The sequence below is a fragment of the Pyrus communis genome, chromosome 1 (assembly GCF_041283825.1).
Source record: "Pyrus communis isolate YQ-2024b chromosome 1, ASM4128382v1, whole genome shotgun sequence".
Taxonomy (NCBI): Eukaryota; Viridiplantae; Streptophyta; class Magnoliopsida; order Rosales; family Rosaceae; genus Pyrus; species Pyrus communis.
Window position 1 is genome coordinate 13152684 of NC_142565.1, and position 70786 is coordinate 13223469.

Below are 70786 nucleotides of genomic sequence, written 5' to 3' on the forward strand. Positions count from 1 at the left end.
TTAAGACTACTCACCAAGAGATCAGTGACTTGAAGGCTCAGCTTGACACGATCCAGAGGGAATGCAGCATTGCAGAGAAAGTGATTAATGTCCAAGTGATGCTAGTGCAGGACCTCGAGCGTGCCATTTCAGAACTTCGCTCTGCCCATGATGCTAAGGACGTAAAGTTATTCACCATGCATAATGACGTGGTTCAACTCAAGAAGGCTGCTAGTAAACTTAAGTCCAAGGAAGTAAAGCTGTAATGAGCGATGTCTGCCAATGGGAACCTGAATAAGGAACTAGATGAGTTGTATAGTGCTCGTACTAACCTGTTTGAGGAGAATAAGCAACTGAAGAGTGAAAAGTCTAGTCTTGAGGTTGTTCTTGCCCAAGGTTAAGTTGACTTCTACAAGCTTGGCTATATAGATCATTTCCTTGGCATGCCGCCTGATTACACCTTTTCTAATAAGGATTTCGAGCTTTTTGCTATTTCTTCCGATGATTTGTTTAAGTTTTCCTTCGAGAGCGCCCATTAGTGGAGTAGTTGAAGATCAACCTGCCCAGATAAGTGCGGCCACATGTGATGCTGCCCAGGTAGGGATGGCTTGTGACAATGTTGCTCCTGATTGGGTAGCTGTAGATAAAGCGCGAAAGGTTGATGATGCTGGGAGTGATGCGGCTGTTGAAGATGTAGAAGCTTCTGAGGAGTAGTCTTTTCAAATAGACTTTAGTATTTACTTTCTTTTCCTTTTCTGCTTTGCCTTTTCCTTTCCTTGAACTGTGTTGGCCATCGTGCCAGTTTGCCAATTTGCTAGAAATTAATAAACTATTTTTCTTCGCTTTACTTCATGTCTCTTTGCCTTGCTTCAAGCTTTTGCCGTAGAATGAACAATTAAGCAGGCTATTTTGAATAAAGCAGTCAAGCCCATCTTTATTACTTTAGGCGCCAACTTCGGGTTGTCGGGTGTGAATTTTTGCTTGCTTGAGGCATCTTTTGAAACTTCTAACTTGCAAGGCCGAATGACCTTCGTAGTTGCATATTTCGTATCGATGGCCCATTAAATCTTTAATCACATGGTCGTTAGCAAAAGCATGCTACTTTTTAATAAGCAGATGGGCTTGCATGACCTATATGACTGTCGATCTAGGCTTAGGACTTCTGCTAAGTTGTTAACCAGAAAGTCAGTAACCAAGTGCCTTACTTACAAAAGCAAGCGAGTTTGTATGATTGCTCGATTGTTCACTTTGATCTTTTAGGGCGTTAAATTGATGAGCTTTATCTCGTGTTGCTACCTTTGACTATAGGTTGCTTAGCTGGTCGTCATTTCTCTAATCCTTTGAGCTGCGTGGCTTGCATCACAACATACTAAAAATTGCTGAGACACGAAATTCGCTACCCTTTCCCATCAAAAGCACGTGGTTATATGGAATTTCGTGGGTAGTGGTTTGAAAGAACGTTTTGCACTTTATGTAACCAATTGTCGTAGTCTATATAGCAAGTAGCACATCACTTTAGGAATCAATGTGAATCCAAGGGGTTGTTCTGCGCTAAGCAGTGCATATGTGAGCTAACCTGTTAACATTTCACAAGATTGTGCAATTGTATAAGTTTATGTGGCTAACTGCTCAAAGGGTGTACCATAGTAGTCTTCCAGAAATCGTAGGCTGCTCGTTAAATTGGCAACGACTTTAGGTTTCTAGGGATCTTCCAGAAATCGTATGATGCTCTTTAAATTGGCAACGACTTTAGGTTTTCAGGGATACATAGAAATCATTACTTGGTCACATACAAGATACTCAGCTACTTATGCTAGCTAGTCACATCAAGGATACTCAACCGCGTGGACCCCGTGCATGTAGCCGGAGCTAGAATTTCATACCTCGTAGATATCACTTATGTATTGCACCAGGGATGCTTAGCTACGAACGCTAGTTGGTCACATCGTGAATGCTAAAAAAGGATGTCCCTCTAACGGGTAGATGGAATACTATTTATAAACATGATCGCTAGTTGGTCACATACAGGATACTCAGCCGAGGGTTGCCAGTAGCCGATCACATCAAGGATGCTCAGCTGCAATCCACCTTCGTGGGTAGCCATCCAAAAGGTGAGCTGCGCAGAGTGTCTCCTCCATCTCTGAGGCCCGGGTCCCCACAGATTATGCCAAAGGCCTAAAATCCTTCAATCTAGCTAAGCCTTGAAAATACCCTTGTGGCTACTTTTGGGGATGATGATGTAGGCCATCGTACCCTAGTTACACTTGGGCAGCCTGACCTATCCACGTCTAGATATTTGGAGTGCACAATTTACCCTCTCCTAGGGGGAAGAACATGGTTGGTCCCCAATGGGGTGCAATTTATGTGATAGGTCCCTAATTGGACATGATCTTCAATGAGAATAGAACTAAGCAGTTGTTGCAGATACATAATTGAGCCAAATGATGAAAAACTTCAGAAATCTTCATTAAAAATGAGATGAAGGATATCAAACTTCACTAAAAGGTAGAAACCGCGTAACAATTGGATAGTCTTCGACTTGCAAGGTAGTGCTCGTCAAACTACTTGAGTCTTCGAGCTTTATTTCATCTGAGTAGTGCTCAGGGTGAAGTAGGAGGTCATGCATAGTACTTCCGCAGGTTGTAAGCATTCCACTGTTTGTCGATCGCTTTGCCGTTCCTAATGGTGAGGGTGTAGCTACCCTTGCCGCCTGCTCTACTAACTTTGTATGGACTTTCCCAAATAAGATTTATCTTTTTGGAGCCTTCTCTTCGAGTAATGATGAATGTTTTTCTTAGGACTAAATCTCCGGGTTGAAACTACCTGATCTTTGCCCTTTTGTTGTAGTTGGAAAGGAGTTGCTGCTGGTAGGCTGCAATGCAGGTGATAACCTTCTCACGTTCCTCCTTTGCCAGATCTAGATTTATGGCCATCTCACTCTGTTCTACTCTAAAGTTAACAGTATGGTGCTGATGTTCGGCACGATGACATTGGGAGGGATGATTACTTATGAACCAAATGCCAAGGAGAAATGAGTTTTATCAGTTGCTCGTCGTCTGGTTGTGTGATATGCTTATAAGACACCAAGAAGTTCGTCTGGCCACTTTCCATGCTTGTCTGTGAGAGATTTCTTGAGCCAGTCCAAGATTATCTTGTTAGATGCCTTCACCTGCCCGTTACCTTGCGGATATCTAGGTGTAAACATGTGCTACTTGATGCCTCATTTTTGGAAGAACTTGGCCAAGTCTTTGCCCTACGAATTACGGACTATTGTTGGTAACGATAGATTGTGGGATGCCAAATCGACAAATGATGTTCCTCTATATGAAGCGCTCTATGTCTAATTGAGTAGTGATGGTCATGGGCTCGACTTCTACCTAATTGGTGAAGTAGTTGATAGCCACGATCATCATACCCATGCCTCCAGTAACGGGCGGCATGGGCTTACCAAGTCGATTGCCCACTGCATGAATGGCCATAGACTTGTTTGCGGGTAGAGCTCGCTGGCAAGCAGTGCAGGTACAGGCTTGAAGCACTGGTAGCTGTCCCACTTTTAAACAAATTCATTAGCATATTGATGCATGATAGGCCAATAGTAGCTGGCGTTGAAGACCTTTTATGCTAAGGATCGACATCTTAAGTGGTTTTTACAAACTCTTTTGTGGATCGAGCTCAGAAATTTCAACTCATCGAGAGGCACTAGGCAGCGAAGATGTGGGCCTAAAAAAGATCTTCAAACGAGAATGCCATTCCACATGTAGTAGCATGTCGCCTTTATTTGGAACTTTTTAGCTTCCGATCTTTCTGCAGAGAATGTCCTATTGACTAGGTAGTCGATAATGGGGTCTTACCATCTTGGGGTTGCGTTGACTTATAACACCTCAGTTATCGATTTTTCCTCTATGCCCGACTTTCCCAAATAGTCAATTGGGATAAAGCGTCTGAATTGGTAATCCAAATCAGACCCTAAGGTGCAAATGCGTCTGTATGAACGTTGTCTGCTCGTGGCACCTGTGTAAAGGTGTAAGTCCGAACGCCTTAAGCTGCTTTTGTACCTTCTCGAGGTAAAGTACCATCCTTGGATCCTTTGCTACATACTCTTCGATAGTTTAGCTAATGATGAGTTAAGAATCAGAATAGATTGTGAGCTTCTTGACTGCCAGATCTTATGCCATTCGAAGGCCTGCCAATAAGGCCTTATACTATGTGGCCTGTCAAACTTGATCTCTCAGACTTCTCCTCATGAGATGCGGAATCATATTCTTTAGTACTCGATGGAGGTTGCGGCACCCAGTTTTACTAGCTAAGGTCCTCCTAAAATCCCGTTATAGGGAGACGGGTCGTTAACAATTGTGATCGTCTGCTTTAAGACTACTAGTGATGTTGTCACATCGAGTGTTATGTAGCCAATAACAGTTAAGGTGTATCTGTTGAATCCGGTGAGTACCTTTGCTCGGCGTATTATCATGTTTTCCAGACTTATCTTCTGAATGACGGATTAGCTGAAGTAGATTTATTGTGTTGCCGTTGTCTACCATCACTTTGTCCACTATCACGTGTGCCAATTGAACGGACACTACCAGAGCATCATTGTGTGGGAAGTCAACTCCCTCGGCATCCTGCTCAGTCAAACTAACGATGGGTCTAAGTTTGGCATCGACGGCTTGAACCTAGGAGATTGATATAGCCTACTGGACATTCCTCTTCTTGGTGTTGTGGCCCCCAAGTATTCAAACTCAACGAACATGTCGTTGATTATAATAGTCTTGGCAGACGGTTCTTTGTCTGCGTCTATTTCCTTCTAGATTGTGTAGTTGGCCTGTCCAAGTATCTATTGCATTTACCCTTCTTCACCAGCTTCTTTAGGTATTCTCTTTAAGTATAGAAGTTGTCAGTTGTGTGGCCAGGACCTAGGTAGAATGCACAGTATTTTGTGTGATCTAGCTTGGAGGTGTCTCATTTGAGTTGTCTTAGCAGCTTGAACCAAGGCTCACTCTTAAGGTCGCGGAGGATCTGGTTGATTGGGATCGAGAACTTGGTATAGTTCTTGGTAGCATGGCCTTCTTTTACCGGGGACCGGTCTCTGCGTTTGGCCTCTTGCCTGCTTCGATCGTTAAACTGCTTCTTGTCCACCTTATTCTGAGCTATCTCGAACTCCTTCTGAGGATGCTCAGGTGTCTTGTTCACTCGTCGGGCCTCATCCTAAAGCGCATGCTTCTCTGCTTGAGCAAACGAATCTACTAGAGTTAGGTATTCTTTCATGATCAATTCTCCAAATAGAAGATGATCTGCTGAAGTCACTTTTGGAAGGCTGTGCTGGCCATCGAGTCGTTGCAGCTGGCTATCTTTGCCTTCTCCACTTTGAACCTTTCCGGGTATGAAACCAATCCTACACCTTGTCTTGCAAAGTAGTGGCGCATATCTTGCATATTAAATCATCATTGGCTCTGTAGAGGATCATCATGTTGATGTAGTGCTTCAAGTGCCTTTCTAAGTCTTTGTCTCCCTTAAATAGGGTGAAATGTGGCGTATTGAACTTACACAAGGGCTCCGTCTGCTCGATCTCGTCCATGAAAGGTGATATTCTCATGTGTGCCACGTCCTTGCGAAGGGCATCATTTGTGGTCTCGATGCATTGGAATTCGTGCAATCGCTCAGTTATGAACCTCTCTACTTCTTCTTGAATTTGCCTCTGCAGGGGTAGCAGGGCTTTTGGCTGCCCCCGGTCATGACCTGCTGGTCTCGACTACTCTTCCATATGTTCGGCTCATCTATACTGTGGTTGCGGTGCATGTAGTACATTCCTGGCAAGGGAACAGATTAGTCATAGGTTGCCAGTTGAAGCCAAATTGAGTGACTACTCATCTCCGTCCGTCGTGCTGTCTACTTCGATGTGAGGTGGATGATGCTCCTTGCGAGCTTAGCTGGGAATGAACACTTCGCTTGGAAGATTGTCCATGTCGATTATCGAAGTGTGACCCCAATCGTGAATGTATGCTCATCCGGAGGCCTAACCTAGAATGCACGCTCATTCATGCGCTAAGACGAGAGTATACGCTATCTCAAGGGCCCAAGCGAAAGCATACATTGCCAAAACACTCGATTTGTGGTTGGAGAGAAACATCATCACATACCTTTATCCTACTTCGGGACACCTTGTCTGAGGCATGTTGCATCTCAATGCGCTATAGGAGCTGATTCACCAAGGTAGTCTACTGTGCAAGGGTGTTTGTCAACTCGGCGACCTGTCATGATAGGTGTTGTTCACCATTTGGAGTGGAAGAGCTGGGATGGTAGACACTTGAGTAGTGGAAGTGTAATGGACTCCAGGTGCAAAGCTTGAGCGAGGATGGGTCAGATCTGCAGTAAAATAGGGTGAAAATATCCTTGGTTCTACCGTTGGCCTCAAAATCTGGATATGGGTAGGTTAAATTGGTTTGGGACCATACTGAACCGTCTAGAGTGCGGCGGAAACAGGTTGGGCACATGGACGCTGGGCCGCCTCGGTTTGTTCTACTTGGCCTTAAGCTGGAGGCGCGTTGGGCTCATGTTAGGCTGAAACTTGAGTCGCGGTTAACGTAGCTTGGGCTTCCTCGATCTGGGCAGCTTGCGTCCAAGTGAATGTGGTAGACACCAAGGGTTGCTATGAGGGCGAGCAACTACCTGAGCCTGTGCCTGCTGGCTGCTTGTGCTATGGGCCTCCTGCACTAGGGTTTCCTCATGATGAGTGGAGGTTACCCTGTGGGCCATAGCAGTGACGGCTACCATTGTTGGCAGAGCCACAATACTTCGTTAAGGCAAATGAGCGGTCATTGCCATGGCAACCCTCGATAGGTGACGACGTAGAGCCATGTCACAATCTCCATCGGTGGTCCATGTCTTTCAACGTAGAGGGTCCCATGGGTTGTAGTTTCTAAATTTCCTGACATCGTATTTGTGGATCTACGAACGAAGAAAGTTGAAAGCAATAGTCTTTTTCAAGTCTTTGAATCAGAGCTCTCAATGAAAGCACCAATTTGTGGATGCAAATTTCTGCCTTCCTATGATTAATGAATATGCGCCTACAAAATAATGACACCTAAGATTAAGGCCAAAAGCCTCATGCACCCATGATGAATGGGAAATGGCTTTGTTGAAGAATCTCTGATGCCAAAGTTAGAATTCTAGAAAGAATGTGTTTAGAAGTTTGTGGGTAGCAAAAACCTCCAAAATTTTGGAGATAAATGGTGGATTTATGGGAGAGATGGAGGAGATGGGCCGGTCCTCTAAGGTTTAAGGGTGGTCGGCCCTAGGCTTGTGTTTAAGTGAGAATATTCCAAGATATTTGTGTAAATAAATATCTTAGAGTGATTTGGTAAATATCCTAAATAAATGGGATTATCATTACTTACTTGAAAGAAGCCTTCTTTGATTAGGAATGTATTTATGATAAGAATAAGGAATTATCTTATCATAAATACCTTTGACTTTTCCTATGCGCAAGTGTGCCTTGAACAGTTGTTGATCTCTACCTGCTTTACCTCAGCTGCGCATGGTGAATGAGACTGCTCTCTGCTTATTTAAGAGGGGCAGTCTTATCTTTCTTAGGGAATCATCCACGTGTCAACTCCATAATTTTTTGGATTATTTTTTGCTCCACACTCCTCGGTCCATAAATCCTCCATCGTTTGCTAAATGCTTGCTTTCGATTGAGAAGCCTCATATGGCCAATGTGTTTACTACCCACCTCGAGAGCGAGTCATCACTCACTCAAATAAAGGTGTGCAAAATTGCTCTGTTGTTGGTTTAGGTCTTCGTGCTACCTACTTCTACGGTTTTAATGGTGTTTTGTCTTCTTGCTTTGTTGGCATAAGAAGTTTTTCCTTGTTGGTCCTCGGGTGATGGATATGGTTATTGGGGTGGGTTGCTTATTTCTTTTGCTGAGTATTTTACAGGCAAAATTGTGTATTCTTTGTGCATCTTTGTTGTTGTGTAATTACGGATTAGATTTGTTCTTCAATTGGGACTTATTTGCATTTGTGGTTAATTTTTATGGCCTTTTTTTGTTAGTGCTGATCGCGTATCGGCTGATCCAAACAACGAATTGGTGAGGTACATAATGGTTCTGGCGATGACAACTCTTGTCAACTGACAGAGCCTAATTGGACCATCATGTGATTTGCTTGGGCTTCTTTGTCCACTTGGCCTACTAGCAGTTTTTATTTATTTATTTTTTTTAATTTTTAATTTATTTTAAGTTTATCCCATATAACTTTTTTTTTTTTTTATCAATGAAGATTATGTTTGACACAAAAGAAAAAAAAAAGTAAAGGTTCTTTTTGGACTATTGAAATCTTAATTTCCCTAATATTTCAAGTTTTTTAAGGTTGGTTCGTATTTCGAAATTGCATGCTTTTATATAGGTTTATTAATTTGCTGATTCAACTTAATTATGTGCCATTGATAGGTTTTGTTTGGGCTTTCTTTTTTACTTCCTTCGTTTTGTAATTTTTACAAGGATTTTACCTATGTAGATGTATCTAGTTACAAGTTATTATATGTGGATCGGTTGCGGGAAAGAGGTAACAAACGAGGTATTTTGTAGAGCTTGGTATTTTTTTTTTCTTTCGAACAAATGATAGATTATCTTAGATTAGTCATCAAAGAGGTTTAAACCCACGTCGTTATGCAATGGCTTAACACATTTTCATCACTGTGGTAAAGGACCACTTGTATTTTGTAAAGCTTGGTTTGCTAGCTTGACATGGTGAAAAATGTGGATCAGTTGCCACAGGAACAAAGAAAAGAATGGAACGTTATGTTTTCAATTAAGTATTTGACACTTCTTGTTAGTTATCAATGAATAAATTGATGTTAATTTAAATCGTGTTCGTTTTGAGTTTGGATATAATTATAGGTAGGTTATGTGAAATGAGCAAGGACATGATTCGGGAATAGAGGCATTTAGTAATCAAATTGAATTTGATTCTAATTTGTGTGAATTAGTAAACAATTTATATGATTCAATACTATTAGTACTCAGATTTTTAAAAATTTTAGTACACAATTTCAGCTGAAGTCTTACTCTAATTCCATTTCATTTCAACTCTTCCTCAATTCAATTCATTCTCAATTCCTGTCATTTGGATTACAAATTAGTATAAAGTAATTTTTTTAAATGTTGTTGGGGGTTTGTCTTTTTGTAGTTAGCTTCTGTACGATTTTTATTACTAAAGAATTGTATTCTTTTTAACAAATGAAACAATAATCGAAGTTCCAATCATTTTTCCTTCTTCTCCCTTTAATTTCTTAACATATCAAAGCATGGTTTTCAATACGTATAGAACTACAGACTTTGGTTTTCTGGAGAATACTCTCTTTTTAAAATAAAAGAAAATTAATGATCTCATGCTATAATGGGTTTCATGTTGTAAAAATAGTGTAAATGCCCGCTCTGAAAATTGTGTGAATTGAGACATGATGACTTTGGACATCGGATCATGGATTGGTAGGTATTGGTCGAGAGAGGGTTCTCGCCAGATTCTCTTTGTAAGGATTTCGGGAATCCTCAATTCACATCAGGTTGTAAATTTTTTTATTTAAAATTGAATATAAATAGTACCTGACGAAAATTGACCGCACAATGTACAATGAACGAATGTGATTGGAAGATCTCCGTGATCCTCACAAAGTGTGTGTGTGTGTGTGTATATATATATATATGTTTAGGCTAAATCACTCATGGGCAACCAAAACTACTTGATTTCCAATATTTCTGCCACTAAAAAGTCCCACAAGAGCTGCAGGAGCACTCTCAAGGCCTTCAGCTATGTCTTCCACATACACTATTTTCCCTTCTCTGATGTAGGGGATCACCATGTCCAGAAACTTGGGGTAGAGGTGGAAATAATCAAACACAACGAAGCCTTCGATGCGAATCCGATTGTAGATGATAGAGACGAGGTTGCTAAAGTCTTGCGGCTGTTTGAGATTGTAATATGAGATCAATCCACATACCGCAATTCGGCCATGACGTCTCATGTTAAGGAGCACAGCATCCAGCATTTTTCCTCCAACGTTCTCATAGTAAATGTCAATGCCTTCAGGGAAGTACCTTTTCAAAGCTGCCTCCAGGTCAGGCTCTTCCTTATAATTGAAAGCCTCATCAAATCCAAGCTTGTTCTTTAGTAGATCGACCTACAGCCATGAACGCAAATTGTGGACTTTATGATACACACACACACACACACACACACACACACACACAAATACAGTTATTGCTTATAACATGTCCGTTTTTTTTTTCCTTAAGGAATGGACTCGTTGAGAAAACCTTATTTCTTTCCAATTTTCTTCAGCCTTAGAGTGTATAATCACCTTTCAAAGTGTAGAACTTAAACTTTACGGGTTCTAATCTCGAGTTAGTTGATGGCTTCGATTATGCGTTTTAAGTAGTATCAAAGTTCAATAAACTTTATCATAAAGTGAGATTTTCTCAAAAGGTCCGTCCTTTATAAAAGAACGAACGTGCTACAAAAAGAATCTCTATTGCTTTAACTTGTTTTTGATACAGTAATATTTGACACTAAGTGGAAGGAGGATATGTACTTTATGGAGAGGGATTGGCAAGGCCACACAATGGCCCAACCGCTTACTAGATATCAAACTCAACACAAATATTATACATCCGCGCCATCCATTTAAATCGAACATGAGACCTCTCACTTACAAATGAAGATGAATGCTACTAGACAGTAACACTAGTTGGTTTAGTCGCTTGAACTTTGTTTGCTGAAACTTGCACTTAATGAGGGTTCTCCTTAATCATTAATTTTATCCCAAAATGACTATAAAGCTAATAACTCACCTTCTCTTTACTTCCAACACTTCCAACAACATAGCATCCCATCAGCTTTGCAAACTGCCCAACAAGCTGACCAACTGCACCAGCTGCGGCAGAAATGAAGACATAATCTCCCTTCTTCGGCGAACAGATTTCATGAAAACCGACGAAGGCAGTTATACCCGGCATACCTAAATGATTCAAAGAAATAAAAGATTAATATAGTGATTATACAGAGTATGAACATATATAACTCATAGTTTTGATGAAGAACTAACGCATACCAAGAAGTCCAGTATAGTAGGAAAGGGGAACATCAGTGTAGTGGATTTTAAAGAGCTGTTCTGGTTCTGTGATGATGCTGTACTCTTCCCATCCTGTTGTCCCCCAAACCAAGTCACCTTCCTTGAACTCCGGGTGCCCCGACTCCAAAATTTTAGCCACTCCAAACCCATTTAATGGCTGAAGAAATGCATCAACGAGTATTTATTTTCATATTTTTCATTTAGTGAATTCAGTTCTAACATGCTTAAGCCAGATGATTGAATCTCAACCCTCTAAAATGAGAAAGCATAGTGATTTCATACTCCGTCTTCTCCTTCCCCTATACTATTCTTTGATTTATACAATCCAAAAAAAGAGAGATGAGTGTATAGGAGATAAGGGAGAGTGAGAAAATAATTATCTGATAAAAAATACTTGGGTATGGTCATTCATGCTACGTCAGTCATCTGCCCATGAAAGGCAAGGGCGATTCCCTGCATTCAAGCCCTACAAAGGCCTATTTTGGTGCCCCTGAATGCAGGGGATCCCCTTATGCATGTCTTAGGCAGGACGTGGAACGTGGAACGGGTGGTTCTTGATCACCACTGCCTTGGAGTCCTACAATCTATAAATCACAAAAATACATAACCAAAACAGAACATTGATAATCATGGAACCAAACAGAAAATCAAGAAAGCCAAAGAGATTGCTCACAGAGCCAGGAGTGATTGAAGTGAAGACACTATTAGGAGGTTGAGTTCTATTCATACGAAGCCTCAAATAAGGGTCGCACGACAAGTAAAGGTTCTTGACCACCACTGCCTTGGAGTCCTGTGGAACCTTGAGCTTCAAGGTACTAACTGTCACGTGCATGTCGGACTCTTCGGCTTTTTCAGAGACATAGTTCTTCAGTATCACCTGCTTGTTCCTCACTTCCTCTGCGCCACTCGTCATTGCCATTGCCATTGCCGTTGCTCAACCAAAACCAAACTCTATATCTTTTCAGGTCCTCTGTTTCTTTGAAAAATATGTAGCATTTAATTTACGGGGTAATGCTACAGTGTCCAAAATTTTAAACCAAATTATATGATTGTTGATGATTGGATTAATATGTTGATTAAAGTGCTCATTTTTTTATTGGTAACATGTCATTTGGTTTACTTAGCATTATCTTTAATTTACGTATCAAAGTTTGCTTGATTTTGTTTGTCAACGAGTTTGAGGTGTTGTATGGTGGCACGTGTATGGTTGGATATATCTCCTTCCATTCCATTTCTGCTCAAGAAAGCTACGGTTATGTCATTATCTTAAGGAATCATAGATGGAACTAATACTATAGCTGTCAAGAAAAGTCCATGCTCCTAATCTTTAAGAGCATTCCACCACACGAATACACTGACGTTGCCACATGGGGTCCCTTGTCATTCAAGCAACATAACCAACATAAAGTTGTTCGCGAGACCAACTTACATGACATAAGTACACCGCCACTATAGTGTTTGGTGTCAATCATACAATGCCACGTGGAAATATACTTGCATGTAGCGTTGCCCACATGACACGAAACATCACGGTAACGATGTTGGTTAATACAAGATGCCACAGTTACTGTATAATCGTTCCATGGAAGTCTTTCTCGTCATTCATTCTCCGAAAAATCATCAACAAACTCCTTTTATGTCAATATAGTGAATGAATGTTAAACATTGTGCATATACTAGTTGAGTATTTGTAGGAGTTTCGTCATCTGGGAAAAACAGTAACATTCACAATTTCACACAGAAACATAGCTGCCTGTGTTTGATGTGTAAAGGATACTCTGTCCAGCAACAGCATGGGATTTCTAATCGCCAAAGCGTCGTCCATGAACCTTTACTAGGACATAAATTCTAGCTCATTCAACTGGGAAAAAATTAGTCGTTTTACGCCACAAAGACGACACTTCATTTTACGTCACTCCATATACCCTGAAAATAAATCAATCAAAAGGAGGAAGGCAACCGTTGATTTCGGCAACCCAAAAAGAAAATGTAGAGAACTGAACAAGATTACAAGGCAGAAGTAATGTGCTGCTGCGTACAAAAGCTGAATTAAGGAAGAAATTATATCATAAATATCAATACTGGTGTTTTTCTATTAGACAAGCTAGGAAACTATTGAATTGCATCTCAGACAACTTAATTACATCACAGTCGCCCGCTTGTTTCACCGAGTTAAGGCGAAAACTCTACATATTGATTTAAAAGGGTAACTATAAATAAGCAAACTTTTTTATAGAGAGGCCTAATCTGTTCCCAATAAAAATTTGTTGGAAAATAATTCGATAGAGAGGCCTAATCTGGAAACGGCGGAAGCAGCACTACAACTCTCACCTTGAAAGTTCTACAGATGAATTTTCGAATGGTTTTCAGCACTCTGGAGATGAATTTTGTTGCTCAATTGATCAGGTTACTGTTTAACTCTAGAATTTACTAACCACGAAGATCTTCGTGGAAAATTAACACTATTTACACATTTTCCCAGCATAAATGGTAACAGAGACATGCAAACAATTATCGCATCTGCATTACCTTATAGATGAAAAAAGCAACTTGCAAGCATTTACTATAGTAAATTTATGCTTCAACAGGGTCTTTCGCTCCCACAGTTCTGTTCTCTTCAAGTGGTTTTCTGACTGTCTCAACCGTGGAGACTTCTTCCTTACCATCTTCGTCAGAACTACCCTTGTTGCTAACGAAGATCCCTAAAAAAAGTAGTACAAGCTTATTAACCTGATGCCGCTCAAAAAAATTCACTCCTTTTAAATACCAGTTGAACAAATTATTATAACTAATTGTCCTTGACAAACCTATGAACCATATTCCAGACGCAAGAAACAGAACAGATGTCACAGCAAGAGTTGTTATCCTCCAATTTTTAACATGGTCCTACATATGAAAAGAACAAAACCCAAAACAGGAAAAACGAACACGGTGAGGATGCTAAACCGACAAGACAACCCTTCTATGAAAATTCACTCCAAACTGAACACTGGAATCAACTTCTTTCCCTTGCTGTCAGTATACCGCCTAGGAGCTGCTTCTCCAAATACCAACAGTAATAGAGTGACACAATTATATCATCTAAACATCAGCAGTAATCTCCACTTCTCAAACAAATTATATAGAAACAAACTTTGAAGGCGCACCTGGAGTATTCCAGCAAGAGGTGAGGAAGGAACATCACCAAAGATGTGGATTGAAACAGTTGAGACAGCCATAGCCAATGGCCTAAGACTTGGTGTCACGCACCGCAGAGACACATAATTAACTGGAGCCTGCCAAGGAAAAGTGATTAACAGGGCAAACGTTATATAAAACTGGAATAGTAGGTTATATTTATTATATATCAGTGAGCAGTCATTATCATATTATATGCTTCAGACCAACCACATATGTGTGGGTTTTCATCCCTACTGGTGGTGCTTATGTGCATAATCAAACATTGAGTTATGGCGTTAAAAGTTTAGTAGACAAGATCATACTCATCATATACTAATCCACTCATTATTATAAGCAGACTATTACAAATTCAAGTTTAGCGTGCACAGTATGCATTGAAACCACCAAAGTTCAACCCAAATCGGAGAATGTTAAGATTACCTGGGTTGCAAACACAAGGAGCTCCCCCAATGCGAAGAGAACTACAAAACCATACAAGTTCCTTACACAGAAGGCACTGAAGCAAAATATTGCGCCTAGAAATGTTGCAACAGAGAGAAGCTGTGAAAGAAGCAAAGGGTTTCAACAGCACATTCTAATAAAACATGTTAAAGAAGACCGTATTGTAAACGCTGGACACAGGCAGAACTCACCTTAAAAGCGTTATAAATTGTGGCAGTCACTGCATCAAGGATGAGCCCTCCAGCTAACGTCCCCAAAATTCCACAAACAATTGTAATACCTCCGAACCACATATCTGGCTTATTCTGTCCAAAGTTCCAATGAGCGAGAATACTGTCAGAATTGTTAGAATATTATTTCCTTTATGCTAGACTGCCGTTATTAATATAGTCTATTATATTCTGATAATGCATTTATAAGGTAAAAGAGCTGATCCCATAAGTAATATCACTGGGAGATCATCGATATACCAACGCTTTTGATAGTTAAGGTCAAAATTCAGTTTCCTTTTAGCAAAGAAAGCAGGATTACATGACAAAAAAAAAAAAAAAAAAAAAAAAGAGCAAAGGGCTATACCATATGATAAATGTCATAACCAGCCTTTGGTCCCCAGTACGAGTAGGCTCCAATGACAAAGTTATATGACACATAACCTGCCAGTCAATTAAATTGTGAGGAAAAAAATATAAAAAGTTTGTAAATAATAAATAGTAACCTTTGGTAGCACTCTATCAGTACTTTCTTCAGTTAAATTAGTGTAAGATTGCAAACATTACCACATTTTTTTTACCCAATACAGGTATACACACGTGTAAAAACATGATCAAGATCTATAAGATTAAGTACAATTGAAATTATATCTTACTATATTAGGATAAAATTTTAGAAGAACAAGTAGAGGATGAGGGAGTACCTAAGACATTAGCAACATAAACTTTATCGAGCAAAAGCGCTTTCATATCTCTTGAGAATCTTGAGAGTTGGCTCAAAGACTTTGTAGCAGGGCTTGGCCTGAAATACACAAAAAGAAGAACAATCTAACAGATAAGAAATACCATTTTAGGATGTTGGATGTGTAATAATCCTGTCCTACCCTCTCGATTGATTCTATCACGCTGACATTAATAAACTTTTTTTTTTTGTCAGTTGATTAGGGGGCTAGCGGCCGAAAGATCCAACAGCAGATTAAGAAGCAAGGTCTAGCCACATGAGACACAAGTAAAAAGAGAACAATGTATTTATTTAAACATGTTACTAATGTGCCCATATCTGAAATGGAACTGGCATTTGAATTGCAGATGCATTGCAACGGTTTTTGTTATTTGAGCACCCTACCTGGTAATGCTCAGCAGGTTTTCCCAGTTGACAGAGAGCATGGGAACACTTCTGAAGTGGGCTAATAATTCTATTTTTCTCATAATTACAAAGGACAGTGAAGATAACCAAGTAATAGGGAAAAAGATGGATGCAATCGTTACTTACCAAGAAGCTTTTTCTGTGACATCTGAATCTGCAGTTAGAAGCTAATCAGAATAAACATACAAATTTGGATAACAAATAACTTCTTGAAATTTAAAAAAAAAATATATCAAGCATCGGAGAACTGCTTCCACACTACCATTCATAATCATTACGTTGACCATCTTAGATCCACCCAAAGTTCCTGTCCTTACAAATGCATTTAAGGAAAAGGTACAATGTAACTGATTATATCGATAAAAATGATTGAAGCTGAACAAGGTTTCTCACACATTAATACTTTTTAAGATTAACGAGGGATATCTTTTAGAAATTAAAGAATGGAAAGTTCAAATGCCCCATTGTTATCCTACACTGCTAGTAAATGACAACACAAACTGTTCTTGGGACCATTTTCGAACTAAAAAATACAGAGTAATATTTGTTTTTTGAAACATGAAATCGACTTTGCAAAACAACAATAGAACATGAAATACCTTCAATTAAAGGACTAGTTGTTTCAATAGGTTCCAAAGTTTTTCTTGTGTCAGCAGGAGCAAGACCTAAAGTTACCAGTTAAGTTACATTACAACAAATCCGATGGATCATACATAAAACATAAGCTTCTTTATCACAGACGATGCATCACAGAGTCACAAAAAGAACGAAACGATAAAATTCACCTTTCAACTCCAATGGTTTCACCACAAAAGCCAATACACAAAATGGAAGCATACTTAATGCCTCTCCCCAGAATGCATAACGCCAACTGAAACTGGATCCCACCTAAACATTGATCCAAAGCAGAATATCATTACGACAAGACATCTAACCCAGTGCAAAATCACCATGATATACAAGGATGCTACCAATAGAGAAATTTGATTTATTCAATCTAATGACCACAAATAAAGAGAGGTGTATGAAGGCTAAATTGCAGTTGAAATCAATTGCCCTTACTACAAAGAACTAAGAAGTTGAACAAGCCATTACCTTAGTACAAGGAAAGAAACGCTTAATTTTAAAACACTAGGATACATTCCAAATTCAGAAGTGAAGGGGAACCTTCAAGAGCAGAGAGTATTGCATGTTGTTTCTTGCAACCAACAATTTAAGTTATCAAACTTTTTGATTGGTTTTGTAGATTGGGAGGAAGAGAAAGTGAGGGAAAGGCCAGCAATTGCCTAGATACGTGAACCGCTATCTCTATAATTACAGACCCTAAAATATTGAACTGATTTTGTCAATGATGTCATGGATATCCAACAATATCATGCGAGGTGATTGGTACCATGAGTAGAAGCAGATAGATGAGCCTACCCACAGTAAACCAATTAACAAGCTCCGATAGACCCACCCCCACCCAAAAACAAAACGGAATTTTGAAAATTCAACCAGCAGCCTTTATATATGTACAAATATGAAGTTAGCTTGCAAAATTTAAAACTTACAAATCCGCCGTAAACATAGCCCACGGCAATTCCAGTTGGTATACACATGTAAAACATAGCAAGCCATGCTGTTTTCTGGGCCCACAATTGATAAATATTCAGCATAATTGTGAAAATAATCATCAAATATTGTCTACCTCTGAAACATATTTGATTGTAAAGAACAATAGGGAGGGATGAAGAGAAGGGAAAGAAAACAAACCTGAGTTGCAGGAGCATGGTCATCGATGAATGGTGCTGCAAGACTAATGAAAGATGCCTCACCAACTCCAACCAGCCTAGAATGGTAAACCTCAGTTATAAACTCACAATCTAACACAGGAAGGTGATGCTGATGCAAAGAACAAAGCCAAAGTTGTAAAATCGGAGAATAGTACAGCATTGTTGCACTCACATGCGACAAATTGCAATGGTCCAAAAGTTAATTGAACCACCACACCCGGCTGTGGCAAATGTCCAAATAGATAATCCAACTCCAATCAGCCTAAAAGGATTGTGACTGAAAAGACAACAATGCTTATGAACTTGAAACCGCATCGAGCTGAGGATATCTCCATTGAAGAGATGAAAAAGTTAGCAACTCATCTCATGCATACTGTAAGTACTCACCTTTTTGCCAACGATGCAAAGATGGGTGAGGCCACAAGAAGCCCAACCATAAATGCAGATGACAGAGAGCCGTCTTCAAAATTGCTCAATTTAAAATCTCCCCTGTAAGAAACATGCCACCGTAAACCAAATACAACCAACAGATCAAGGGAATCGTGAAAAATAGTGCAAATTATTCAAACAAGTGACCCTAATTAGATGCTTCACGGATTTTCAAAAACTTATCGGAAATGAATCTAGTTTCTTGATAAACAAATGGATAATAAATGCATATGCCACAACAGCCACTGGATTAGACAGCACAATGCCAGATTAATATTGGCCTCTAAGGCTCCGAAACTCTCATAAGAAACTTTAAAAATCTTACTGAATTCCGGTACCCGCGGTGCAAATGCCGCTAGGATCACAAATCCCAATGCTACCGTTGACACCATTGCTGGCTATTGCTCCTCGATCGACATAATTAATCAAGTTAATCACACAGAACATCACGAGCAACCTGTTTTACATACGAAATAAACAAAATATTTGATCACATTCCACGAGCAACCTCTTCCCTTCAAATGCAGCTTCAAAATTTGAAAATTTACTGGCTCAATTACATTTCCAGATAAGAAAAGTGCAGAAAACCCAAGAATTTTTAATTCAAGAGTAATTTAAAGGAAACTGAGTTGGGAATGTTTACCTTTTGGGGGTGAACCATGATGGATATCGAGGTGAGTCTGAGATGGGGCTCTCCGACATATCTGGGTTGGGAGGATCGGACGGCGGAGTAGGGGTTGGAGGAGGCGGTTGATGGTGCTGCTGCTCTTGTTGCTTCTCTCGTTGTTGTGATTCCGCCATAATAATGATGAGATCATGAGAGAGAGGAGAGGAGAGGAGAGGGAGGCGTGGAGAAAGAGAGCCTTGTTCCGCAAGCAACCTCCAAAGTTTACAGCACCCTCTGCCTCTGCCCCCTCTCTCTCCTCTCTCTCAGGACACATCTTTAACCATGTTTTGAAACTCATTTTTATCTATTTATAGAAAATAATAACAAAAATTTGTTTTAGTAGTATGGTCTACGGGTATTTCTGTTCGAATGGCGAAAGTTAGTAGATTAATAATTATACCATAAAATAATACTTAAGCAAACAAACCATCAATATATATCATAAGGCCATAGTTAAGAGTATTTTTATTTATGAGTCACACTGCCATGTTGGGTTAGTACTGATCCACCTATACAATATTTGGTGAGCAATAAGATTAATGTTTTGTGAACCTAAATTATAGAATTAGTGAATAGAAAAACGACTGCAAGTAGTGGATTGCTTTGGTAGTTAGAACTTTCCTCTTTGTTCCTCGTGTCTCGGGTTCAAACCTTCCCTCACCCCTCCAGTGTAGAGAAATGTTGGTAATTCTTTCCCCCATTTGACTTCTTGTTTATTTATCATTTTTCAATTGAGATTAGAATAATAATGTAGATGTCTGCGTGGCCACATTAGTTAGAGCGTACGTGCTCTCCTTAGAGTTCAAGTCCACCTCATGACAATTTAGATTGGTTTAAAACGGTCCGGTTACAATTTCGTACTATATAACATAGAACTTGTTTTAGAAATGCTTTTAAAACTACTAAAAGCGCTATCGGAAAAAAATGTTTTTGGGTTTCAAAAGCACTTGAAGTGCATTTAGGAGAAGCACCAGTTATGTGCTTGAAGTTTAAAAAGCACTTCCAAACACACCCACAACAGAAGAAGAAAGTAGGTTTTGCAGTAGACAATTACATCCACACTCACCCAAATTGCGTAAATCTGTTTCCACTAACTAATTAAACTGTAACAACTTGACACCATTTTACACACATTAAACAGATACAGAAACCCAACTTTCTTATTCACCCGCTCATAACTACTCGGTTTCGAAACTGTACATCTCTAGAACCCAGCTCTCGGCAACGGAAAACCTGCATGGAGGAATAATCAAGCTCTAACATACGCGTTTATGTACACGTTCACAAATTTTTCAAGGCTGTATACGCAGAAGTATGGATGTCGCAGCACTCAGCATCCCACGAGAAGTCCATTTCCATGGCATCCGTTATCTTTCTCTTCCACTTCGACGGGTTGTTTTTCTTCAAATAACAGCAAATTTCAACAACTTTAGCATCTTGATAATAATTGGGAGTTTAGAAGATAATCTGAAAGTTTAATGACCAGGTAAAGAATCGCATACAATTTCATCCAGGGCTTGGCTTAGAGTCATATTTCCAAACGTAGAGCTGATGAAACGTGAGAAATTAGTGGTCTCGTAGTTATGCTCGACAAAGTTCCTGTTCAAAGTTATAGCCAATGAGACATTTATAATTATACTTTCAAATGAAATAACAGCACAAGAAAATATAAACATCTGTACGTTTTCATTCCGAATAAGAAAACTTACCCAAACCCCTCGTCGTTGGAGTTTACTGTAATTGGAGCAGCTCCGTATTTTAAAGCTTTTAGCTACATACAATGAATAATTGGACATCAGACAAGGAAAATTATTTCCGTAAGTACATTTCTCCGGAAATTTTAAAAAGTATTAAAATCAAAACTAAAAGGAAACTAATACTAGGGAGACGGAAAGAGAGAACTAACTGGAACTTGAAGGTCCGGGTCATGAAAAGATTGGCATAAGATAATATCAGATCCCGCGAAAACCAAATGTGATAACGCTTCATCATTCCCGTCTATCAATTGTACATTTGCCTCCTGCAGCCAAAGGAGAACACAAAATATGTATAGGTGACGCGAAAGGCATGCAAAGATCAAAATAGAAAAGCAATATTCTAAAATGATTTGCCACAAATGTCATTAACACAATGAACAAGAGGCAACCTGTACCTTCAAGGGTTCATGCAATGATCCCAACTTGTTTACACTTGATATTTTGCCAATCCCCATGACGATGAACTGTAACAAGACACTTAACCATCACATCCATGAGAAACAATCTAGAAAAACAACTTAAATACCAGGTTCTTTAAGGAAAGTTTTCCGGAAGAAATGGCTAGTTATTTCTTCCCTTGCTACCAAGCACACTGACCATTTTTTTTTTTTTTAAATTACCCTTTGCACATCGTAAAGGCGTTCAGCAAGTCTCGGCCACTAAGCCATACATTTTTCTGATGAGAAAAGAAAAAGGGGAAGTAACTACCTGTACATCAATCCTGCTATTTTTCGAAAATATTTCCCTCAGCTTCTCCAGATCAACATCTGATACTTTAGAGAAGACGCATCCAACCTGATAAAATATTCGTAATTTGTTGCATTTCCAGTAAAAATCAGAAAACAAGTATAAATCCTTCCATAAAAAACATAGGTAAAAGAAACATAAAATGAAAAGAAAATTAAGTTATTCTGAAGACAAGGCTTCCCTGAGCAAGCAGTCCCATACCATAGATTAATTAGATTAATTTCTGAAAGACAATCAAGGCTTAACTCGTAATGTGGATTTTGTCAGATAAGTTAACACACATCTAACCAAAGAATGTTAATTTTGTCCGTGTTTTCAAATTTTCACCCACCTAACATGGTTACCTAAGAAATAACAGGTCGTATCACACCAAGTACAAGCTAATGAAAACTAGGTGTTCACAGCTCAGATAACCTCAGATGCATACGTACAAGAAAAGTAGAAGCATGCTCGGATAACCCAAGGTGCTGCTGCAATGCAGCTTTGCAGACTGTTTTCCCTTTCATATCCTTCGCATTATACTGTACAGGAAGAAAGTTGTCCGTGGACGGATCCCAGGTGGAGTTGTCAAATCCACAAGGGGCAATAATCACTTTGTTTCTGAAAGAAAATGGGAACACTAGGTGAATTTTCTTTCAGTGTAAGAAACCAAAAGAATCTGCATGAATGTTTGAGTGAGCTACTTACTTGTGAATGTTCAAGGTAGGATCCAACCCATGACTCAGACTCTGAATAACCCTGCCTTTTGAAAGTATGGATGACATAATGACAACTTTATTGGAGTAAACAACTCCACCCTGCAAATTTATAGAAAATAAAACTTCCAGGGGAATCCATGCCGAATATCAAAGGAAACTAGGGCTTCCAATAAAGAAGGGACTTTGAAGTATGGGAAATAATATTGAATAACAAATGAAATGAGCTGGAAACCAGGACACCATAGCAATGCTCTTTTTATGTGTTCTCCAAACTTATAAATGGAAGCTGAAATTTGAGGGAATACAATGAAAAAGCAAGCACAAAAGAACTAGAGCCTATGTATTGCAACCGTTATAAATAAATATACTTAATTACCTTGGCCTCCTTCACAATTGTATCAAAACCAAGCCAATTTCCGTTCAGTTGAAAGTTGAAATGATATATTGATTCTCATTTGAATATTTTAAATTTTATGTATCTACAATCTGAATTAAACAGTAAATCATTCATAAAGTCACCACGTCAAGGCTGGAATGCATTCTTATTTCACATCATACTCAGGAAAAACGGAAACAATACTCAAATCCTAACCCATGTTGTTACATTGTCAAAATTGGAAAAATTGCGGGAAGTTTCTCAGACATAAGATAAAATAGTGACTTTAACGTCAGAAGGCTAATACATGCAGTCATTGAAAAATATCTATCCAACTGTGTATATTATGCGGTAGTTACATGACATAAGATATATAAAGGACGGTGAATTCCTGTATTATCTTGCAAAAAATTATCAAGAGAAGAGAGACAGAATAGCTATGGAATATACCTTCAAGATATTAACAAGATGTGCCTTGTTATTATCTTGCAAACGATCAGGACGGTGAAGTCTAGCAGGATCGAGTCCGCATAACTCTAGTTTCTCTGGATGCTCAAGACACTAAAGTATCGAAACACAAAGCATTATAAATTGGATCCATGTGAGCGTGTAAAGTTAAAAAGAAAAATATACAGCTACTTGCCTGTGAGTTGAGGTCATGGCATGTCAAAAGAATTCTTGTACCTTCAAGTCCCTGTACAGATGTGGAAAAAAAATTATACGGTGGCACGAATTCCATGCCAAAAATAAATAAATGTTTTTCTCTAACCTGCAACCACAAGTTGGGAAGGGGCAAGAAAAATACAACAAGATACATTAGAAAAATTGACCCTCATGTGACGGAAAACTAAAGCAGCCTGTGACATCAGTACTGTGATGGACATTTAAGGTACTTAGATTGGCTTCCATGTTGACCACATAAAGTTTTCTGCCTTTCCACATCCTTTACAAATTTCCTTAAGCAAGGTGCAAGTTGTATAATGCAGGACAGACATGTTACCACATAAGCAAGCTGTTAGCATCATACCATCTTCCCCACTACATATTTTCCATAATTCACACTGAGACATTGCCCTCAAATTATATCCATAGGAAAAAGAGCTTCCTTATTCGGTCCTCATTAAGTAGCTAATTAAGTTATAACATCTCAACCAGGAATCAAATTTTAAGTATGTATGGCTAAGTACACGATGGGCTGCGCACACTTAGCTACTTATTAGATCACTCTGTACACATGCATTATAAATTTGTGTAAATATATATTAAATAAGTCTTCCAAGTTGCATTGCATTAAGTTTCATCAAATGAAATGAATTACTTGCAAATTTATTCTTTGAAAATGAATATTAAAAGAAAGGTTCATGCTTGGGAGCAAGGAGAAGGATGCGGTAGTACTTATTTAATGGTATTCAATATAGAGCAAAGAAAATACAGTTTTAAGCTGTACCTGTTTAACAGTAATATCCCAGAAAAGTGGCCCAATAATAGCAGTCTCCCAGTTGTGGATATGTATCACATCAGGACGCTTTCCAGATTTTACAATATAATCCAATGAAGCACGGGAGAAATAGGTAAACCTGAATGCATCAAATACATGAACCATCATAGAAGAAATTGTTCATGGCAGAGCTAGATACCATATTAGATATAATCTACTAAATATGGAGATACGGCACCACAAAAGTTAGGCCTTTTCATGTATAGAGAGAGCAAGATACCCATGAGTATCTGAATTCATGATGGTTTTAAAAGCCCAAAGTGCTCAATATAATTTTATTTCTATGAGAGCACACTAGTTCAAAGTAACCCACTTTCAGTTCATAATACTTTAAGAAAAGGCCAATCTTACCAATCTTACAATCTTATGAATATGAGTGAAAATTATACTGACCTTTCAAAGTCATCTGAATAGCCATATAGCCTCTCACGATTGAAAAAGGATGAGTAGTATACTGGTTGAATTAAAGTAACTCCAATGCCATAGACAATGCTGCATAACAAGTAGATAAAGCTAGATAAATACAGATTTTCAAACATAACACTATAACAACACAGATGCTTTTCTAATAAAAGAGCTAGTTGGAAGTTAGTTGGTACTTTGGATCTAGAACACAGATGCGCACACGCACGCATGCACCCAAACAGACAGACAGACAGACACATGTGAAGGACCTCACCACCACACAGTCCAAGTTGATCAACGTACTAATCGGGGTTTCTTAATTTTCCCCTTTTAGTCTTATGATCCTCAGCAAGAGAGGGCCCATTTAAAAAATAAAAAACATAGCCACGATAGGCTCGTGATCATAATACCATGGCCAGTTAATGGGCAATACCCATGAGCCTGGTCAAGTCTGACATCATATGTTACTGTTAGAACTCAAGTTGTCACCCAAACGGGGTTAGCCAAATGTTGTCAGCGGTGTACCTTGAACCCAGATATATTCAACTATTCCAAACTGAATTTTCTAAAGCAGACATAAATATAGTGTACAAAGAAACAACTCAAGCTTACCCGGTCCAGATTTTGTTCCCATGCAACTGACCATTGTAATACGAATAACATTCTGCCTCAATTTCTTTTAGGCCTTGAACTTTGTTTAAGTCCAAGCTTGAAAACCTAATCACAAGGTACAGTCATGAACAAAATCATTAATAATTGTCTAGTTTTCTAGCAAAATTTATTAAAAGGTTTATAGGAACTCGTGTACAAAATAAAGTCCAACCTTTTCATTGAATGCACTTTTTCTCTATAAACCATCATTTTAAGAAACCATTAGATCCTTCTTTCCCAAAATTATATCTTCGGAAACAACAATTTGAACAAAGAAAAAGAGAATATTCACATTTTCCATATTCTGCAATCCTACAGTCTTTCTATCTTCATGACCGCACATTCTAATGAAATAAGTGGCAAGTCTAGAGTACTTCAGATCCCATGAGAAAATAACAGACCTAAGTGAACATACATGGTGTAACTATCTCTTCCATCAGCATCACTACATCAGACTCGGTTTCCTCTATCTCCCTTGGCCATTAGGAATGCGGCAGGCAACTGAATTAAGCAAGAGCTACCTAGTAGATTTCTTGGACTACACGAGGATATGTCAAAAGCATACTACTGCCACAGGGTACCTACAACAGGTTTCACTAAACCAATATTATAGTCACAGTTTCATCTTTTCTTCTAGTTACCAACTTATGATCATCCACGAATACTCATAAGAGCAATTTTTGTCTTAAAGTTCTCTATCAAAGAAAACAATATTTAGGTCTTCCATAGTTAAGCACTCTGAGTAAAGAGAAACAAAAATTACAAAGGAGGTCCCATAATTACTTTGGAAGTATCACCTCCACCAAATTCCCCTTCCTTTGTAGTGCACAAGACAAGCCTGTCACATATGAAGCCAAGGATCGGAAAGAGACCAGGGGTGCCATTTCCGTGCATACATGGACAATGTGAAAGCCATTCCTGAAAGTTTCAAAATAAAACATAACATCACTTTTTGAAAGAGAAAGAAGCGACAAAAAGAATGAGAGTAAACTGCCAATCTCCCCCCTGAACTTTCACCAAACTTTTGATTTACCCCCTAAATTTTTAAATTGGAAAATCAAGGACTTAAACTAATTTTTTTGGCCGATTCCCCAAAACCACCCCCCCCCTGCCGTTAGTTTTCCATAGATTCCAGCCAAATAAATGTTAACTCTTATTGCGTGCACACCACATGACTTTCCCTTGAGAACAAAAACGTCACTTCGCTAGACCTTCAGATGCAAAAGCTATAGAATCACACAGATTTGCACAGGTCAACATTTCAGAAATCTAGGGTTTTCAATTATTTTAAAGAATGAAGCGACCTAACTACCTAATATGTTGTGCATATGTTTTCATTTAACAGAAATTTGGATGGAAAAATGAAAAACTAACAGCAGGGGGATATCGGCCAAAAAGTTTCAATCCTTAATTTTCCAATTAAAAAGTTTTGTTTTTTTTTTTTTTTTTTGGGGGGGGTGGGGGTGGTGGAGGGGAATTGAAAGATTGGCATATTGTCTTCCAAGTGTTCAAAATGTAAAACTTTGTTTGTCAAATATGCAAACCACTACCTTTTGATTCTCTTGGAGAAGTGACGGAGTTCAGCTAGAATCTCAGTGTCTCCTTTCTGCAGCGTGTCACTAAATACTTCAGGTAAGCTAAATTTGTTATCCATAACCAGCCTTCTCAAATCAGATGCCTCCACGGTGGTAACCATTCCATTGAGGACCATTGAATCTATCCGAAACAGTAGCTCCCAACAGCTTACCCTATCTGGTTTACAGTACATCAACAGAAAGACATTATTAAACTAACCCTCATGAACTCTAAATACTTCTTTCACTTTCGAAGAATATGATCACCGACCATTGTCCAAAACAAGTAAAACAACAAAGATTTCATCACATAATAGTACATAAGCCTAAATTACACCTTTAGTTCCATAGTTTAGGCTCAATTCCACTGTACTTTTTATAATTCCAATTTCAATAAGTTCATTTGTATAGATTAGTTCCCCAACATTTTCAACGTGCTCCAAATTTACATTTCTGTCACATTGTTTGACAAAAACTTTCAAATTATAACCAAAGCATGTTCATCATGACCCGACTTCAAATTGTTAAAAACACCACACCAAATTCTTAGAGTTCAGAATACAAGAAATATTAATACTTATCAGGGATGATTAAGGTACCTTGAGGTCTTGCAATGGCAGCCTGCTTTTCCAGCTCCAGTTGCTCAATCCTATCCACCAACAGCTCTTTCTCTCTGGTGATTTTGTTGAGTTCTTCTACCGCCTTAACTCGTTGCTGGTTTAACTGCAGAATATCTGAATTTTCATTCCAAATTGCAATGGAATTAAGACAAGTTAAAAATAAATAAACAGAAAGAAAAAAAAACACAAATAACATGAATTGCAATCGAGGAGTTTGGTTTTGGCTTACTCTTCTGAGCTTCTCTGAAGAGTTTCCAAATGTCTTCGGCCCGAGAGACGGACTCCGCATTTCCATCGCCCTTAAACCTGAAATCAATTGAGATTGGAGTGATTAGATCAAAGTAAAGCAGAAAATTGAGGTTTTAGAAAATAATGATAACAATTAAGTGATTGACTGACTTCATTTCTGAGGAGGAGGAGGAGGAGGAGGAGGACGCATTGACGGCGGAGCAGCAAACTAGTGGAGTTGGAGGTTTCTGATGCGGTGGTTGCCACTGCCACGGGCGGAGGATCGAGCTGCTCATCAGCGCCTTCATTTTTGCAACCAAACTGTGCGAGTAATGGAGGAGGAGACGATAAAAGTCGTGATTTTTCTTTTCTGTAATTTATTAATTTTGACTTAATTAGATTTGAAATCACAACAACTTTTATTAAAATATTACTTACCTGCATCCGCAACCCAACCGTCTAACTTTACTGAATTCGTTCTTTTTTGTTTTTTTTTTTTTTTGAAACCCAACAGCCGATTATATAGAAGCCTACAGGAGGCAAGCAGCAGAACAATACCAGGCAGTGATAATGGAGATACCACAAGACCCCCCCCCCCCCCACCAAGTAGAGGCGTCATCCCCATCACCACCATACCCAAATTAGTGAGGACACGGTAGCCCATCATTGTTCAATACAAAGACCAACGAAGATGGAGGCCTTTCGACCCAAACAACATCACACATCTCCGGAAAATCAACCGACGCTAACTCATGCGCCACACAATTAGCTAATCTAGGCACCCAAGACCAACGGCACTCAATAAAATCCCTCCCCAATTGCTTAACCCGAGCCAACATAGGGAAAGCCTCCCAACTACCCACAGACATCGAACTAGAAAGACATTTTATAGCTTCCAGGGAGTCAGATTCCAAGATGACATACCTTAATCCCAAAGCCGCACCTAACTGGCATCCATGCATCAACGCTGTGGCCTCCGCAGCAGCCGCCGAAAGAGCCCTGATAGCGTACCTCGCGGCTGCCACCATCCTTCTATCCTGTCCTCGCGCAATTACACCGGCAAAACCCAATTTTGAGGCCTTGGACCAGCTAGCATCCACATTAATCTTCACAAAAGGATCGACCGGAGCACACCACCGCACAACCTGATTTTCCTTCCTCCCGTCGCCCACCTTTCTATATCCCGCCGCAGCCCTTGCACCAAAGAAAGAGCTCACCGCCATAGTGATCGCAGCCAACACTTTTGGAGGACATAAGGGCACCCCCTTGAACACAAAATCACATCAGGCCTTCCAAATACACCAACACGTAACCACAATGTAAGATCTCCTCCATTTCGTATCGCCCGTGGTGCACATGTTCGGGGAGAAGACCGCCTGGATCCAGTCCACCCAATCCGGGAGAGAAAGCCGATCCACTTTGTAACCCAACGCCCCACCAAACCATATGGGTTCCACCCAAGAACAGGAGAGGAACATATGCTCCGTGGTCTCATCGTGGCAGCAACATATAAGACAAGTGGAGGTCTGAGAGGATCTCCTGCGGAAAAGAGCATCCCGAGTAGGAAGACAACCATGCACAGTAAGCCACAAAAAATGCCGCAGCTTGGGAGGAACCTCCAACTTCCAAATATCTTTCCATAAACTCCTGGGGACCCCTCGGATAGAAGGCCGACGAGTATCTCTCAACTCTAACGATCTATCTTGCAGCCATTTATATCCCGACTTGACCGAGTAACACCCGTTCTTATTAAACTCCCAGACAAGCCGGTCTTTACGACTTAAATCCCCCAGAGGCGTCTCCTCAATAGCCTGCATATCCTCCCCCGAAATGATAGGTTGCAAAAATCCAAGGTTCCACCTCCCCGACTCCGGGCAAATAAGATCTCGAACACGTAAGCCAGGAGTGACCGCAACCGGTCCAAACGGCACCGGATGTCCAAGGGGCAAGGAAGGAAGCCATATGTCCTGCCACACCCGAACCTCCTGACCCCCCATAATCTGCCAGTGAGAGCCCTCCCTGATCAAGTCCCTACCACACAGAAGGCTACTCCACGCCCAAGACGCCCGACCACCCTTCTTCGCGTCCCATATCGTACAATGGGGAAAATACCGAGCCTTGATAACCTGAGCCCAGAGCGATTCAGGTTCAGTGATTAATCTCCAGCATTGCTTAGCAAGCAAAGCATCATTAAACTCCTGAAAGTTTCTGAATCCTAAGCCTCCCAACTCTTTCGGAATACCCAAAACCTCCTTAGACACCCAATGAATCTTATGGGCTCCCTCCTTACTTCCCCACCAAAATCCAGCCACCAACGCATCCAACTCATTACAAACAACTTTGGGGAATTTGAAGATACTCATAGGGTACGCCGGAATAGCTTGGATTACAGCCTTGATTAAAACCTCTTTACCGGCCCGGGAAAGCGAACTTTGTTTCCACCCTTGTAGTTTTTCCATAATTCTTCCCTTCACATAAGCAAGACCACGTTGCTTCGATCGGCCCCAAATAGCAGGAACCCCCAAGTAGGTCCCTGGATTATTAACCACAGCCATGCCAAGAGATCCCCCCAACTGATCAGCGATCCCCTTAGGCACATTTACTCCAAACCCTAAACCCTAATATATGTATATTATTTCTTTTGATAACGGGTTAAATAGTTAGTTGTAGAGATTATTTTCTGTCGGATTGGATCGGCAACAAATATTTCAATACTAATTTAGAAAAGTTTTGAACTCAAATATTAGTTTTAATTTTGAGTTATCATAATTTTTCAGAAATTTCGAAACATAATTTAGATGTCCTACAGTTTGCAAGACTTTGACCAATTCATACATGATATGCAATTCATGCTCATGGTTCATCTCAAACCATCATGTGAAGACCACTTCATGCACCTAAACTCGAAATTAATTTTGATGGCTCGATAGTGGGTTCTAAAACTGCTGCTGGGTTCGTCATTAGAGATGCTAATGGTTCACCGTTGTGGTTGGCGCCTACAATCTAAGAGAAGTTGCAATTTTTGTTGCTGAAGTTCTTACTCTTCGTGATGCTTTGAGATTTTCAATAGTCAAAGGTTTTAAGAAGGTGTGTGTTGAAGGAGATTCCAAACTTATTATTGATGTCATTTTGAACAAGTGTAGTACACCTTCTGACAATCATTGACGACATTATATCTCTTGCCAGTTCTTTTTCTTTTATCTCTTGGTCACATGTATTTGTGAGGTGAATTTTCTTGCTGATATCATTACTAGTGTTGACCACTTGATACAGGATACTTATATTTGGGATAGTCGTTTCCCATTACTACTACAAATACATTTTTGCTTGATTGTACTGGGAGCAGTTCTATACTAGAGGTTTTTCTCTTTAATTAAATTTCTTTTTAATAAAAAAAATTTAATAAAAAGGACTTCAAAAATCATCAAATAATTTTATTTAATTAAAAAAAACATAAAATATAAACATGTGTCAACGCACATCCCCCCAACCCCACCCTCCTCCAATATAATTAAATAAGAAAAATACATGAAAATATTATATTATGTATGAATTAGCTAACTATAACGACCATTTTTGGATCTTTCACAAAGCAAGATAACACAAACACACGTCAGGTACTATAATCTTGTAAGGTGTATTTTGATGCATATAATAAATAATATATAAGAATGATATATGTATATTTCACTTGTACCTACTTAAGGCAAAAGAAATAATATACATATATACAAAGTGTAATACCGTTAAGTTTCATAAATAATGTAGTATCATTATGTTTTCTAAACAGTGTGGTAAGTTTCATAAACAATGTAGTAAGTTTTAAAAACAGTGTAATAAATTTCATAAACACTATAGTAAGTTTCATAAACAGTGCAATAAGTTTCATAAACAATGTAATAAGTTTCATAAACGGTGCAATACCGTTAAGTTTTATAAACAGTGTAATAAGTTTTATAAACAATATGTGTGAGGGCACGAGGGTCACGTGCGTCATTTTCTTTTTAATCTTTTTAATAAAAAAATTATGTCTTTTTTAATTAAAAGTTAAGTTCTTTTGTTATTTTTATTAAATTTAAGTCTTTTTCATTAAATAAGTTATAGCATGATTTTTTTTAATTAATAAACTTGACCCAAACCTTTTTCATGAAAATTTCTCAAAAAAAAAAAAAAAGCTTTAAAATTTTTCATGCAATCTTGCACTTGATGTACTCTTGAAATTTTTGTTTAAGAATGCAAGTGCTGCTGCAGGCAAAAACGTATTAATGAACTTGAATGCCTCCTGGAGGATGTAAATGGCGCAATGTGAACTGCAATGGGAAATTTACCCGACTTTCAGGATGACAGTTTTGCGGACAGGTTGAATGAAGAAGCATGCAACGGTGATAAGGTAGTCTTTATCCTTCTTTTCTCTTATCCTAAGGAATATCTTGATGCTGTTAGTACATTCAGTTCTGATATGTTTCTCATCTTGTTTGTTCATTCTCCTAGTAGAACTCTGTTCTAACCTTTGCACTCGTATGCTAATACTTCTCTGTATTACTAAATACCAATGTTTACAAAATCACAAATCACCTTGCATTGCACGGATGACAAGTATTAATACCTGACTCGCAAGCTAAGGTTAGCCATAACAGCTATAACCAACTCCTAATATCCATCTAACAAACACTAAACAACTAAACCAATGACTACATGACACTTGGCAATCAATATCGACAGATTATTTTTACAATTATCAGCATCGTATCATCTACCCTCCCTGCCTTCGAGTTCAGTAATTATCGTTGCCCATCATTGGACTTCTGTCCAATTGTCCGTACATTTCTGTTGTATTTGTACCCGTATACGCACAGACACATGTATCAGTGGTAATCACTGATTTGAATGTATTACTAAATTACTCTGATAATTGCATGCTTGGAATTTTGTTAGGGTTTTAGGCTTTTAGCTGTGCCTCTTTGTAGCTTTGGTGTTTAAGGAGTTATTGTCTTTGTTATTTTATCGGGTTGGAGATTTTTGGCAATCTTTACTGTTATTGAAAATCAGAGTGCCTGCACTTGCCTATAAGCATGGTTTAATCTGCAGAGTTTCGGTCAAAGTTATATGATCCGTCATTCACATGTCTCCTTTCACTAGAAAATTCTTAGTACAACATTTATACTGTGTATCCAGCTTAAATATCCTCCTTTCTTTACAGTTTTGATTTCACTGCTTGCCTATTTTGAAGGTGAACCCTTAATATCTCAGATTGCCAGATTATCCTTTATTTTACAAGTTTTTCTATTCATTTCCTTATCGAGTTTGCTATGGTTGGAAAATAGGAAGAGGAGCGGTACATAGAGTGTTGAATGCATATTTCTGTCGCAAAATACTATGATTAAGAACGTGTAAAATTTTTCGGGAATGAGGGAGCTATATCTTTGAGTTCTAAGATATTTGGCTGATCTTTCCATCACCTAATTTTCTCTTCTTTTTTCTTTTCTTCCTGAATGTTCATTCCACACTAAGTATTCCGTTCCTAGTTCAGATTTGCATACTGCTCAGTAAAATTGTTACGCCAATTCTGATTTCTTATGGTTGATGATAAATTCGAAACACCTCATAGTGATGCCTAACTTCTATATGAGGAATTTACGTCATCATTAACCATCCCAAAACCCATCTGACAAAATTAGGTGATATTTTACACTTCTGTTAGCTTGTTTTCCTCACCAATCCGATAGTGAAGGTCTCAAAGTTGTTCTTGAATAGACCAGCCAACTTCATCGGTGTCTAATTGTATGCATTCTTGTCCGACCACTGCGAAACCCGAAAAAAAAAATGAGAGAGAGAGTGAGAGAGGCAAGTCGGATTGGAACTTCCTATTCTTACCAATTCCAATTTGAAAGTCATTGAGTTTGGAACACCCAAATCAAATTAGACATTTGAAATTGGGTTCGGAGTTGGACTATTAGTATTAGGAATACGTTGTTCTGAATTTTTTTGAAAATTCTGAGAATTCATGTAAGGGTGCTACTGTACCCACCAACTTGGCAAATTTGCGCACCCACCTTATATTCATTTGTTACGAACATTTGCACTATTGGATAGGTGGGAAAGTAAGACTGGTGAGTACGAACATCAGCACTTTTCTGAAATTGGAGTCAATGTTGAATTCAAGTAGTGTCGGCTTAGAATTGGAAAGCAATTATCATTCAATTTTTTTGGATCCGAATTGAAACCCTTTGTTCGATCTGACTGTCCAAAATTCAGGCCTTGTTATGAAGATATTTGAAAGTGTATTCATACCTTCCACCAAACCAGTCAGTGTTGACGAGCCATCCAGTACTTGCACCATGCTTCTGTGTCTTCTCAGTCAACATTGCTGCATACTTAGTAGGATGCAACATAAAAATGATGCCCCAAAGCAAGCTGAGAATGTTGCCTATGGCTCCTTAATACCCTTTTCGGTTCTAGCAACCTTGTAATTACTCAATAATACAGATAATAATAATGTATTTGATGGGGTAGGCTGCACGATCGGATATGAGAAATGATTTTCACACTCTCTCGTTACCTGTAAGATATTTGTTTGAATAACCCACCACCCGGGCACGGTCGTGTTCATTTGTTTGAATAATCCACCACCCGGGCATGCTCGTCGAACACGACATTTTCCAACACTGCCCCAAACTTGATGGCATTGAAAATGTCAGGCTCCTTCTCCCTTGAGAGGTCAATGCACTTGGTATAGCAAGCACCTTCGATGTTCGACACACCAGTCTCACTCCAACAGTGCTCATCGTCTCCAATTAAGAACCTATTGTGATCCGTTGACGGAGTTGCCTTTCTTGTACCTAATTATTCAAACATGCTAGCAAACATTTATCAGAACCAACTAGCCTCTTAGCATGCATCTACGATCAAACATCAGTTGGTTCTATATCCCGACAATCCAAACAAGAGCACGACATCTCCGTCTTTCCCCATATTGCAACCAGAAGGTAGGGAGAGGATCTGTCGCTTAGGGATGAGATAATGCATAAAACTGAAGAGGCCCTGCGTCCATGGATCCGAGGATGACCATTTCTTTCCTAGCAAGATTGATGTCTATGCTGGTGGAGGATGTCACGTGTTGAGTGTAACGATTGCAGGGAAACTGTCCGGCACTGTAGATGGTGAAGTCCGAAGTTCCAAATTCTCCGGCTCTTCAGGAGTGGGTGGGATGCACCTGCAAACGTACACTAATGAAGCTCATGCACGAGTTTTACGATGACATCAAAATCAATCGTTCGTGAGTCTTATGTATCTTCGTGCAGGTTTCCGACGTGGAACATGCCTCAAAACTTGCATGTTGTGCATGAACAATGAATGGAAAGCCCTGGCAGACATGATCCGCACTTTGATTTTGTTTTGTAGATCGCATCATCCCAGTTCAAGAATTGATCATTTAGAAAGACCTGCAAATCAAAAATTCAAGACACAAACAATGATCTTGTACCCTGTTGAGAAGTACGACACCATCTTCGCTTGCTACCAATGAGGGAGGAGGGGCACTTGCAAAAAATACATTTTTAACACTTTAGTCAAATTTTTTTTTTTGATAAAATACAAAGTACATATAGTGTGTCATACATTCTCCACTCACTTTTGGTGGTAGTGAACCCACTGGCTTTTTATAGCCACTGAAATCTTGAGCTCCAAGTCTCACATCACATCCTTTGATTTTCTCCAGAGTCCACAAGTTATTTGATCATTGTAGTGAGATATTCATGTTGCATGCACATTTTAGCTCCACTTTCCCATGTTTAGGTTAATTGCTAAAGGATTTGATTGCTTGGCTCCTGCAAAGGTGAAATGGATTTGAGTCTAAATATTACATTTTCTGTCTCCAATGCATCGGAAACTTGAAATACATTTTGAGTGAAATTAAAATATTTGAGTTTCAATATAAGATTTGAGTCTAAAACGGCGCTCACACCAGTTTAAGAAAAATACAAGTTGAGAGTCAGGTGCCCCTTAGCTAGAATATAGTAGGCATTCTATTATAACTCCTAAATACTGTCCAAAACTACTCAATTTTGTAAATTGGTGACTGGAAACTGCCTTCTTTTCTTTGTTTCCCTTTAAATTTGTGTCCAGAATTTCAAATTAACTTCGAAACAGATGAATTTTGAAGAAAATGAGAGGGGAAGGAAATGGAGAGAAACAACATCCTTTGATTATATATATTAATAGGACATAAAAAGGGTACAAAAGAACTATTTAGCATATCTAGAATAACAATACGCCTACTTCTGAATCTGTCCAATTCTTATTTCCATCAATTGCCTTGACCCCCAAGCTTCCCTAGAGTTTCTAGTTATTCTTCTTTTCTGCCAAGGTTTTAGAAATTTGGTCCGGCCGCAAGTATCTCCTCGGTCAGCTTGTTGTCCTTCCCAATCTTGTAGTTTGTGAAAGTCTCAAAGTTCCTCTTGAAGAGGCCAGCCAGCTTCATCAGAGTTTCATTGTATGCATTCTTGTCCGACCACTGTAACCACATATAAGATTCGGATATCACATTAATGATGAAGGTCAAGACCGAACAGGGAAACGGTATATAAAGAGAAAACCAACTTACAGTGTTCACTGGATCCAGTATTTCTGAAGGCACTCCCTCGACCTCAGTGGGGATTTCTAGTCCAAACACTTCAGTCTTCTTGTACTTCGCGTTTAAGAGGCTGCCGGAGTGGATGGCGTCAATGATTTTCCTGGTGTAGGGCAACTTAATGCGCTTTCCTGATCCATAGCTGCAGGACAGAAAGATGTTTGTTTGGTTAAGATTTTCTCAGGGAAATAATTCTCTAAAATTATGACGATAATCGATTGCACATATACCTTCCACCGGACCAGCCAGTGTTAACCAGCCATCCTGTTGCACCGTGCTTCTGCATCTTCTCAGCCAGCATTGCTGCATACTTAGTAGGATGCAACATTATAAATGCTGCACCGAAGCATGCTGAGAATGTTGCTGTTGGCTCCTTGATACCATCTTCAGTTCCAGCAACCTATAAATTTATCAACAATTAGTTAATATAGTAACCGAAATGTTACGAGTACAAATAGAGAAGTTGAATTTACCAGAGCAGTGTAGCCACTGATGAAGTGGTACATGGTCTGAGCAAGGTTTAACTTGCTCACAGGAGGGAGCACACCAAATGCATCGCATGCCAAAAGTATGACATTCTTTGGATGTGGACCAACGCATGGTATCTTTGCGTTGGGAATGTATTCGATGGGGTAAGCTGCACGAGTGTTCTCTGCAACCAGAAGAAAAACAGCTCAATATATTATATGGTCCATCAGAATTATGTATAAGCATAATCAATCACCGTATGAGATTCAAACTCAAATTGTGTAATTTTTGGGATTAAAACAATTGATATTTACCTGTAACAGATTTGTCAGAATAGTCCACCTCTCGTGTGTGCTCATCAAACACGATGTTTTCCAACACTGCCAACGAAGAAAAATCCGATAAATTCAAGTCAAATTCAAAAGACCAAACAAATTAAACACTATTACTTCTTCATCATCTTGATTCTATCATATCCACATATCCAAGAAATCAAGGTGATATATTACCAGCGCCAAACTTGATGGCGTTCCAAATATCAGGCTCTTTCTCCCTTGACAGGTCAATGCACTTGGCGTAGCAACCACCTTCGATATTTGACACACCATTCTCAGTCCAGCAGTGTTCATCATCTCCAATCAAGTACCTATTGTGATCCGTAGACAGAGTCGTCTTTCCAGTACCTAAATGGTAAAATGAAAAGGAAAAGGCAAATAGCATCCATAAGAAACAATTAAACTGTCATAGCTAACAGAGAGTGAGAGAGAGTAAGAGGGCACATATCATATGGCTGCAAGAGCAAGACGACAACCGCGATCTATTGACGATACTATACCTGACAATCCAAAGAAAAGGGCAACATCTCCATCTTTCCCCATATTGCAGCCAGAATGCAGGGATAGGATTTGTCGCTTAGGCATGAGATAATGCATGACACTGAAAAGACCTTTCTTCATTTCCCCAGCGTACATGGTGCCGAGGATGACCATTTCGCTCCTAGCAAGATTAAGGTCTATGCTAGTAGAGGATGTCATGTAGTGGGTGTAACGATTACATGGGAACTGGCCAGCGTTGTATATAGTGAAGTCCGGAGTACCAAAATTCTCCAGCTCTTCAGGAGTGGGTCGGATACACCTGCGACCCACCGAGTTATAGAATTGTACGTACACTAAGCTAATATCACACATGTTTTCACCTACCTAGACGGAAACCTACGTGCTTAGAGACGATACATAGGTAATACTCGGAAAAGATTACGTGTCAAAACTCATACGCAACGTTAAGAGGACTTATCTGGCAAGCTTACCCAAAGGAGGAAGGAATGTATACAGAAACATACACTGCAGAGAAAGCAAATTGTTCATAAAAACTCCTTAGCTTTACTTACATGTTGTGCATGAACAATGAGTGATAAGCTCTGGCAGACACAACCCGAACTTTGATTCTGTTTTCCGGATCCCAGTTCAAAAATTGATCATTTACAAAGACCTGTAAATATCAAAATGTTAATCATCCTTACTCCCCGCCACTCATTTCTTAATCAACAAGGTACGAAAAAGAATATAGCTATACACAAATTATATATCCGTACTCAACAACTAATTTCTTCCCCCAAACATTTTTCCCATCTTATAAACAAGACATTTTTTCAGCTACTTTCTTAGTTCATTAAGCTATTTTACATATTTGTAAACATCATAACAGTATGGACTGTAGGGAACATTCTGACTGGTAATAAATTATCAATGCATCATAACGTGTTCTAATATATCTATGCGGTGTTTCAGTGCCAAACAATAATTTCTCAACAAAGTGCACAGTTGACTGGTATTAATGCATGCTCTTTATGAATAATTCCTTCTTTCCCAGTGAAGTAGTGATGAGGTCGAGTACAACACAGCAAGCATATGATAAATACACAGAGCACCGCTCAAACATGTATGAGTAAATTATGCACATAATTGTAACCGATAATATCGAAAACATTGCCACTCCCAATGAAATGTTGGCCAAGTTGTGGAAAAGGACAATGGAAATACCACGCATCACTATCTCCTAAAAGCAATATATTCTAAGGATACGAACATGCATGCATTTTTCCACCACCAATCTTTTTCCTCCACATGTAAATATTCTAAACCAGGCATAAAATCTTTTTACCTGTTTTATAAAAAACAAGTAAATCTAGTTTCTAATACAATGACGTGGGATCGAATAAACGCGAGTCAAATTCTGAAACTTATTACCTATAAATTCGTCGTTTCTTAGCAGGAAAAAAAAGAAAAAAAATGAAAAAGTAAAGACCTTGTCCAAAGAATTCAAGTAATCCACAGCTCTTTCTCTGTTGACCATGAACGTATGCTCGTCCATTTCAATGTTAGGTGAGCCCCTACAGATGAAAAGTACCACCACGTTTAAATATAATAACACACAGTAACAAAGGGTAAAAGTGAAAAATGCGGGCAGTACTAGTAATTATAATTAGTTATTACCTTCCCCACCAAAGGTCGTCCTGGGTGGTGTCATCCTTGACGACGCGTTTATCTCTTGGAGAGCGACCAGTCTTGGCTCCAGAAAGAGTTGCTAGCGCGCCAGTTGACGTAACGAACGACCCTTTCTCATACTTTATTGCCTGCTCATATAACTCTGCACCGCATACCACCCAAAACCAAACATCAATAAAAAAAACCCTAATGCTCAGGGTCCTATCTCAATCAGTTTAGCATATAAATCGAGGGTAAAGATCTCACACTATCTTTTTAGAGTTTGGTACTCTCATTGCAAAGTGTAGAAAAATTATAAAGTAATCAATTCGAAATCTCATAGGTTCAAATAGGTGTCAAAAACGCAACCCTAACCCTAACAAACTTTGTGTGCATCTGTTTCCGTTATTTGATAAAGAGAAATGTTCTTTTGTTAGACTGGCAACGTAAGTATCAACCACAAATTTAAATTATTCGTTAAATGTGTATAGTTCATATTAACGAGTAGCTATATATATAGATGTCGAATACAACGTAAATCTGGCAAAGCAACGTTATCCTATTTATCCATAGATGCAAATTGTGAAGGATAATCATATAGTAGTGGTAGTACCAGCTGGAGAAAGGTTGTAGAGGACATGTGTGAACTTCAAGGCGCTGTCACTGACGCTAATGGTGGGCGTGAAGTGGTGGTGGTGCGACACGTGCGACGAAACCTTGGGGGTATCGGACTGCTTGGCCGGGTCTCCTCGAACAACCTTTGGTCCCGTCTCTCTCGTCAGCGATGCCAAAGATGCACTACCACCCACAAATTCAGCATAAACAGATCAAAAACCACAAAGCACGGAAATCAAGCCAAGGTATGCGAATTTTCAAGGTCGTGACTCGTGACATCAAGTCCATTTTCCCGGAATATGACTTTCCGGGAAAATTCGAGGTCTGTTTGTTTGTCAAAATTAAACCAAGCAGGAAATTACGGGCCTGTCCCACTATTTGGAGATTATTTTTTTATTTGAAAAACACCTTAAAAACCCAATTTCATTTGATCTTGAGGGAGGGCCCACATAATCCTGGGATGTACTGCGGGTCCATCTATGGAATTTATGAGTTCATTTGAAAACAACAAAAATGCATCTCAACAAAATGAACAAAAATTTACTTTTTAAATTTAGAGAAACTATTCACTTGTTAAATGCTAAAAAATAATAAATTTAACCTTGAGAAAGGAGAAAATAAAAGAAAAGACAAGGTTGTTTTAAAAAAAAGAAAACTAATGAAAAAGGCTTAAAAACTTTGAGTTTTAATGATAATGACAAAATAAAGGGTAAAATGAATAGTATCAGGATTGACTTTTTAGTGTAAAAATATGATTTTTCGTTAAAGTGAACAATACCGTGAGCTTTTTATTAAAACTTCCTTTAAAAAATGAGCGAGTTAGGTTTAGATTGTTAATAATAAAATATTTAACGTTGGTTAAAGTAGACTGTTGTGATGAATAGTTAAAACACTTTTTTTAATACTTTTTACTTGCTAATTTAATAAAAATTTAGAATTTCTCTTATAAATGTTACAACTAGAGCGCAACAATGATATATCAATTGGGTAATATTATGTAAAGAAAATCAATATACACAATAATTTGTAATAAAATTTAATTTCAGATACCGTTATTATAGCATCTCAAGTGCACGTAAATTCCCAATTAAATCACAATACGGCGTGCTATGAAATTTTTGGGGTGAGGTTCTAAAATATTTTCCACAAAATAACTTGAAATAAGATAAAAGTTCTAAAAATTATTTGGACTTGAAAGGGTGACGTGGGTGCATGGGTGTGGCGACAAGTGTATACCTGATGGACTGGAGCTGCTGCTTGTGTCGCTCCTCCTCAGAGAGGGTGACGGCAAAGGCACCACCCTGAGTGCCCTTGATTGGGGTGGTGGGTGCCGACTTCTTCTTCTGCAGCGAGTGGAGCTCGTCGATCGTCTGCGCCTTCACAGGTGGCGTGCTGTCGTCGTGACACACCCCATTGTCCTTCTTCTGCGTCTGGATCTTCGCCAGCCCGTTCCTCGCCGTTCCGTTACCGTTCGCCGCCGGTGCCACCGTTCCGTTTCCGCTCGCAAAGCTGAACTCTCCGTTCCCGTTCGACGCCATCTTCTTCTCTGTCACAAAATAATCATCATAATTCAGTTCCATGTCAGATTTACGTGTAATAAAATTGTAGTTAGTACAGAGCCTTAATTAATTAGATTTTGCGTCCATTTCTTTTATCACGCGATAAGAAAAGTAACAAATGACAATTAGAACAGTTTTTTTATTCTCTTTTACGTGTCTACTTCTCTTTTCATATCACATATTTAAGTGATCAGAAATAGACACAAAAAACTAATAACACCACGCCATGATACAAAAGCCTTTTCTGAGTTATTCTCATGATTAGAGAAAAATACAAACACGAAAATAACAAGATTATAGAGGGAAGTTACCAGAAACTGAGAGGTGGAGGAATAAAAATGAAGAGGAGACTAATGGAAAATGAAAAATAATGAGGGAGTGAGAGAGAGCATCAAAGTTGAGAGTAATGAGTAATTGGTGGTGAGAAGCAAATGGTGAGGCAATAGAGGGGTGAGGGGTGTCGTTATATAGGGTTGAGGGAGAACTCTGGTTACAATCTAACCATGGTTAAATCCTATCTCTCCGAGTCCTTAGCTCACCTAAAAGGTAAGGATAAAGACCACATGCTGCCATCGCCATTCTATTTCCAACCAACTGTTAGAGTCAGTTTCCTCATTTGTCCTTTTTTGATTAATTGGTTGGAGAAATATGTTTTTGTGGAGTTTTTACTCATTTTAAGCGCTAATACGTAGCGTATTCTATATTTGTGCATTGAAACGCGGAAAAATTTATCCGCGTCCTTGCCGCAAGAATAACGTTTGGTGATGTGGAACCCGTCGCTGGTTGGTTCAATTTCAGTCGTCGATTGCTTTTCAGTCGGTCCTATCAGTTGATGGGTAGCAGCTTTATCCTCACGGGTGGACTGAGCAGCACTGTAACATGAGTAAAATTAGGCAACTGAAGTATACTTGGTCTTTAATCATATCCATAATCCAACTAGTAATTTGCTAAAAAAAAAAGAAAAAAAATGGTAAAAAAATGTGGTCGGTAACTGAGAGAGAAAAATGGGTATGGTTTTGACTCCTTAAATTTAGATATGGTTTTGTCTTTGTAATTTTAACTCCTCAAATTTCGATAATCTGTGGATAAGATTAAATAAAACTTAATATGTTTCCACCATAATTTGCAGACAGAAAATTGCTCCTTAATTGACAAAAACAAGAGAGTTGAAAAACAGAAAGGGATATGGAGGATGGCAGTATATTTCACACTGGTACTAATTGAGACGGAACATGATCACTGATATAGTGCTCCGTTCTAAACACAACGAAATATATTGAATTGTAACGTTACAAAACGCCGAATTCATGTATATAAACTGTTCTCATAATAAAGAGATTTTTTATTATGATCGGTATATATGGTTGTATATCACGTGTTATTATACAAATGGTAGGATATGTGTGTTAAAAAGTTAATAACTTAAAAAAAAAATTCTCACTACTACTTATATAAAAACACATGATATACTACCCACCCGTGTTCCGATAACAATGAAAATTTTCTCCTCATAATAATTCTCCCACACAGTCCAATGCCATTTGCCATTTTTTTATTGTGATCGGTTCAGGAGATAGTACATCACGTGTTACTATATAAATAGTGGTGGAATATGTGTGTTAAAAAGTTAATAAATTTTTAAAAAAAAAAATTTTCACCACTTATATAAAAATACATAATGTACTATTCGTATTCCGATAACAATGGAAATTTTCTCCTCATAATAATTCTCCCACACAGTCCAATGCCATTTGCCATTCATGGTGCATCAATAACGAAGAATCATGGACACAGTTGATTTTGACACAAGATGAGATAAGGATTAAAATTACTCCATTCAAATATATTACTAAATATTCTTGCTTTTACTACTGTCATGTGCTAGCTTAAAACTTTTTGTGGATAATATGCAAGGTGCATGGACTCACCTTTATTCAACAATGCAATGTAAGTGCAATTAATAAAGTATCTTGCTTTCCAAAAAGAAATTAATAACCTGATTTGGCAAGCGATCGGTTACTCTGCGATTAGAACATTCTTCTTTAATTCATTGTATTTTGAGTTTAATTTTTTTTTATTGGTAAAAAAATAAATCAATTAAAAATAAATTCTTTTATGTTATAAATAGGTAAAAGTTAGAGAGATACTATTATTAGTGACAGAAGTGAAGCAGGTATTAAATATCACATTGTAATTATAACATAAGGGGATGACAATTAAAAAAAGGAAGGATAGATATTGATGTTATTGATATTTTCTTCCTCTCAGTATATTTTGATAGCACATTGAGTGCTCTACTTATAGAACAACTCTAAACAAACGTATTAATTACATCTTGAAATTTACAACACACACTTTTTAAAATACAATCCTCATTCACTTCCCAAGTCCACATTACTGTGTGGGCATTCATTAATCCACCAATATTTTCAACACTCCCCTTGGATGTCCACATATCAACATCAGTTGTCTCGTTAAAACCTAGTGGGAAAAAACCATAATGAAGGAAAAAGAGTACAACTTTACCTGGATTGTTGATATAGCGTTAAATATGCTTATGTTGTCTCGTTAAAACCTTGATAGGAAAAACCCAGTGGGAAAAATCCTAATCGAAGGAAAAAGAGTACAACATGTATGTATCATGGATGCTCCCCCTGATATGTATCTCCTCCTGATTTCGCATTTTCCAATTTTATCTGATTGGTAAGTCAACGTAATCCGATACTTTGCACTAACTTCTGAAATGTGCACTTTGGTAGAGATTTGGTGAACATGTCTGCCAGATTTTCATTGGAACGGAATTGTTTGACTTCAATAACTTTAGCCTTCTGAAGCTCATGTGCATTGAAAAACTTTGGAGATATGTGTTTAGTCTTATCGCCCTTGATGAATCCTTCCTTCATTTGGGCAACATAGGCTGCATTATCTTCATGGATGACAGTTGGATTGTCTGTCTTCGAAGTTAGACCACATGAATTCCGGATATGATGGATCATTAATCTTAACCAAGAACATTCACGACTTGCTGTAAAGTTTTTGAGTGATTTGAAGATGTAGCAACTAATGTTTGCTTTGTTGAGCGTCATGAGATTTTTGTATCTTCATTCTTGAACACATATCTAGTTTGTGAGTGGGCTTTATGCGGATCAGAGAGAAAGCCAGCATCTGCATATCCAACAAGGACCTTGTCATTTGTGGATTTCTTTGAGTAGAAGAGACCCATGTCTATTGTCCCACGAAGGTATCGCAATACATCTTTGACTCCCTTCCAATGACGAATTGTTAGAGTAGAGATATACTTTACTAACAAGTTGACTGAAAAAACTATATCTGGTCTAGTACATTATACTAAATATAATAAAGCATTGACGTGCTGAGTAGATAAGCCTTACTCATGCCAAATCGCTTCAGGATTTTTTCAATGTAAGCTGATTGATGGACCAAAATTTCACTAGCACAATGCTCGATCTGCAGGCTGAGACAATATTTTTTTTTTCAAAGGTCTTTCATTTCAAATTCGCTTTTCATATATTCAGTAGTTTTATTGAGCTCTTTAGGTGTTCCAACTAGGTTCATATCATCGACATATACTACCACTATAGCAAATCCAAAGTTGGATTTCTTAATGAACACATAAGGGTAAATGACATTGTTGATATACCATTCTTTGATCAAATACTCACTGAGACGATTATACCACATTCGTCCAAATTGTTTCAGCCCATACAATGATCGCCTTGATTGGATTGAGAGCATACCTCATGATTTGTTAGTTGTTTCATGCAACTTAAGTCCTTCTAAGATTTTCATATACATGTCAGTATCTAATTCTCCATATAGATACGCTGTGATGACATCCATAATTCGCAATTGGTACATAAACAGCATAACCAAAAACTCGTAAATGTGAAATGTTTGGCTGATGCCCAAACACGAGTTGTACTAAAGAGTATTGGTGGTTAGCTATAAGTCTCAATCGAACCAATGATGCAACATGTAAAATGGCATGTCCCTATGCAGAAACTGGCAATTTTGTTTTCATAAGCAGAGTGCGAGCTATTAACTGAAGTCGCTTGATCAATGCTTCTGCTAAACCATTTTGAGTATGGACATGAGGAACATGGTGTTCAACATCAATGCCCAATGTCATGCAGTAATCATCAAAAGTTTGAGACGTAAATTCACCAGCGTTATCAAGTCGGATTGACTTAATGGGGTAATCTGGAAACTGTGCTTGCAACTTAATTATCTGGGCAAGAAGTCTTGCAAAAGCTACATTCCAAGTAGACAAGAGACAAACATGTGACCATCGAGTAGATACATCAACAAAAATCATAGAATATCGAAATGATCCACAAGATGGTTGAATAGGCCCACAAATATCCCCTTGAATTCTTTGCAGAAATGATGGGGATTCAGCATCAACCTTTAGTTGTGATGGTCTAATTACCAAATTCCCTTGAGAAAAAGGCTTGCAAGGGTTATCATTTGAGATAGCAATGTGTCTGCTCAATAATGGATGTCCATTAAAGTTGGTAATGATCCTACGCATCATGGTAAATCCTGGGTGACCCAGACGGTCATGCCAAAGCATGTAAACTTTTTAATTATCAAACTTCTGGTTCATGACAGTATGTGATTCAATTGTCTTTATGTATGTATAATACAATCCACTCGTCAAACCACGCAACTTCTCCAATATACGCTTCTGGGTATCATTGGAGGTAATGCATAGATACTCCACATTTTCTGCACTTTTCGTTTCAATGTGGTATCCATTTAAATGTATATATTTGAAACTCAACAAATTTCAAGTAGATCGAGTAGCGTATAACGCATTCTGTATGGATAGTATTGTTCCATTTGGTAACATAATATGGGCTTTCCCTCAGCCTTTAATTACATCTAATTGGCCTGATATTGTTGTTACGCTTACTTTTGTAAGCATCAATCTTGAGAAATATTTTCGATCTTGAAGCATTGTATGCGTGGTTGTGCTGTCTGCAAGACAAATATCTCCATCATTACTCTTGTTTTGAAAATGACCATAATGCTTATCCATGCTTTCTGAGTAAGGGGATCACGGTTAAAAGCAATTTATAACAGGAAATTTAAATGCGACTTTTATTGAATTTGAAATGCTAGATTTAAATTACAAGTTTAGTACATCAAACATAAATGATTCAATCAGACCGGTACAATTCATTCCCCCTTTCCACAATGAAGTCTGAGAGATCTAGGTGGGTTGTGTTCAAGTGCCCTGATAAGTTGCACACTGGATCAGGTATATCCATTGGTTTACCTTAGTCGAGAAAATTGGTCTCAACACCTTTCTCCTTGATGGAAGCTTGATATAGATCCACCAGATGTTTTGGGGTACGACAAGTACGCACCTAGTGTCCATTGCCACGACACCTATGGCAGGCTCTATCAGAGTTTTTGGGAGCATTGTTTATATGAGCTTTGCCTTTGTAGCGATTTACATTTTTGAAGCTCGGGCCTGAATTATGCCTTAGAACCTGGTTGTGAAACTGGACACCATGATTCTTGCCTTTCCTGTTTCACCTTCTTTGCTTGTGGCCACGTCCGCGTTTATGATTATTGCCACTAGAGGATATGGCGTATATTTCAAGGGAAGCAGCATTCACTTCTTGGAATGGTGCAGATTTAGTAGGTCGGGGCTGATGATTTTTCATCAATAGCTCATTGTTTTGTTCAGCTACCAGGAACACATGTATCAGCTGGTTGTATTCAATGAAACCCTGCTCTTTATACTACTGCTGTAGGAGTACATTTGAGGCATGAAAAGTGCTAAAGGTCTTTTCCAGCATATCTTCCTCAATGATGGTTTCCCCACAGAGTTTCATCTCGGAGCTAATTCTGAACATCGTAGAATTATACTTAGCCACTGACTTGAAATCCCGGATCCTTAGGTAAGTCCACTCATAACAAGCTCTTGGAAGAATCACCGTTTTCTGGTGATTGTATATGTTTCTTAATGCCTTCCAGAGAGCTAATGGATCTTTAACTGTAGGTACTCACTTTTTAGTCCTTCATCAAGGTGGCGACGGATAAAGATCATGACCTTTGCCCGATCTTGAGAAGATGCACTGTTCTCCTCTTTAATTGTTTCTCCAAGATTCCATGCCTCCAAATGGATCTTGGTATCCATTACCCAGGTAAGGTAGTTCTTCCCAGTAATGTCCAGGGCAACAAAATCAAGTTTTGCCAAGTTTGTCATTTTCTATTCTAAAAGAAAAACTAAGATGTGTAAGAACTTGGAATAATATGTATTCTGGAGGTATGTAGTGTTATAACTTCTGATTCTTACAAATTTTTTATTTTGATCTTCATGCCAAAATGATAAGCACTCAAAACTTCTAGCTCGAGATTTACATAATAAATGAGGAGGGCGATTGTACCACACCATTCTCATTGAAATAACATAACATAGAATGGGCAATTATTCCGCACCACTCAAGTAGCAGGCAAATTTAAATATGCAAGGTAGAGTGAGCAATTATACCACTCCACCTAAAATTTGCAGTAAAATTTGATCTGCAGTCCAAGATAGGCGATGATACCGCACCATCTTGGATTGCAATAAGATTAAATTTGCAGTTCAAGATGGACGATTGTACTGCACCATCTTGGATTGCAGTAAAATCAACATAAATAAACATTGGGTTAGTAATCAAGAGCTACACCAAACAAGAAATCAAAGATATACGTAACTGTTAGGTTGAGAACTAAAAGCAGACATGGTGCAAATAGTTCTTCGCGAAGGTATATCCAACAGTTGAGGCAAAGGAAGAAGAAGAACAGTAAAATCCTTAGAGGAAACTTTTTTTTTTTCTTTCGGCGAAGAGAAATGAGAAATGGTTAGATAGTCGTGCTGATAATGTGTTATAAATACGTAAAGGTTAGAGATATAACATTTACTAGTGACTTGAGCGAAGCATGTGTAAAATATCACATTGTAACTATAACACAAGGGGATGACAAATAAAAGAGGGAGGGATAGATACTAATGTTATTGATCTTTTCTTCCTCTCAGTATATTTTGATAGCACATTGAGTGCTCTATTTATAGAGCAACTCTAAACAAACGTATTAATTACATCTTGAAATTTACAGCACACACTTTTTAAAAATACAATTCTCATTCATTTTCCAAGTCCACATTACTATACGGGCATTCATTAATCCACCAATATTTTCAACATCTAATGGAATTTTCTCATTCTCTCTCAAACCATTTTCATGTACAACAATTATATATGTATCACCCGCATGCATGATAGTTAATCACAAGTTCTCTCATATATAGGATGAGTAATATTGGGGTTGCTGTCTTTCAAAAATTGGTAACAAATTGTTACATTAATTATTGGCCACTCGGGCTGTTTAATTATCACGTCGACTGTTATTTTTTTTATGTGACACTCCTTGGATTCATTTTGTGCTTGCATGGATTCTACATTGAGAGAATGACACATATGACACTTATGCAGGGTATCGTGGCATCCCATACCAATAATATAGTATCATGGGTAAATCTTTATCCACATGGCATTAGATCATTGGCATTGAAACCACGATGGTGGTGTAATAATACTATGGAAGATGCTCTTCTACATTGGACCTTGGCAACGAGTGTATTCTTGAATGCCATATGAACAATAATCGCATCACGATATAAGAAGGATTACAAGCATAAATCCTTGTAGAACTAAACTATGGAATCCACCAGTTGTTTGAGAGAAATCTCAAAGAGTTTTTTTTTGAAGATTGAATTGATGATTACAATGGGAAACAACCACAACTTAAAAAGTTGTTTACAACATGTCGGGACAACTCAAAAGCCTTAAGAAATTAAAACGCAAATAATAGACATTAAGTGGAAGCAATTGAAAAGTCTAAAATTTATTACAAACTTAATTTTGTGGTTCTGGAAGTCTAAACTATCGTTTTTTGGCTTAAACACGATGGGCTCATGGTAAATTATGAGTCTTGATCTGCCCACAATTTTCTTCAAAATCAACATATTATATGTCCAATTATGACATTTGAATTTTTCTTGCTGTATTTTCTGTAGTCATATTGATTGAATCCAATATTTCTGAACTTTAATTCTTCTTTTCTAGAATTTGAAACATTTTATTTTCTTCATCTTTCTTCATTAGAATTGATATGTATCTTGTCCTAAATCAAATAAATAAGAACTTTTTGTCAAAGAAAACCTAACCTCCTATAAAGTGATGAAAAAAATACCCAAGCGTGGCTAGTCGAACATTCGTATAAGCAAGAAACAGCTTTACTAGTTGTCAGGTCAAGTTGTAGTAGTAAATTAACTTGATAGTTTGATGGACTGAGAATCAGCTTTTACAGTGAAACATTTTGTAACTTTAAAAAATGTTGTTGTCAATTATTAAGAATCAGAGACCAAAGCGTTATAGTCCCAAACCAAGGTCCAAATTAAGTGTAGTTGCCCTATGTAATTATTCGAGGAAGAAGCGTCCTACTTTTCCAAAAGAAAAACAAGGTGTCGTAGTCAGCAGCTTATCGCTCGATCTGTTTAAAAAAGCAGGCACAGCAAATGAAGCACCACATCATATCGTCGGTTGTCCTGTACTGAAAATTATCCGAGGTTTAAATGAGCATACAATCCCACCCGTCCTAGATACACCGACACCGGTTATATTATAAAGAATTTTAATGACAAGTTTATAGTATTGTTTATTTTAATAAAAAATTATATTTTTACACTAAAAAATCAATCTTGATATTATTCATTTTACTCTTTATTTTGTCATTATCGTTAAAACTCAAAATTTTCAAATACTTTTCATTAGTTTTCCTTATATTATATCCCCATTTCTTTTACACCTTTCATTTTTCATTTGTTTTGAAATTTTTTATACTTTTTGTATCTTATAATTAATTGTAAACTCCGGCATGTGGTCCGCGAGCCATCATAATCCATGCAGACTGCTTATACCAGCAGTGCTCAGGAGTACGTAATAAGTGCGGGAGAAGGACCATTAGTGTTATTAAGGGGACTTTTAAGGGGTGAGGTTTGCAGAACTAGCCTTCGCTGCAGTTGAAACTCTTGGGTTTTTGGCAGAGGATCAGCATCAACTTGCTTGGACAATTGAATGAATACGTAATATTTGATTCGTTGTAGATAATAAATTCGATTATTAGATAATTCAAGGTTTGCCACAATCAGCAGTGTGATGATTTGTTTAACTGAAAGTAGGAGGTCATGGTGGAGAGAAAATCTGTACTTAACTGGTATATTGCATTTGTGTGTATAGCACTCACCACGTATTATAGATATACAAGAGGATATATCCTCGACTATGAGGCATCTATGGTAGATATTTCAATACTTACAGCAAGAGTTTAAATCTCATTCTCTTCACCGTAATAATTTAGGAAAAGAAAAGAATGGACACATCAACTTTTGCATCATGTGATTAGCTAATATTGTGAGACCATATAATAATTTTCAACGCGTTAACTTTAGTGTAGGATTTTCAATTGAATTCTTGATACATTGATTATTGTCTTAGACTTACTCAAATATTACAAATGAACAACCCACCCACCTTCGATTCCCCTTCCATTTTCACTCAATATATATCAGGAAAAATTATATAGGAATTGATTTGATGAATGGGGTTTCATGTTTATCTCAGCTAGCTAGCTAGGCGTCCGTTTTTATTGAATGGTAAACTGGTAATGCGCCGCAACGACCAACGGTCAGGGACCAATTCTGACGATTCTGCAGTTGTCAAACCGATGCTCTCTTTTCTAGTACTAGGCTTTATTTAAGCACAGGAGCACGAGTCCGTGGTTGGTCAGGCTTTAGATTTCTAGATCTTGTCTTCCAAATCCAAAATATTGTGCTTTTGAAGAATAAAACTTTTCAGATAATATATTATGCCACTTAGTGCTAATACTACGACATTCATGTCGTGTTTTATGTGGAACAAAAAATAATCACAAGGCGACACGTGGATTTTTGGATAAAAGAGAATAAAAATACCCTTGAGGCATACCGAAATTCCTACACACGAGCAGCGAGCAATCATCTCTCAATCAAGTCAAAAGTGCCCAAAATAGATAACAAATTCAAAATTATTTCATCCACCCTCATCCTATATTCTCCACTAGATAATTATTCCATAAGCCCCAAAACATTTCTTTTAAATTATGTTAATTAGTCAATTAATGGATTTATTATCTAATTAATCTATTAATGACTAATTAACTACAAATTACACCCAAAAAATACCATAAATGGCCGGTCCCTATTCTCCTAAGAGGGCCGACCATATCCCTATAAATAGCTCTCCATTCTCGCAAAAAACTACTTCCAAGTCTCTTGCAAAACTCTACAAAATTCTCTAAACACTCTTCCCTCAAAATTCTAATCCCCCCTCCCAAAATTCATTGTCGGCGCGTGAGGCTTTTTGGCCTTAACCAAAGGTGTGATTTGTTTTGTAGGTGTAATTTTGTCCAAGAAGGAGAAGGCAAAAATCTGCATCCACAAATTGGTGCTTTGATTGAGAGTTGAGTCCCACACTTGTAGAAGACTCTCGCATCAAAGGTTTTCTATTTTCGTGTCCATTTGTAGATTTCTCATACGTTCTTATTATTAGAATTTTTTAATTGCAAACATTCTTTGATAAAACATAAAAGAGAAGTACAATGGTTAGAAATTTAGAAAATTCAACAAATGAAAATTTCAACACTCAAGAGATGGGACCACGGCGATCCACGAGGCTAAATGTGACAATAGGTGGAGCGGCACCACCACCACGAGTTTCCACCACGGGAACCACCGCGATGGCTACCACGGTAGCCATCCATGGTGAGGTCCATAGTGTCACCACCACGGCCCGAGCCGTGCCATCCAAGGCGGCTCACAGCACTAAGGCCACGACCCAAGCCATGTCACTCCACGCTCAATGCGTTACCAAGCCGAGCCCAAGCCTTGCACCCACGTGCATCATATGCTGAGCAACCCACTCCCGTGACCTAGCCTGTTCCTGCCGAGCAGCCCACTCTCGTGGCCTAGCCTGCTCCAGCCTATTCCCGCAGCATTCCAAGTAGCCCAAATCGGCCCAAGACTATCTCAACCATTCAAACCAACCATCAAGCCGGGGGCATTTTCATCACGTTTCTCCGTAGATTTCATATTTCCCAATTCAAATCTCGTGCCTGGAGCCTACCACACTTCCACTGCTCAAGGAGGCATATTCCTTCCAAGCTCTTTCAATCCAAATGGCGAACAACACTTGTCTCAACAAGTCATAGAGTTGAAAAGCGCTTTTGCACAATAGACAACCTTGATGAATCAACTATTGCAATGCACCGAGATCTAACATGCTCCGGACGAGGTGTCCCGAAGAAGGACAAGGGCATACGAACTTCTCCACAGCATCCCAACAAGCAGTCACTTGACCAGTCACGAACCGAGTGTTCTAACGGAGTACACTCCCGACTGGACCCCCGAGATAGCGTATACTCTCGTCTTAGTGTGTGGAGGAGCGTGCACTCTCAGTTAGGCCCATGAACAAACATACACTCACAGTTGGGGCCATACTCCGATAATCAATATGAGCAACCTTCCAGGCGAAGTGTTTATTCGTGGCAAGGCCCGCAAGGAGCATCATCCACCTCACATCAGAGTAGGCAACATAGCGGGCAGAGAGAAGCAGTTACTCAATCCAGCTCAGGTTCAACCAGCAGCCTGCGAGTTACCCGCTCACCTATTAGGAACATACCACACCCACCGCAGCCGTGGCATAGATGAGCTGAACACATGGAAGAGTAGCCTAGACCAGCAGGTCACGACTGGGGGCAGCTGAGAGCTTTGCCACCCCCAATAAAGGCAAATTCATGAAGAAGTAGAAAGGCTCCTGACCGAGCGATTGCTCAATTTCCCGCGCAACGAAGCTATTGATAAGGCGCTCCAATGAGACATAACCAACATAAGCGAGTCATCTTTCAATGACAAGATCGAGCAGACGGGACTACCCCATATAGATTGCTGGATATAAAGACTACTTCTGTTTCGACAAACGTAGCAGCTCAGCCTAATGGCATGCTGAGGGCAGACGAGTACCAGAAGGACACACCAGCCCAACTACCAAGAACCAGGGGTAGGCTAAGGATTATTTCGGTTGTCCCAGCAGTCTAGCTTTCCTCAGCTGCACTCACGACAATGATTTCCATGCTCTTCTGTGTGAAAGGATAAACTAATTGCTCTCCAGTACGAGAGGGTAAACTAATTCCCCGACACCCAAAATGGTTTACTCTCCAATGCGAGAGAATAAACTAATTGCTCTTTAGTAAAAGAGGGTAAACCAATTCTCCGACACCCATATGGGTTTGCTTTTAAGCGCGAAAGGATAAACTAATTGTTCTCCAGTGCGAGAGGGTAAACTAATTTCTTGACACCCAAAAGGTTCTGCTCTCCAGCGCAAGAGGATAAACTAATTGCTCTACAGTGTGAGAGGGTAAACCAAATCCCTGACACCCAAAAAGGTTTGCTCTTCAGTGCAAGAATATAAACTAATTGCTCTTCAATGCGATAGGGTAAACCAATTCCCCGACACCCATATGAGTTTTCTTTTCAATGCGAGAGGATAAACTAATTACTCTCCAGTGCGAGAGGGTAAACTAATTGCTCTTCAGTGCCAGAGGGTAAACTAAATCCCTGACACCGATCTGGGTAAGCTCTCTAATGTGAGAAGGCCACATAGCTCAAAAGATCGAATGCTTAAAGATCAACTAGGTAACAAATGGTTAAGAGGTAGCAGCCACTTTTACACTTAATAGTTTGCTCATCTGACACTTCATCTTCAACAACTCTGATATTGGCAGCTCCATCCTTGACTGTTCCATCTACGGCAGTTGAGAAATTAAGCCAAAATCGTTGCCCATGCCATGCCACTTCCTCAGCCCATGCCAAGCCAATTTATGGCTTTAATCAAGCCAAGCAGCACAAGTGGCCTCTGCCAAACCATCTCCTTAGCCCATGCCAAGTCAACTTGTGGCCCCTACCAACCGACATGTCGCACCACCCTGACAGCTGCCCCGCAACAACACTATCCATGAAGAAGACAAGAAAAATGAAAATTTTCTTACATCAGTGCGGCATGGAGAAAACGAAGAAAGCAACGAAAGACAGTCCTTTGCATGGGCAAGATGTAGAAGATTGCTAGAGGAGGGGGAACAAATATCCTATAAGTTTTCTCTCTCTTGTAGGGTATAATAAATCACTCTTCAAAGTTAATTTAATAACCCACTTAAGGTAGACTTAAATAGGCTTTGAGAGAAATTTATTTCCCTTTCCTAGAAGGATTTAATTTCCTATAAAAAAAAGGGAATCTACATCAAAATAGGAAGCAGCCCAAAGTTTCCTAAAGTAAGAAAATCTTTACATCTGTTGCCTTTTTTTTTCAAGCAGCCCAACAAGTGTGGGGGTATTTGTGGAGCCAAAAATAATCACAAGGCGGCACGTGAATTTTTGGGTACAAGAGGACAAAAATACCCTTGAGGCATACCAGGATTCCTACGCGCGAGTAGCGGGCAATCATCCATCAACCAAGTCAAAAATGCCCAAAATAGGTAACAAATTCAAAACTATTTCATCTACACTTATCCTATATTCTCCACAAGGTAATTATTCCATAACCCCCAAAACATTTCTTTTAAATTATGTTAATTAGTCAATTAATGGATTTATTACCTAATTAATCTATTAATGGTTAATTAACTACAAATTACACCCAAAAAAATACCACAAATGGCTGGTCCCTATTCTCCTAAGAGGGCCGGTCATATCCCTATAAATAGCTCTCAATTCTCTAAAAAAACTACTTCCAAGTCTCTTGCAAAACTCTACAAAATTCTCCAAACACGGAGGTTCTTCGGCCAAAACCCCAGCCCCCCCCCCCCCCCCCCCAAAAAATTCATCGTGGGCGTGTGAAGCTTTTTGGCCTTGACCAAAGGTGTGATTTGTTTTGTAGGTGTAATTTTGTCCAAGAAGGAGAAGGCAAAAATTTGCATCCACATTTTCCATGTTCGTGTCGTTTTCGTGTCATGCCCGATATCTTAACAGGTCGTGTCGTGTAACATCCGTTAAAATAAACGGGTAAAATGACCCGACCTGAAATCGACCCGATAATATTAACAGGTAATATGACCCGACCCGTTACCCGTTAAGGAAAATATATTTTAAACCAATAAATAATCAAATGAAAAACATAATACTAAATAAGTATATACATACCATATTGTCACATCCAAAACATAAAAATGCAATTTTCTTTTAAGTATATATTTACATACCCAAAATAAGAGCATAATAAAAAAAACATTGGAACTTTGGCTTGATATATTGTCTTCAAGAGTTATATTGATAATGTTTTCAATGATGCTTTCCACATTAGCACTCTCTTCCGCATAAACTAAATATAGAAAAATCAAACATTGTAAATCATTCAATTATGGTTACTAGTTGAATGATTTACAATGTTTGATGATTAGGCGCCAAGTTCATTGGAATATTTGAATAATTAAGACGAGCAAATATTTCCGAGTACATATTAAAAAGAGCAGTCAATGTGCCATAAACATTTTTATATTCCATAGAATTCACACCATGAAGCTTTGTGTAAGCCCAATCCACATAATGTAGCTTATAACGAGGATCCAAGATGATTGCAATTGACATAATCAAACTGTAATCTGACCAATACTTCTGAAACTTCATGTGCTTATAATCCCCCATCTTATTCATGAAACTATCACAATCATCAATGGCTGCCTTAATTTGAAACTGAATTACAAACACTTTAGGGAAGAATAAATTTGATGTGGGGTACTTTGTCCCAGAGAATAAGTATGTAACATCATAAAAGTACCCCCAAAAACTTTGAAATCTTCACCACTTTATTCCACTCTTCAAAAAAAGGATAACTTTCAAAATTTGAATCACTCAATCCTAAATTAATAAAAGCATATCAATAGAAAATACCACCATCTAGCATAAGATAGGTTAAGTTCCATCTACTAGGGACATCTTGTCTTAAACCTCTTTTACTATCCAATATCCCTACTTGCCTAACACATTCATGAAACTTTAGTTTCCTAGCCTTAGAACCCTTTATATATTTGATGCATTCACGGATTTTTGCCACCGAAGAATCAATTTCTTTAAGTCCATCTTGGACTATCAAATTCAAAATATGAGCACAACAACACACATGAAAGAAGTCACCATTCATCAAGAGAAGACCTTTAATATTTAATTGATTCCTCAAAATGTTAGCAAAACAAATATTTGAAGAAGCATTATCCAACGTAATAGAAAATAACTTCTTCTCAATCCCCCACTCAGTTACCAACGCACTTATTTTCTCACATATGCAACACCTGTATGCAGAGGAGGCATGTGATAAAAACTTATATTTCTTTTATTCAATTTTCAATCCTTGTCTACAAAGTGAGCAGTAAGTGCAAGATATCCATCAGTGCACTGAGATGATGATGCGTGATTTATACGCACACAAATTAAACCCTCTTTTTGTCAATTGTAGTATAAGTATAAGTAGGGATCGTTCTGGACCGGGGATTAGGAGGGATTGTTAATCACTTGGATTTGACTCAAAAACATAAAAACAAAGTTAAAAACGTTCACAAAGACTCAAAGGACTTAAAACAAGTTCAAAAGACTCAAAACTGCCTAAAAACACTAACTAGGCAGTTTCTGACCTTAACCCCAATGTTGGACGAATTTAGGATTATGGCTTGATTCAAACGTAAAATAACAATATAAAACACTATACTAGACTCAAAGAATGCAAAACTAAACTTTAAAACACTAAAACAAACCAAAAGACTCAAACATCACCCAAAACACTCAAAACAGCCTTAAAATCACTTTCTGGGCAGTTTTGAGCACTTTGGTGAATTTGGACGAATTTTGGGAAATAAATTGAATCAAAACACTTTAAAACATAAACTAAACAAAGTCTAAACACTAAAGAACAAGAAAGTAAAGGGGGGGTTAGGTTTTGACGAATTTAAACTAAAAGAACAGATTGTAAGTAAAAGCAAAATGTAAATGTGAATGTGTGATAGAATTGAATGGAATGAAGGCTAGCTAAGGGGTTCATCTCCATACATGTTATACTTGCATAATAAAATGATTTCCAATTGCATTTCAATAAACTATGATACTCAACACCCCAAGTTAACCGTGATGCACTAATTAACCTTCAAATCTTCCTAACGTTATTGAATTGGATGATGCATGCGACAATTCAAAACATTCCCCACAAGTCCTCAACATGAATGCATAGAAGAGGTACAAGCAAGAATCATTACGCTCTATGAAAATTATAAGTGTTGACGAGGCATTCGTTACTATGATTGCATGAAACTTATGCCAAGAATTTGTTTAACGCGATTGTTTATAAGCAACCTCCACTACTTGTGAATATAAGTTCGTAACTATTAGGTGAAACTCACTTATATTCTAGCGTCATATTCATGCATGAAAATTAAGCGCGCATTCTCAATAAACATACATAAATAAGTTATCAATCAAACGGTTAAACAAATTGAATCCACAACTTATGAAACGCAATTAGAAGTAATCAAATCAAAATGCAAGCATAAACATATATTTCGAATTCCCCCCTAGCCAAGGGGGGTTTAGTTGAATTTAAACATTGGAATCAAAGAAACACCTAAACATTCCAACAACTCAAACTTGAATTGTATGAACGTTTAGGCACTCTTCTCTTCCATTCCTCATACGTACAAAACAAAGAGTATTGAAATTAAACATTGAAATCAAAGAAACACCTAAACATTCCAACAACTCAAACTTGAATTGTATGAACGTTTAGGCACTCTTCTCTTCCTCTTCGTTGTAGCACAAGGTCTAAGGATAGTTTGATGGTGTGAATGGTTTGGGGAGTGGTTGGAGTGGCTGCAATGGAGGAGAAAAGTGTTTTGGTGGCTGCAATGAGGGTGTGGAGAGGTTTTGACGAATTTCTGGAATATGGAAGAGTGTATGAATGAAATGTGTATGCAATGGATGCTTATTTATAGGTGAAATGGGGGGAACATGACAGCTAGGAGGGAATGTGGCTGCATGTTTGAATGATTAAAGGATGCATGTGGGTTGGAATTGCATGTGCAATGAATATGTGGCTGCATGTGCAAGGGGACAATCTGAAAATGCATGTGAATTAAAGAGTGAATGCATGTGCAATGACAGCTAGGTTGAATATGCATGTGGAATGGCTGATTTATTTGAAGATGCATGTGCAATGAAGTGGAATGACAGCTAGGTTATGATGATGAATGCATGTGGCTGATTTAATTGAATAGGAAAGCATGTGGATTTAATGGTTTAAAGGGTGAATGCATGTGGATGCATGTGTTGATGAATGGGATTAGGAAAGGTTTAAATGTCCTAAAACTAAAGGGAACAAGGTTCCAACACTTTGGTCTTCAATTAGGTCTTCAATTTCGTCCAACACTTTGGCTCCAAGCATAAGCTATCCATCCTTAGTCCAAAAGTGCTCCAAAAGTCTCCAAAATGCATCTTTTTGCTCCTTTAGCCCTTTGGACCTACAAACACACGAAAATAGCTTAAAGTACTAAAATAACTAAAGAAACATAACGTAAATGCACGAGAACAAGCCATTTAAGTCGCATGAATATGCTCCTATCAGATGACCATAAGTATGATGTCTAACAAATTCTACCTTCAACCAAGCCTAACAAATTATGCAGTGCTTGTTTTTCAGTTTTGAACATCCTCAACACACAAGCTTTGATAGTATTTCGACATGGTAGCTTAATATCAGGAGATACGTATGCAAACAAAGCCTTAATTCCCTTATGTTCAACAAAACTAAAAGGAAGATTATCCTTGATGATTGCCTTTACTAATAAGTTCCACATGATCAAACTTTTGGGAACACAATTCAGATGTCGACATAAACAAGTCAACATTATACTTTGCAGGGCATGTATTCAAATGTCTTTTCATATTACCTGTCCCATGATGACTATCATTACTTTCTTACAATCTTTGCATTCAGCACGACTTTTACCATTTTCAAAAATAGTATCCAATTTAGTGTAAGTGTTCCAAACAAGAAATTGAAGTTTTCGATTACCTAAATTGATTGCTCTAACCTTTTTCTTTGGAAGACTCGTATTTGTATTGTCTATACTTTCGCTTCCAAGATCTTGTTTTGTTCCTATTATAATCTCCATGGACACCTCATCACTAAGGTTTACTGAATTTGAATCTCTAGCATCCATTGCTTTTGAAACAAAATGGGTATAAATTAATTAATAGCTTTTTAAACATGTAGGATTCTAGGAACACTCGAACTTAATCCAGTTTATAAAAGCATGAACAAGCAGGAACACACACCAATAATGGATATATACACTCAACTTTTTGGAACGTTCTGCACACATTTTAACCATTACCGCATGTAAATGATTTTAGGACATGGGGAAGCATAAAATTTCAATCTATTATGTTAAAATTTCAATATGCAAAAATATCCAGGTTCAATCTTGAATTTAAAACTTTTCAAATTTAGTTTAATTTGTGCAAATTATGCAAAAATATCCAGGTTCAATCTTGAATTTAAAATTGTGCAAATTCAGTTCAATCTAATCTTCTTCATAAGCCTGAAATTATACAACTATTATTCTTTTCTCTAATAGTTCTCATTTACACCTTTCCTGGAATTATACAACTAATGTTTTTTCCCCTAATAATCCTCATTTGTAAGTTGCATATATGTACAAACGTGTGGGTGTGTGGTAGTGAAAGATAGACTAAAAAATGCAACGGTTAGGTGTGGTGATCCTTTACCACCCACCTACTTTGTGCCTTCAAAGGCAACGTGTCATCATCCTCACTCAAACCCATCTTAAAAGATGGCATGAACAATGGAGTTTCATCCAATCCAAAATCCACTAGAGACCCAAATTTTCTTGTCTACCGGCATTTCCTACATCTCTATCTAGATTTTCCGGGTTCTTAAAAGATGGTAAGCTATTAAAAGATGGTAACCCTGCATCATAGACTGACCATTTTCCCATACCAACTCAAGAAAATCATTTATGCATTAAAATCCCACAACAAATCCATAAAATGTTCAAATGTTAAATGGGAAAACACTCAAAACACAACACAATTCAATGGCATGAATCAAAAGGAGCAAAACTGCAAAGATGTAAAATTTAGGAACAGAAGCTTACACAATTCAATGGAGATGCAGAGATGCAGAGATGTAGAGATAACCAGAGATGACAAGGATGATTCCGTCCACGGCACGAGAGAGCAGAAAAGAGAGACTGAGAGAGGCTACCGGAAGAACTGAACATACGGCGGGAGAGAAAGGCTAGGAAAAACAGACAACGAGATCGGGAGAGAGGGTTACGGGAGTAGGGAAAGAGAAAGGGATTAGGAATTTTGTTTTGATCAAATGGTAAAATTGGAAAATAATGGAATAGAGAAAGGGTTTTTTTTGTCCAAAAAAGTTCCAATAATATAAGTGAAATAGAATCCAACGGTACATATTAACTTTCATTTATATTACGGCTGTAATTTAAGTAAAGTCTTTAATAGTTTTTTAATTAATGTAGAAGTGTAAAAAATATAGAAAAAAAATATATAAACGCTCGTAATGACAAGCTTTATAACTTTCATGAAGAGCTTAACTTCGAAATTCGCCACTATAATCATATAAATCATAGATCAAAATTTAACTGTTGATTGTTGTTTACATTTACGCTTCATTTTTCTCATCAACTTTTGTTTTTTTTTTTGGATTTTCTTTTTTGAAAACATGATCTATTAGAGGATGTAGGAAGATGAACGGTTTGGATCGTTGATATTATGTTCAGAGTTTTACGGTTTGTGAAAATATTGCTTGATGTTTATAAAGTTTCAACAAACTATATGACATCGACTCATATTTCAGCTAACCATAAATATCGAAACGTGATATCAAAGATCTGAATTGTTCATCTTCTTACATCCGCTAGATGATCATGTTTTCAAAAAAGAAAATTTTAAAAATGAAATTCAACAAGAAGAATAAAACGTAAATGACAATCGACGATTAAATATAAATTTAAGGTTTATGGATTAGAGTGTTGGATTTCAAAGCTGACCCCTTCATGAAAGTTGTAAAGCTTGTCACTATGAGTGATTGTGTGTGTGTGTGTGTGTGTGTGTGTGTGTGTGTGTATTTTTTTTTACATTTTTTACACTTGTACAATAATTATTATTAATTTTTCCCTCGAATAAAAAACATTATTCATGAGGGTTTTGAGGATTTAAAAAATCTAAATGATAATGTAAGTGTAAACATTATCTACTTGTGGAGGAATAATGATGAATCACGAGTGTTTATATATTTTTTCACATTTTTCGTACTTGTATGTATGTCATCTTAGTTCTTGCCTATACAAATACTATACTAGTTTATTTTAATTTTGGACAACAACATATTAAGTAAAATTTATCCTAGTAATGATAATAAGGAACTCTCATAATAAAAATAAATAATGACTAAAACTTTTATTTTTTTTAACTTATATCGAATAATAATACAAAACTATATATTTAATATAGAATATATTGTATATATTAATATGGCTATTGTATTTTATAATAAATCTTTTAGTAATTAAACTTTAAAATTATCAAAATAATTTTTTTCTTAACGGGTCGAAATGGGTTATCCACGTGTTACTCGCATGTATACCCGTTAAGAACCTATTATTAACGGGTCATCCAATAATGACCCGATTAGTTATCGTGTTGATCCGAAACCCGTTATTTTTGTGTCATTTTCGTGTCATATCATCATGTCGTGTTAGAAAGTGCTGGGTTTTTCTTTTGCGTGTTACAAGAAGGGATGAGGTGTTCAATGCTTATTCGTATAATAATAAGCCTTTTCAAATAAATAAGAATTTGCCCATGAGCCTCAACTCTAATGACAAAAGATGAAATGAAAAACTGAAGGTAAGAAAATACGCGTTCATTTTACTTTGTAAACAAATAGATTACAAAAGCCACCATCCAAATTTCACTGTTTATAATCCATCTATACATATATATACAGGAATTTTTTTTTTCTTTGAAAGCAGCGGCATATATTCATTAGAATAGTAATAAAAGACTGCAACATGCAAAACGAGCTGGACACCAGCAAATTAAGGGTTAGAATCAGGAAACAAAACATCAAGGAGGTTGTCTGGGGGTTCCTCAGACTAAGGGCAAACGCAGGAGAAGGAAATGGCACTGTGAGCGAGAGTAGCTTTGGTAGCTTGGCGACGCGTGTGGGTAGTAGTAGCTCCTGTGATCCCAAGCAGCAGAGCCTTAGAGTCCTCCATATATCATACAGGATCTTTAAGGAAAGAGATTTTTATTTTTTATTTTTCAAAAATGAGGATAAGTTGTGGGATCCACACCACATTGAACTTTAACGATTTGAACCATCTATGTGGAGCAAAAAATAATCAAAAAAATTATGGAGGCGACACGTGGACTTTTGGGTTAAAAGGATAAAATTACCCTCGAAACACACCGGGATTCCCACGCGCATGCAACGGACAATAACGGCTCAAATCAAGGAAGAGTCAAAGGTGATCAAAATGATATTTAATAAAATCCCTCTCATCACTCTTCATCATATCCTCACTCAAAAGGTAACTCTCAATTTTCCTATTCAATTTAGGATTAATTGACATAATATCTTGCAATTATACTCATATTTCCATCACATATGGGCAGTTCCTATTCTCCAAATAAGGCCGGCCACTCCCTTATATATAGCTCTATTCTCCCACTAAAATGCTAAGCCATTCTCTACCCAAAAATTCCCAAACACATTCTCTTTCAAATTCTAACTTTGGCATCAGAGATTCTTTGGCCGAAGCCCCCCCATTCATCGTGGGCGCGTGAGATTTTTGGCCTTAATATTAGGTGTTATTATTTTGTAGGTGCATTTTCGTCAAATGAGAAGAAGGCGGAAATTTGCATCCAGAAATTGGTGTTTTCATTGAGAGTTTGATTCACACGCTCGAAGAAGACTCTCGCATTCAAAGTTTTTAATTTCTCGTTCATTTGTAGATTTTTTGTATGTTCTTATTCCTATAATTTTTTATAAAGTTCTTTGAATAAATGTAAAAGAAAAGTACAATGAATAGAAATTTAGAAACCACAATGAACGGAACCTCCTACGTTCAAGGATTTGAACCATGACAATCCATGAGGCTCAACGCAACGATGAGTGGAGTGGCACCACCCCCACGGGGCATCACCATGGCAGCCACCACGATAGCAACCACGGCAACGGCCCTTAGCGAAGCCCAAGCCCACAGGGAAGGCGTTACCTTGCAGCCGCAAGCCTAGACATGCGCCACCTTGCAGCAGCGAGCCCAAACTTGTGCCACAAGGGAGCTTAGCATGGCCCAACTTGAGCAGGCCCATAACCACGCAATTGTTGTAGGAGAAGCGGTCCAGCACTCGTGGGCCTAATGCCAGCGCACTCTCTAGCCGAGCCTAGGCCCAGAGCCCACTTGCACCGCTAACGTGGGTTGGGCCATGTGCTTACTTGCTCTGACGACCTAACTCGCTTCCGCTGCCCAATTTAAGATCTAACCCACGCACGTGACCTTCCAAGCAATCCAAGACCGGTTCAACTATCCTGGCTTCAGGTTTCTGGACCGACAATTGAATTGTGGGTATTTTCTCTCCATTTTTTTGCAGATTTGACATATCTCAACTCAAATCTCATGCCCGAAGTCCATTACACTTCCACTACTCAAGGAGACGCATGTCGTCTAAGCTCTTCCAACCCAAATGGCAAACAACACTTGTCCCGACAAGTCATAAAGTTGACAAGCGCCCTCGCACAGCAGACGACCTTAGTGAATCAGCTCTTGCAACATACCCTGGACGAGATGTCACGAAGTAGAACAAAGGCAGACGATAAACCTCTTCAGCAACATCCTAGTAAGCAACTCTTTGACCAGCCACGGATCGAGCGTTCTTGTAGTGTACACTCCCGATTGGGTTCGCAAGATAGTGTATACTCTCGTCTTAGCGCGCGGAGGAGCATGCATTCTTGGTTAAGCCCATGGACGAGCATACATTCACTGTTAGGGCCACATTCTGATAATCAACATGAGTAACCTTCCAGGTAAAGTGTTCATATATGGTTAGGCCCGCAAGAAGCATCATCTACCTCACAGCAAAGTAGGCAACACGATAGATGAAGAGAAACAGTTACTTAATCTGGCTCAAATTCAATCGGCAGCCTGCGAAGAACTCACTCGCCTGCTAGAAACGTACCACATGCACCGTAGCTGCGACATAGATGAGCCAAACACATGGAAAAACAGCCTAGACCAGTAGGTCACGACTAGGGGTAACCGAGAGCTCCACCACCCCCAACAAATGTAAATTCAGGAAGAAGTAAAGAGGCTTTTGACTGAGCAATTGTGCGATTTCCAACGCAATGAGGCCACTGACGAGGCACTACGACGGGACATGACCAACATAAATAGGTCACCATTCATAGACGAGATCGAGCAGGCAGAGCCTCCATGCAAATTCAACATGCCACATTTCACATCCTTTAAAGGAGATAGAGACCCAGAGAGAGAACTAAAGCACTATCGAAGTGCAATGATCCTTTATTGGAACAACGACGCTCTCATGTGCAAGATATTTGCCACTACTCTACAAGACAAGGCGCAAGATTGGTTCCACACCTTGCCACCACAATCCATCCGGATTTTCGATGAAATTTCTTTGGTTTTCACCAAGGAGTATTCACCTTATCACTCGATCAAGAAGAAGTTTGATCACTTGTTCGACGTGAAGAAGAACCCAAAAGAGTCGCTTCGTGATTATGTGAAAAGGTTCAAAGTAGAGAAGGAAAAGATAGTCGGATGCAATAACTCGATAGCTACTGCAGCTTTCCAAAAAGAACTCCTAGAAGACCAAACGTTGTTCAGATAATTGATCATGAAAGAAGATCTAACTCTAGCAGACTTTTTCGCTATGACAGAGAAACATGCACTTTGGGACGAGGCTCGGCGAGCAGACAAGGCGCCTGAGTAGCCTTGAAAAGAATCAGCAGTAGCTTAAAAGAAGGAGGACGGGAAGTAGTACAACAACAAAAGCAGGTAGGAGGCCAAGCGAATGACTGATCTCCGACTAAAAGAGGTCTGATACCCAAGAACTACTTTAAGTTCTTGATCCCGATCCACCAAATCTTCCACGACATCAAGAGTGAATCTTGGTTCAAGCTGCAGAAGCAATCAAAGGGAGATACCTCCAAGTTGGACCATAACAAATAATGCGCATTCCATCAAGGTCCCGGTCACATAACTGATGATTACTACACTTGGAAGAACTACTTATAGAAGCTGGTGAAATAAGGCAAGGTCGACATATACTTGGACAAGCCAACTACGCAGCCTAGAAAGAACACAGACACTGACAAAGAGCCGCCAACCAAGACAATTCGGATTAATGGCATTTTCACCAAGTCTGAGCACTTGGAGGGCCACCAACAACTCCAAGAAGAGAAATATCCAGTATGCTTTGCTAGTTTCACAAGTCCAAGAAGTTAACACTTAACCTGGACCCATTGTTGGCTTCACTAAGCAAGATGTCGAAGGCGTCAATTTCCCACATGATGAAGCAATAGTGGTATTCGTCCAACTAGCCCACGCTACAGTCAACAAAATGATGGTTGACAATGGAAGTGCGGTCAATCTACTTCAGCTCTCAGTAATTCAGAAGATGAGCCTGGAAAACACAATCATACATCGAGTTGAGGTACTCACCAGATTCAACAAACACACCTCGACTACCATCGACAACATTACACTTGACGTGAGAACGTCGCCAATTGTCTTAAAGCAGATGTTCATGATAGTAAAAAACCTGCCTCCCTATAATGGGATTTTAGGGCAACCTTGGCTAATAAAGCTGGACGCTGTAACCTCCGTCAAGTATCAAAAGATCCGATTTCGCATCTCGGGATGAGGAGTCGAAGAAATCAAGTCTAACCAGGCCACATCTCAATGATGCACTATTCAAGTATTGAATGAGTAGAAGAAAAAAAAGACCTTTAGCCCCGTAGAGGTTACCGAGGTCCAAATGGACGATGAAGCTACCAAATAACAATACAGCAAACGGATTAAGAATATGGTGTCCAAATCAACAAGCCAGTAGACAAGACGGGATAGAAACCCAAAGAGGACGCCGAGCACATCTTCTTTGATCCCCAGCAAGTGAAGAAAACTGCTATAATAGGCTAACGTTTGAGCCCGAAAGAAAAAGAGGAACTTGATAGAAGCATATTTATACGACTTTGTTAGCTTATTTCTTTGCATTTACTTAGTTAGTTTCTATTTATTATAGTGATTTAAGCTATTTTCATGTGTTTGTAGGCCCAATTGGTAAATGTGACAAAAAAAAGGGCAAAATGGAGCAATTTGGAGCAGTTTTGGACTTGGATTGGATAGCATATGTATGGAGCATAATGGATGGACGTTTTTGGTGACAAATGATGCTAAAAATTTGCTACAAATCTGGAAGAATTAAATTAGGGCTTGGAAGACAAGGAATCAGCTAAAAACAATGAGATCTTATCCAACCTTATCCTATCTTATCCAATCTTATCTTATCCCATATTATCCAAATATTATTTTATTTAATCCAATATTATCTAAACTCATCTCCAGCTGCAATAGGAGTCCTTATCCTATTCTAAACCCTTCCCATTTGAATTTAGGAGTCCTTATCATGTTTTAACAATGCATATCTGATTTTAGAAATCCTGAAATCATGCAAACAATTTAATTCCTTTTCTCCTAGAATTGTGCCGTGCTCTATCCTTGTCCTCCAAGGATTGGTGCCGTGAGTCTGCATTTATTTAAATTACATTGTGCCACTGCTTTGAGGGGGATTTTTGATAGAGAGAGTTTTAGAGAGAAAATACATCAATGTGCACAGATTTCTGAGAATTTTAGAGACTTGTGCCTTGCTTGCAGGGAAGGAAGGAGAGAAGGAGTTTTGAGCTGTGCTACATCCAAGGATTGTACAATCTGCCATTGGATTGCTGGAGCGTCTTGGGTTCTTTCTATCCTTAGTTTTAGTTTCGATGTTTATTTTAGATTGCTTTTCAACTATGACAAACATGTGTAACTAAATTTCTTTTTAGCTAAAGGTGAATTCGAAGCCATGGACATATGTTTTATATGAATTGATTTCCTTCAGTTATTGTTTCATAAAGCATGAATGTGATTTACTTATCTATTTTATAGAGACCTTATTCTTGTATGTTTATTAAGGAGGCCTACTTAGTACGCATGCAGGGATTTGATGCTAGAATATAAGGGAATTTCACCTAATCGTTATGAACTTATATTTACAAGTAGTAAAGGTCACTAGTCATGATTGTGTTAAGTAAATTCTTGGCAGGAGTATCATGCAGTTCATAGTTACGAATGCCTTGTCAATGCTTATGATTTTCACATAACTTAATGATCCTTGATATGTATCCATATCATGCTGTTCATATAGGAAACTTGATAAGAATAATTTGATTGCATCGCTGAGTCCAAGTCAATGAACTTAGGAAAATCTGAGAGTTAATTAGTGCAGTTCACGGTTAATTTGGGACATTGTCATTCATGGTTTATAGGAATAATAACTGGAAATCGAATTATATGCATATAGTTCATGTGTGGAGAAGAATCCTCTAGCTAGCCTTTCACCCAATTTTCGTACCAAACTTAATTTGTTTCTTCAATTTACTTGTTTTAAGTTCGAATTCGTCCAAAAACCTCCCCCCCCCCCATTGTTTTGTTGTTAGTTTAACTTCAAATTGCTTTTCATGACTTATCTTTGAATTACATCACCTATCACTTTCAATGTTATTACTCACGGTTTTTAAGTGTTTTTATTGTGTTTTAAAGTCAAAATTTGAACATTTTGAAAAAATAAAAATTGAAAAAAAATCAAAAAATTTTGAAAAAAAATACCAAAAAGAGTCGTCTTTGTTGCTTGTGTGTGTTTTAGGGTACCTTCCAACATAATGATGAGGATTTGGTTTTTAATTGCATGATTATTAAAGAAAGTTACAAACATGGGTGGAAGTTTGGTATGCTCTTTGGTTAATACTTAGTTGTAGTTGTCAATTACGAATTCACATGTAATCACAAAAAGAAAAAAAAAATCAGTTTTTGTAACATGCTTAAAAGAAGAAACTCAAACTAATGCTATAACCCTGTGAGAGTTGAGCCTATTCTTTGTTTGGAGAGTTATTAATCTGTTATATTGTTGTTTTCTAAAGTTGTTGCATGATCTCATTATTTCTTTGCTTGATTGCTACTTAGAATGCTTTTTCATTATTTTAGTTCCAAATACCAGAACTCATGCCCATTTCATTCAAAGCATAAAATTGATTGTGTAACAAATAACAACATGAAGTCGTTTAGTTACCACCAGAGCCAAAAAGTCTTATCCCTTGCATATGTATTGTAGGTTTAACCCCATTGAGCCTTATTTAGCCTATTTTCTTTGTTAGCCTGCATTATCCCTACCTAGCCTAGTATAGGACTATCCATACCCTTGTTCTTAAAGAATAGTGGAGCATGACTTGTTGGGAATTCCTTTTGATCTACAATATGCAGAAAAACAAGTGTGGGGGAAGAATTTGTCTTTGTGAATTGGAGAAGGAGTACGTTTTGTGTTTCAAAAGAAAGAAGAAAAAAAAAGAAAGAAAAAAAAACATGGAAAAAGAAAGAGAAAGAGAAAAAGTTGTGTAGAAAAAGAAAAAAGACGTTGAAAAGAAGTGAGAATGAGCTCACAAGTGTTGGTTGTTGAAGAAGGGTCCAAAAATGTGAATCTAACCCTAAAAGTTGTATAAATCTTCCCTTTATGTTTAAAGTTGGTAGCTGCAATCAAAAGTTGAATTCTAAGTGTTGATTTCATTATGTTGCTTACTATCACTTTAAGAACCCTTGTTTATTCTTAACCTTTCTTTATTAGCCAATACCTTAGCCCCATTACAACCCTTAGACTTCTATCTCGATTGTTATATGTTTCAATATGTGGAGTTTGAAATTGGTACGAGCATATGGGATCCCTGGTTCTCGCTTCTAAGTAGTGGCATTCCATTCATGAGATCATATACATGTTGTATTAATAATTCGAGAAAGTGCCTTCTTTGTTATAACATATGTGAGTGTTAGTCTACATGTTTACATCAATCTTCTCACATATATTTAGTATAGGGAATGTAGTCAGAAAATCTGTGTGTAAATAGAGAGTATATCCAGTGAGGAATTGAGTGAATTCTCTAAGGCATGTTACTACATTCAAAATATTGTTTTAATTGATTAAATGCGAGCTAGTGAGTGGTGACTGCGGTTTAGTGTATACTCAAGAATAAGGATGGCTAAAACCTATGTGGGTAGTGATTTTTAACATGTCATATTTCATTGGGAATCCCTGAGGCAATTGTTAGAAGGTTTAGGTTTTATTTTGTTTCTTTGTTTTGCTCGAGGACTGGCAAAAGCTAAGTGTGGGGGAATTTGATAGGAGCATATTTTTGCAACTTTGTTAGCTTATTTCTTTGCATTTACTTAGTTAGTTTCTATTTATTATAGTGATTTAAGCTATTTTCGTGTGTTTGTAGGTCCAATTGGAAAAAGGTGACAAAAAAAGGGCAAAATGGAGCAATTTGGAGCAGTTTTGGACTTGGATTAGATATCATATGTATGGAGCATAATGGATGGACGTTTTTTGTGACAAATGATGCTAAAAATGTGCTACAAATGTGGAAGAATTAAATTAAGGCTTGGAAGACAAGGAATTAGCTGAAAACAATGAGATCTTATCCAGCCTTATCCTATCTTATCCAATCTTATCTTATCCCATATTATCCAAACATTATCTTATTTAATCCAACATTATCTAAACTCATCTCCAGCTGCAATAGGAGTCCTTATCCTATTCTAAATCCTTCCCATCTGAATTTAGGAGTCCTTATCATGTTTTAACAATGCATATCTGATTCTAGAAGTCCTGAAATCATGCAAACAATTTAATTCCTTTTCTCCTAGAATTGTGCCGTGCCCTATCCTTGTCCTCCAAGGATTAGTGCCGTGAGTCTGCATATATATAAATTACATTGTGCCACAGCTTTGAGGGGGATTTTTGAGAGAGAGAGTTTTAGAGAGAAAATACATCAGTGTGCACAGGTTTCTGAGAATTTTAGAGACTTGTGCCTTACTTACAAGGAAGGAAGGAAGGAGAGAACAAGTTTTGAGCCGTGTTGCATCCAAGGATTGTACAATCTGCCATTGGATTGCTGGAGCGTCTTGGGTTCCTATCCTTAGTTTTAGTTTTGATGTTTAT

At 38.2% G+C, this 70786-nt stretch overlaps 5 protein-coding genes, 1 long non-coding RNA gene and 1 pseudogene across 16 annotated transcripts; 1 reads left to right on the plus strand and 6 right to left on the minus strand.

Annotated features, from left to right (window-relative positions):
* Positions 1 to 9499: 9499 nt before the first annotated feature.
* On the minus strand, positions 9500 to 12088 carry LOC137720717 (2-alkenal reductase (NADP(+)-dependent)-like). The gene is made up of 4 exons (XM_068459824.2): positions 11780 to 12088; positions 11086 to 11263; positions 10826 to 10992; positions 9500 to 10155 (listed from the first exon to the last, which is right to left on the minus strand). The coding sequence occupies exons 1-4, from the start codon at positions 12029 to 12031 to the stop codon at positions 9694 to 9696; spliced, it is 1059 nt and encodes a 352-aa protein (XP_068315925.1). The 5' UTR covers positions 12032 to 12088; the 3' UTR covers positions 9500 to 9693.
* A 633-nt stretch (positions 12089 to 12721) lies between these two features.
* Positions 12722 to 19236, minus strand: LOC137721281 (putative sphingolipid transporter spinster homolog 2). Of its 7 annotated transcripts, none has more exons than XM_068460387.2 (17): positions 18931 to 19236; positions 18613 to 18744; positions 18246 to 18347; positions 18031 to 18135; positions 17839 to 17914; positions 17637 to 17711; positions 16869 to 16971; positions 16683 to 16748; positions 16210 to 16237; positions 15641 to 15738; positions 15304 to 15380; positions 14919 to 15032; positions 14707 to 14826; positions 14253 to 14381; positions 13914 to 13992; positions 13636 to 13808; positions 12722 to 13032 (listed from the first exon to the last, which is right to left on the minus strand). In XM_068460387.2, exons 1-16 carry the CDS (start codon positions 19086 to 19088, stop codon positions 13681 to 13683), a joined length of 1590 nt encoding a protein of 529 aa, XP_068316488.1. In that variant the 5' UTR covers positions 19089 to 19236; the 3' UTR covers positions 12722 to 13032; positions 13636 to 13680. The 7 variants fall into 7 exon arrangements, with proteins under 7 accessions (XP_068316488.1, XP_088554466.1, XP_088554462.1 ...); XM_088698336.1 differs by lacking the exon at positions 12722 to 13032 and adding an exon at positions 13156 to 13480; XM_088698340.1 differs by lacking the exon at positions 13914 to 13992 and having other exon boundaries at positions 12866 to 13032.
* Positions 19237 to 20025: 789 nt separating this feature from the next.
* LOC137720348 (UDP-Glycosyltransferase superfamily protein) lies at positions 20026 to 27905 on the minus strand. 3 transcript variants are annotated; one of them, XR_015965108.1, is made up of 18 exons: positions 27680 to 27905; positions 27510 to 27586; positions 27260 to 27394; positions 26637 to 26838; positions 25870 to 26004; positions 25048 to 25152; positions 24424 to 24522; positions 23980 to 24109; positions 23176 to 23226; positions 22983 to 23093; positions 22146 to 22255; positions 21890 to 22058; positions 21420 to 21506; positions 21107 to 21188; positions 20861 to 20974; positions 20664 to 20725; positions 20457 to 20553; positions 20026 to 20355 (listed from the first exon to the last, which is right to left on the minus strand). XR_015965108.1 is itself a non-coding variant. In XM_068459407.2 (18 exons), the coding sequence occupies exons 1-18, from the start codon at positions 27814 to 27816 to the stop codon at positions 20236 to 20238; spliced, it is 2010 nt and encodes a 669-aa protein (XP_068315508.1). In that variant the 5' UTR covers positions 27817 to 27905; the 3' UTR covers positions 20026 to 20235. The 3 variants fall into 3 exon arrangements, 2 of the variants coding, with proteins under 2 accessions (XP_068315508.1, XP_088554451.1); XM_068459407.2 differs by having other exon boundaries at positions 21107 to 21175; XM_088698325.1 differs by lacking the exon at positions 25048 to 25152 and having other exon boundaries at positions 21107 to 21175; positions 27680 to 27881.
* Positions 27906 to 28149: 244 nt separating this feature from the next.
* Positions 28150 to 28731, minus strand: LOC137719839 (uncharacterized). Its single transcript, XM_068458845.1, has one exon. It carries the CDS (start codon positions 28729 to 28731, stop codon positions 28150 to 28152), a length of 582 nt encoding a protein of 193 aa, XP_068314946.1.
* A 3735-nt stretch (positions 28732 to 32466) lies between these two features.
* On the plus strand, positions 32467 to 32946 carry LOC148699203 (uncharacterized). Its single transcript, XR_015965112.1, has 2 exons — positions 32467 to 32738; positions 32833 to 32946. It is a non-coding gene; the product is annotated as an uncharacterized LOC148699203 (long non-coding RNA).
* Positions 32947 to 34018: 1072 nt separating this feature from the next.
* On the minus strand, positions 34019 to 35014 carry LOC137719840 (phosphoenolpyruvate carboxykinase (ATP) 1 pseudogene; annotated as a pseudogene).
* A 675-nt stretch (positions 35015 to 35689) lies between these two features.
* LOC137720457 (phosphoenolpyruvate carboxykinase (ATP) 1) lies at positions 35690 to 41699 on the minus strand. 3 transcript variants are annotated; one of them, XM_088698357.1, is made up of 13 exons: positions 41574 to 41699; positions 40940 to 41244; positions 39702 to 39886; positions 39098 to 39251; positions 38910 to 38994; positions 37993 to 38093; positions 37441 to 37739; positions 37115 to 37288; positions 36920 to 36985; positions 36611 to 36789; positions 36368 to 36537; positions 36111 to 36279; positions 35690 to 36020 (listed from the first exon to the last, which is right to left on the minus strand). In XM_088698357.1, the coding sequence occupies exons 2-13, from the start codon at positions 41239 to 41241 to the stop codon at positions 35877 to 35879; spliced, it is 2028 nt and encodes a 675-aa protein (XP_088554483.1). In that variant the 5' UTR covers positions 41242 to 41244; positions 41574 to 41699; the 3' UTR covers positions 35690 to 35876. The 3 variants fall into 3 exon arrangements, with proteins under 3 accessions (XP_088554483.1, XP_068315629.1, XP_068315628.1); XM_068459528.2 differs by having other exon boundaries at positions 40940 to 41249; positions 41574 to 41695; XM_068459527.2 differs by having other exon boundaries at positions 35690 to 36279; positions 40940 to 41249; positions 41574 to 41692.
* Positions 41700 to 70786: the final 29087 nt, after the last annotated feature.

Bases quoted from the DNA above. Each gene is read 5' to 3' on its own strand.
- LOC137720348 (XM_068459407.2), bottom strand. From the start codon at position 27,816: ATGAAGGCGCTGATGAGCAGCTCGATCCTCCGCCCGTGGCAGTGGCAA. The intron at 27,395-27,509 runs GTAAGCCAAAAC...ATGAAAATTCAG, and splicing joins CTTCAGAGAAGCTCAGAAGA to ATATTCTGCAGTTAAACCAG. The intron at 22,059-22,145 runs GTAAGTAGCTCA...ATTTTCTTTCAG, and splicing joins CCTACCTTGAACATTCACAA to AAACAAAGTGATTATTGCCC.
- LOC137721281 (XM_088698329.1), bottom strand. From the start codon at position 19,088: ATGGCGGAATCACAACAACGAGAGAAGCAACAAGAGCAGCAGCACCAT. The intron at 17,915-18,030 runs GTGAGTGCAACA...TTACCATTCTAG, and splicing joins ACCATTGCAATTTGTCGCAT to GCTGGTTGGAGTTGGTGAGG. The intron at 13,481-13,635 runs GTAATGCAGATG...ATTCATCTCCAG, and splicing joins TTGCTTTTTTCATCTATAAG to AGTGCTGAAAACCATTCGAA.
- LOC137720717 (XM_068459824.2), bottom strand. From the start codon at position 12,031: ATGGCAATGGCAATGACGAGTGGCGCAGAGGAAGTGAGGAACAAGCAG. The intron at 11,264-11,779 runs GTGAGCAATCTC...GCATTTCTTCAG, and splicing joins CTTCAATCACTCCTGGCTCT to CCATTAAATGGGTTTGGAGT. The intron at 10,993-11,085 runs GTATGCGTTAGT...TGAATCATTTAG, and splicing joins CTACTATACTGGACTTCTTG to GTATGCCGGGTATAACTGCC.
- LOC137720457 (XM_068459527.2), bottom strand. From the start codon at position 41,241: ATGGCGTCGAACGGGAACGGAGAGTTCAGCTTTGCGAGCGGAAACGGA. The intron at 36,986-37,114 runs GTAATATATCAC...CTTCGTTGGCAG, and splicing joins CGCCATCAAGTTTGGCGCTG to TGTTGGAAAACATCGTGTTT. The intron at 36,790-36,919 runs GTAAATATCAAT...TTCTGGTTGCAG, and splicing joins TTCTGACAAATCTGTTACAG to AGAACACTCGTGCAGCTTAC.
- LOC137719839 (XM_068458845.1), bottom strand. From the start codon at position 28,731: ATGGCGGTGAGCTCTTTCTTTGGTGCAAGGGCTGCGGCGGGATATAGA.